The sequence below is a fragment of the Hypomesus transpacificus genome, unplaced genomic scaffold, assembly GCF_021917145.1.
Source record: "Hypomesus transpacificus isolate Combined female unplaced genomic scaffold, fHypTra1 scaffold_296, whole genome shotgun sequence".
In the NCBI taxonomy this organism is placed as follows: domain Eukaryota; kingdom Metazoa; phylum Chordata; class Actinopteri; order Osmeriformes; family Osmeridae; genus Hypomesus; species Hypomesus transpacificus.
Window position 1 is genome coordinate 28,274 of NW_025813823.1, and position 72,089 is coordinate 100,362.

The following is a 72,089-nucleotide window of genomic DNA, read 5'->3' on the forward strand; positions in this document are numbered from 1 at the left end:
GGATGTCTTCGTTTTCTTTCTCTGCTGTTTGAACATCCGTGTTTGTTTCAGCTTGAGGAAGTTTTATTCTGGCAGTTTTGTAGTTTGCTGTAAAAAACAAGACAATTAACATTAAATAGATTTTACAAATCAGTGAATCCTAAAGGTTAATATGTAATGTAGCCTACATATCAGCTGTATATACAATTTGGACACTGAAAGCATCCCACATGTGTCCTGGCTGCTCCTCAAGCCGTATGGCCTTTGCCAATTCATCTGGCTTGTAATGAGATGGCCATTGACAAACTTGGTTTGCAACCCACAGTGCGGGTCCCACCTCTACCTCTTGGGTTTCGAGAAACTCCACGATGTGAAACATGGCTTACAGAAAGAGACTCAATATTACTAGTTTTAAGAGTATAAACACATTCATCTTTACTTGAACAGAAAACTGTTCCACAGAAGAATGTTTTCATGATAGTCGTAAGTGCTTTACAGATTGAATGATTAATGGGAGTGTCATTAGTAGTGTAAATATGGGATACACACCTACAGAGATAAGTGAAGACAGACTGGACACTGTCACCGCTGACTAAACTTGATGCCGATCTGCACGTCAATTAAGGCTAAAAAATCACACACTATAATCAAGATGCCCCCAGGTCCCACAAGGTATGCAGTGTCATGTGTCAAAGACAAAAATCTGATTTAGAACTTTTTTTAAACAACCTATTGAAAATATTATTATACACATAACCAACTTAGAAGGTAGACAAGTGTTGAGGAACAGTTGGAAGGAGATTGACACATGCCATTTCCAAAGGCACACACCCAAACATCACAGGAAAGTATGCAGTCAATTGTGACCCATAATGTCACAATAATTGCTTATTTGAACTTATAAGGAAATACAAACATGTTATTTGGGGAATCATTTTGCCTCTCTATCATCATTAGCCCCATGATGTTACCACTTCTGTTCATCGTAACCAAAAAAGAGAAATTATGCCCATTTAAACTAATAACAAAATGTACATTGTAAGTTAAATGTGGTCTAAGGTACATCAAATCAAGTATATTTGTTGACACAAAGGGTGTATGCTTTTTTGAAGACAACAGGAGGGTTAAGACTGCAGTTTAGGATAGGTTTCCATGAAGAAGTGGAATAACATCAAACCCAACCTCCAAAGGTAACCTGACACACTTGCATAGACATTGGCATCTAACTTGAAGCACATCAGATTGGGTGACACATCTGACACAAAACAGATTCCCAAATCCGTGGATTCAATGGGATAGTCCCAAAACATTGCAATGTGTCTCTATTCTTTGCAGACAATGTATTCTTCACCCTCAAAGACAATTACATTGTCAACCAAGAGTATTTTATTGTTCATCTTGATGCATCTGTCTCTCTCCGATGAATTGATGATAAACTCATCTATTGCCAGTTCTTTAAACTGCGAGACAGTTCCTGTAAAGCCTTGTGGAACAGGTCCATCTGAGTGCAGCCTTTTATGTTTTTTGTGGGTACCCTTGTCTTTTATACTTGTTGAATCAAGTTCGGAAATTCTGCGTATAACTTGCTGCAGTGGTGAGCTAGGTTTTCTAACCATTCTTTTGATTTGTTTTAAGTAGTTTTCAAAAGGAAACCCTGATATTAAATCTAAGTGGCCATGCACCTTCACATCATCACTGAGATGAGTCAAACCATGTATGTTGTAAACTAAAAAACCCTGACCATAGAGTACCCCAAAATGCTTAACAAATGATTTAAGTAGCGTGTTTGCAAAGTCATTTAACAAAAACAAGATGCTGGACTAGCCAAAATGTATATACTTACAGACAACAGCATACGTTTTGATAAACCTCAGTATTCAGCACATCCCTCAAAACTACTGGACCAGTGTAAAGTAAGAACTGCCGAAGTTCTGTTGCCTTCCATCGTAACCTCTCATTTAGGGCCCTAGGCCTTCTAACATATTCTGACGGTATGTAACTTCTGAGAGCAAGCAATTTTCCTGAAATTAAAGATACCTGTCTGGATGAAATGCGGTAAAGCAACTTGCCACTAGTGCCCATCCACAAATCAAGCAGACGACGTACCACACCTAAGCAAAATAAATGCATTTAGTCATGAGGAAATCCACTGACCATTGAAACAGAAGTTTCAGAAAACATGGATTGTCGTATGTGGTGATCTTAATCCTCTGCATTTGAAAAAGATACATCACTCCTTGCTCTAGAATTAGATTCTGGGAATGTCATGCGATTATTCATGTAAGTGCCTGACTGTACACATTTTATCACACCCACTGTAACCATTGTGTGACTTAATGCCCTTAATAAAAGCCCTCGCAGGAGCATCACAGATTACAGAGCACACTGTCAAAAAGAAGGTCTTGCCCTTAACAACAAAGCCACCACCAGTGACGTGCAGTCAAGGTAGGCAAGGTAGGCACTGCCCACCCTGCCAAAATTCAAACGTAAAAATGTTTATTAAAGAATTGTATTTAATAAACTTGTATTTGTATTTTTACTGATTATTCTTGTGATTTATATATGCAATATGTGTGTTATAACAATTGTTTAGACGTTACGATGACAAATGTAGCAGTTATGCATAATCAAATACAACAAAATGGTAGAATAAGCAGTGCTTTTACTGTCCATTCATTGCGGACGACAACGAAAAACTCATGTTGCGCATGCGCACTTCGATCCTGTATTCTTTAACATGTACGTCGAAAAGCACAACTCTGCTTTGCCTTTGCACGTAAATATGTTATGCCAGTAATCATCTACGTTACGTATCAAACATGGACCAATTAAAATCGAGATATTACTGGAAATGTGCGCAGCTAACGTCATTACACTGGCTACGTTGTAAGCCAAGTCAAAATGACAGCAGCGGTGTCTGCCGATATCAGAGTTGAGGAATTTCTCCAAGCTCGATTTTATTCAAAAAAGGAGTTAATAGCAAGAGGGAGGTCTACGCCAGACTTAGATGGACTACTGCAGCAAAAGGGACAACGTGTTTTCGATCTTTTCAAACAGACTGGTATGAAAATATTGGCTATGTGGCTGTGCTAACATTCAGCGGCTGTGAGCTACTGCCTACTGTTTACTGCATTTACTGTTTTGACATATTGTCCTAACAATAAATTAGGTAATCTGGCTTCCATAACTCAGTGCCTACCCTCTTACTGACATCACCGCACGTCACTGACCACCATCCATAGATTTCAACTCACAAACCAGATCATTCAGATATTCTGACAATGACTGAGGCTTTGAGTTCCCACAATAAAGAGCAATCAGCATAGGTTGTCTACTGTACCCTTGGAGCATTCCCAAAATTAGCCAGAACTGTACAGCAGAACTTTTAAAAATTGGAAGACCATCAATGTTTAATTGCAGTTAAAAACAACGATGACTTGGGACAACCGATGCAAGCTTCTGGAATATTTTGCCGAACATGTTCTGTATACCAAAATAATGGAATAATCCGCCAGCCAAGGAATAAACACTATAGGAAGTCTCTGTGTGGAGTAATGTCCTTGCATCTTTTGGCAAAGAGGGGTGAAAGACAGCGCACCTCGTGCAGTTGATCAAGAGAATGGTGAGGAATCTCCCAGAACTACATGGGAGGATCTTTACAGTGATCTCAAGGCAGCTGGTCACCAAGACAACAATTGGTAACACACTACGCCGTGAAGGACTGAAATCCTGCAGGTCCCCCTGCTCAAGAAAGCCCGTCTGAAGTTTGCCAATGAACATCTGAATGATTCAGAAGAGAACTGGGTAAAAGTGTTGGGGTCAGATGAGACCGAAATCAAGCTCTTTAGCATCAACTCAACTCACCATGTTTGGAGGAGGAGGAATGCTGCCTATATGACCCCAAGAACACCATCCCCCCCTGTCACCTGTCGAGGGAGGTCAAGGTGTGAGTTGCCAAACGTCAGCCTCTAAAACCTTAATGACTTGGAGAATATCTGCAAAGGGGAGTGGGACAAAATCCCTCCTGAGATGTGTGCAAACCTGGTGGCCAACTACAAGAAACGTCTGAGCTCTGTGATTGCCAACAAGGGTTTTGCCACCAAGTACTAAGTCATGTTTTGCAGAGGGGTCAAATCATTATTCCACCCATTAAAAGGCAAATAAATTCATAACAATTTTGACATACGTTTTTTTAAATTTGTTTGTTGTTATTCTGTCACTCACTGTTCAAATAAACCTACCATTAAAATGATAGACTGATACTTTCTTTGTCAGCGGGCAAACATACAAAATCAACAGGGTACATTTAGCAGACGCTGTTATCCAGAGCAACTTACAGTAAGTACATTTACATTTAGTCATTTAGCAGACGCTCGCGACTTACAGTAAGTACAGGGACATTCCCCCCGAGGCAAGTAGGGTGAAGTGCCTTGCCCAAGGACACAACGTCATTTTGGATGGGCGGGGAATCGATCCGGCAACCTTCTGATTACTAGCCCGGCTCCCTCACAGCTCAGCCATCTGACTCCCCTCTCTCTAAGTACAGGGACATTCTCCCAGAGGCAAGTAGGGTAAAGTGCCTTGCCCAAGGACACAACATCAATTGGCTGTCCGGGAATCGAACCAACAACTTTCTGATTAATAGCCCGACTCCCTAACCGCTCAGCTATCTGACCCCCGAATACTTTTTTCCCATGTGGCCCACTTTTGGCTAACACCCAGACTAGTCTTCGTCGACTGTGCCACATCTTCACCAAAGGTGGCCAACATTTGATTTGTGATATTTGGGCCACTGCAAAAAATGACTTAAAAAATAAGAAATAAATAACCAATAATGAGCAAAATGTTCTTTTAACAAGCAAAATTATCTGCCAGTGCAGCAAGATGATCACACTTGTTAAGATTTCTTGAAACAAGTACAATATTTATTGAAACAAGAAAAAGAAATCCAGAAAATAAGACGGCTCAAAATCTCAATATGGGCCTGGACTACTTGTTTTGAGCATTCTTGTTAAGATTTTTTGACTCATTGCAAGACATTTATTTTTTCAGTAAATAAAGACTTGGATACAAACCAGGGGTGCGTTTCCCGAAAGCATCATAAGCCTAAGTTGATCGTAGAGTCCATCGTACGATGGATCTTAGTTGTACGGGCCGTTTCCCGAAACCATTGTAGCTAAAGAGGCACTTGAAAATAGTCGTAGATTGAAGAGAGCTCCAGACCAGTCGTAGATCGCTAAGTGCATCGTAGCACAGAGACTCAGTGGAGACACACGTAGGCCGACCATGAAAACTACATTAAACTCATGCTGAAAGTTACTTCCGATGGAAAATAAGATTATTTTTGTCCTCTTTTTACACCAGTTACGCTGGAACTGGGATATTTCTTAGTGAACCATACAAGTTTAACTGCCGAAAAAATATCTGAATCTGGTTTATTCTCAAGTAATTTAGGTTACACAAAATAATTTGATTTAGTGGGTTTGGCGCATGCAATGAAGGTATTTAAAAAATAAATGTAAGTCTTATTCAAAATACTATAACATTGAAATATGGCTGTTGTAATGTGCAATAGTAACTAGAAATGCATTAACGAAACGCTTTTACGAGTACAATAACACAACAACAATTGAACATTGAAGATGTTTATTAGAATTATAGGGCTGGTAGCACGCCAAGCCCGGTGGATGAAGAGGCTGGTGGCAGAGCCGAGCCTGATGTTATGAGATGGTGGCGCCCAGGAAAAAAACTCGTACAAAAATCATAAAAGACATTGAAGATAGCCTAAGTCCTGCACTGCAGACTTGTCCCCTCTGATATGGGGAATTGGATGTGGTCTGGGTTGTGGCAAAGTAATGCAGTTGTGACAGCCTGCACAGATCTTGACACTGAGGCCTTGGCGAGCTCATGTCCATCTCCAATAACCTCCAGAAAACTGCCAATGGCATAGAACCTTAACACTGCCAGTAGTTGGGTTGCAGGGGTCAGTGCAAAGGACCTCCTTGTTAGCCTCTGCAGGTCTGCTTCTATGTGGTTTAGGAGCATCATGATATTATGATGTCATCTGACATATCTTACACTCATAATGAGTATAATTGATCAACCATCAATTAAAGTAGAGTAGATTATTCATGTCAGAAACAATGATTCCATGTTGAAGACATGGGGTATTCATTACTTATGTGTTTGTCATTTGTCACAATGTCATTTGTGGCCAATATGTGAGAATTAGGAGATTGCAAACATGGTCTTGGGAAGCTGTTGGCCTATGCAAGATTGTAGATATAGTCAGCACTAGAAAATAAGACAGTAAATATGTTGGATTGAGATGTTTGTATTTGTACATTGAATTGTTTAGGCTGCTAGCTGGGACATGCCATGTGTGATACCATTCATATGCATGGTTTTTAACCTTGTAGTTCAATCAAGTAGTAAATATAGGACTCATATATATATGCCTATGGAAAGTGGAGTACCAAGAAGAGTTAAAAACCAAGGCACAATTAATGTGTGAAATTGTTGTTTTATGGGTGTTTGTTCTCCCTGCTCCTGCTCCTCACATGGATCTATAAGGTGAAAACACATGTAAGGGTTGGACAGGCAACACTGAATATACGATACAATACACAATTCAGCCTTTACTTAATTTAAATAAACATTGTATGCTTAAGGCTATAAGGTAACCTAAATGTGACACTACCTTGTTGATTGGGCAGAAGAATAGGCACAGAAATGGAGGGCCTTGTGAACTTCATCTCTTCACACAAAAGCTTCCTCATCTCAATTTGGAGACGAGCCCACATAATTTCCAAGACCTCCTATTGGTATTTAGCATCCTGTGTCGCTGATTGCAAGGTCCTAACACCGGTGTAAAACTCAGATGCAGCATAGTTTGCAGGTTCAACTTATTGTCTTTACCTTCATGTAGCATCACATTGAAAAGTACTCAAATAAGTAGCCTATAATAAATGTAAAGTTTTCTGTAGTGACAGAAAATGTTTTTTGTGTGTACCGTAATTCGTCAAATATTTTGGTTAACGTTTAAATTTTAAAGTCTTAAAGTTGCGTCAGAAGAATCACATTTTAGTACAATGGACAGCGTCTTGTTAAGTGCAACTTAAGAGATACGTATGATGGTTCTCCTTACGAGCATGTTCGGGAAACGCACGTAAGAAATAACGATTGATCCTTATTTTCATCGTAGAGAACCCTTGTAACAGCTACGATCCATCGTTATCGGGAAACGCACCCCAGGGGGGTATCCCAGGTAGCGGGTTTAACAAACTCTGAGATTAACCCCTGAACTTTGAGTTGAGTTACTCTAACATGGGATACTCAAACTTGGTTCCAGAAAAGCTGATATGAATTTGTTAACTCAACTCGGAGCATGGCAATTCTGAGTTTAGCGCGTGCATGAATACTAACAAAAGCCAACATCTATGGAGCTCCGATACTAGGATTCACCATGGCAACCGACGACAAAAATTGTTGTCATACTTCACCACACTTTAGATATAAGTTTTATTTTGTGTTCATGGTTAATCTGAGCACATATTCCGGAAAAAAAGCAACACGGCTGGCGTGGGAGGCAATTGCTGCCGAGTTAATACATTTACTATTTGAATGCAATAGCCAGTCCATACATTGAACATTTAACTCCACTGTCCGTTAATATTACAGGAGAAAAAGTGGTGGACTTAATAAAATAGCATGTTCAATGATATATTACATATAAAAACATACTACGAACAGGTAATGCATATTTTGCTTATAGGCTACGCTTGTAATTGTAGCCTCGACGTCACCATCGTTTTAATTATATTCGACATGATACAAAGTTTAAATACCAATTGGTGCCTATTTCAACTTGTAGTAGCAGTTTCCCTCAACATAATTCTTTTTATCAAAGGATTATGATCAGGGTTCTAAATTAACCTTTTTGATCACCAGCCAATTTGGCTGGTAACTTTCTGAAGTTACCAGCCAATCAGAATTTCCACTAGCCAAATTCTTCCCGGTGAAAATAAGAACAATTATGAGTTTCACTGAATGCATTTGATCATTTTATTAACATTGTTGGCATGAAAAACACAGAAAATGAAGTATGATGCAAGGGTATGTGAAATCACCAACACGTGACTAAGTAAGGACACGATTTATTGTAAATGTACGGTGGCCGACATGTGCAAACTCGCTGCAAACTAAGAAAACATGCATATAGACAAAACACAAGCAAATTAAGAAAACATCTTAATTAATTTGACAACACATGCGTAGCATTCAGCAAACGCGCTGCAAATACGCACAACACAACCAAACACATAAACACGCTGCAAATACGCGTTGCAAAAACGAAAGCACGCAAACCAAGAACGCTGCAGTACATAAACGCGTTGCAAAAACGAAAGCACGCAAACCAAAAATGCTGCATCCAGTTTTCACAACGGAAGTTTTCCAGGCCTCTAGGGGGAGATCCAAGTGGAACATCTTGATTTTCGGCCCCATGGAGCGAGAGAGAAAGAGAGAGCATATAAAAAGTTTGGACCAACATCGAAGAAAGTATTTTGAAAAACTGTAAAAGAGGAGGGGCACATGTAAAAATGAATACTAATCTTTTTATGTCGCGTTTTTACTTCGATTTTGGTCCCCTTATTCAAAACAAACTTCAAAAATCATGCTCCTCCACGTAGCGCTCCCACTAGAGGCCTGGAGCAGAAGAATAAAGGCTAATCTCGAAAAAGATTTACTTGAACACCAGTTACGAGAGGATGCATGGTCACAGGTGATGTTAATTGTAGGAACAATAACCTATATGAATATTAATAGTTGCATTTTTTGAATTTCTATTTTGACCAAGAGATGGTGTACTTAGGGCAGAAGAATAAAGGCTGATCTTGTAAGGCTATCAACCTTCCCCCACCTCATATGGTAAAATATGGAGTTACTGGATGGAGTCTCAACTTGATGGCTCTCACATCTCATTGTGTAACTTACTGTAGCATTGCTAGTCATGTTGATAAATAAGGGTCAAGATTCTGGTGTGATTGTAGTTGTTCTTAAGGAATTGTGAAGCATTGTTCTGTGGATTATTGATCAAGACGTTCTCCTCAGCTCTAGCTTGTCCTACTCCTTCTTCCTCACTCTTGCTTTCTATCTCTGGTTTACAATAATCATGGTAGAGTAGGCATAAAAATTAACCTTCATGGATATCATTCATTTGCAATATGATCAAAATTATTCAACCTTAATTTGACCATTCTTGCTCTGATTTAACTCAAAAATCAAAATAGTAAAATAACTGTAATTCCATTGGTATTGGCATTATTTGGTTATTGCTAAATACACTGTTCAGTTTCCCATCTTCCTTCAAACCATAGGGGAATTACTTTCGGTTGTTTGGCCAATATTGACCCCCTACAATGTTGAAATAGATTTGCTGAAACACCAGTTTCAGGATGGACAATACATGGATAGTCCTACATCATGTAAATTGTAGGAATCATATGAATCATGTAAATTGTAGGAACAATAGCCGATAGAAATAGGCTGGGCTACTCATTGTGATTTCTATTTGTAGGCAATGAAGAAGACCAAATACAATTTCAATTATTTGTATTAATTTCAGTGCCCAAAAGCATTTGGTCAATTCTGAGTGCATGTCCACGGCATGTAACACTAGCGACGAAGGCCCAAGAGCTGAGAATGTTGCTAAAATAAATTGTGGATTGTGACGGGAAACAGTAACATTAACTTAGGTAGCTATTCATCAGGGAATTAAATCACATCAAATCGCAATCTTAAAATAATCTCCCATCGTATAACTAAGCAAATTAAATTTTGTTCGAGATCGCTCGGCTGAACGTGGAAATGATGTGCCGTGTCTGCCAAAGCTATCGGGCTCATAAAGTGGGAGCAGGTTAGTTTCACAGAGTAAGTTACCATGGAAACTTACCAAAAGGTTTTGTTACCTCTCTTTCTGGAACGTGGAACTCGGAGTATGCCTCTTTTCAGGGTTAAACAACTCAAAGTTTTCACTAAACCCGCTACCTGGAATGTCCCCCAGGTTAAGGCAAATTTTCTCAAAAGAAGTCGATAGAGTATGAAGTATGACCAGTTTTAGGTACATTGAGAATCTCATAATAAGTAGATAATTCTTATATAAGTACGACTAGTTAAGAGAAATTATCCTGTTCCTAGCAGCCATTAAATGAATCTCTGTAGCTTAATATTACAATTATCTCATCTGTATTAGTACTGAAACAAATACTTATTAGTAATGACAACTCAAAAGTTTGATTTCAACAGGGAAATATTGTTTATTTGCTCAAATCAGAAATTATGGTACACTAAAATAAAAACATTGCAACAAATTTTGCATCTTCAAAAACAAAAAAAGGTCAAAGACCTGAAACATGGTTATCTAGCCAAGGTTATGTTATCTAGCCAATAAAGACATCCTAGTCGGCTTTAGACCATTTAAAGGCTGGAGTTGCATCCTTCTCATGCAGCAAGTCTCCTATGACTTCTGTCTGAAGAATTGACAGGACCGAGGCGATGCATGAGCCATCACGTACAGCATGGCTTCGTTCATTGCTGTGCAATGTATGCTGTTGATAGATACTTTAAGTATCTAGTAAAAAGACAATAGTCACCAAGAAACTTCTTTAATTGCCTGGTATCTAGTAGATTTGGCCATTTGGTAGGAATAATAAGTGTAGCTTTGTGCAATGTAACTAAAGAGGGCTAATAATTATCATACATGAACAGCAACATCAATACATTTTTATATAAAAACCATAATATATTTACCAACAGTTGCCTGCTTCATTTGTCTCTTTTTCCCCCTTATTGGTTTAAGCCCTTGGGGTTTCTTTGGGGTCCTGATGTTCTGCAATCTTTTGTGTAATTGCTGTGTAAAAGAGTTCGAACTAAAAACAGAAATTGGATGGCCATGAGCATAAGAATCAAAGAGGAATTAATAACACAAACCAAAGAGGAAAAACATTTCAGAAGACATGCATACTCACAGCAACATCAACTAAGTCCTAATGTTGCTGTAAAAATGCATACCCATGGACGAGCAATGTCGAGCTTGTCGGCCAACATTGGATAGTACGACACAAGCCAACGCGCCATGGTCTGCAGGTCTTCTTTGGTTGGGTATCTGTTGAAGTCTTCTGAGGCTCTGACTATTGACAGCATGTTTGTGATGGTATTTCTTACAAGTTTACAGGACAGCTCTTTGGAGAGCTTTCACTTTCCTCCTCTCCCAACTTTTTTCAATTCGAAGTAGTGCTTTCTATAATGCTCCAATTTGCTGTCTGTGTAAATTATGTATTGGATGCTTGGTAGTATAAATGTTTTGGCTGGACCGGTTTCCTCTTCCATGAAACTAGATGGGCCAGATGAAGAAGGTGAGACCTGCTCCTGCATCCACGAAAATATAAAAATTACCTTACATAAGAACCCTTATATAAATATATATACACAATATATATATATATATACACACACACAGTAAGAGTTTATCTTACCACAGGGTGGATCACCTCCCGAATAGATTTTCTCCTAAGTAAATCTTTGGGCCCTGGGAAAAGGTCCTGCAGATCTTCTTCTTTTGATAGTGACTTGAGAGCCTGTTCATTTACATTTGCCGCTATGAAAAAAAACAGGAACAAGCAATAACCAATTTGAGCAGAATTGAGATCAAGATATTGTCACTCTTACCTGTTAAAATGCTGACAGCCACATCATCCAGCTTCTCAATGGCATTCATGGTTCTGTTGAATATATTCATATTTGAATACAAATAATTATAATCATAAGTATAATTGCAATCGATAAATCATTCAAAATATTTAAGTAAAGTAGGTCTTGTCTGTATTTCTATGTTTTTTTTACTGTAAAAGTAATGCAACTAGTAGCCAGTAATTTACTGTACATTTACAATTTAAATAACACTGCAAAAAACTGCAAATTTGACTTGTTAACTGTGATTTTACCACACAAACGTGCTTTGGATTTTCTAAATTAAAAGTCAAAGCAAGAACAAAGACAACACTCGTTTTAACTTTTTAATAATGATAAGTATTAAATTCACTATAAAATGTAACAATTTCACTTTCGGACTCCCCATGTAATTTTATATTTTTGTACCATCAAACTTCCATTGTAAGGCAAAGACTTTAAATTACAATTTATAAATACCAGTGTTTATGACTATAAAGTGACTATACTTTAAGGATCACTGCTAAATTGTTGAGGTAAAAATTATATAAACTATAGCAATTTTGTAGTGATTCATGACTATAAACTTAACAATGTGCCATGGGAAGATCAAGATTTTTTTTACAATATAGTACCGTCTATATTGATATAGATATATCTATGTACTGTATATCTGGTGAAGGGGTGTAGCATGGGCCATCATAATTCAGACCATTATGCATCATTAGGTTAATTAACAATCACTGCAAAAGATCTGCAGTTCCTGTGCAGAGACAGGAGAACATAGCAGAACAACCATCTCTCCAGCTCTCCAACGCAGCCATAGCCCACCTGAGAGATCACGACAGTTAGCCAGACTCGTTAGATCAGAGAGGTATATTAACATTGCATCGTTGGAGTATCGTAAGAGTCGAGACTTCAGGAACCTGGGTTCTGGACTGGATAGAGTGCTACAGAGATGGCGTTCTGCTAGGTTCTCCTGTCTACACCGGAACTGCAGCTCTTTTGCAGTGATTGTCTCCCATGTATGCACAGGAACACTGAGTGTCTCTTTTTAGTACAGGTTTACTGTGCAACAGTAGTTAACTCTATTTTTAATCCTTAACTATAAAAATAGTATTTGTGCTGACCCACAGCAGAGTTAGATAATAGTTCATCCTAAATTTGGAGCTGGCAAAAACCTACAAATGTTCATGTATAAGTTGAACAGTTCTTGCTACGAATCTTTAGCTGAGGCAACATACTCTATGTTCCTATTTCACTGATGCCAGCCGCAAATTAGCCACCCTAGCTGAAGCATCGACCATGTGAGGCTTAGCTATCAAACTAGACGAAAATGTTTGCAATCATGACGGATTTACTGGATTTGATTATTCCAATCAGTGAAGTACGGTATTAACTGCTCAGGTAAAACATAAGTACGCACAGAGATTACTAGCAAATAAATTGGATGACTGCAGATAGTTTACGTAACAGAACAAAAGTCACGTTCCTGGCAGGCAGCGCTGAGGTGAAATAGTGCAAAGAGAAACGGTCAGGAAAGCGCGAAATCTGACGTATGCACAGGCTTGCAAGCAGGGCCGTAACTACCATTGAGGACACCGAGGTCGTGTCCTCGGTATTTTTTTTCGTATTTCAGTTTTTTTTTGTGCTTAAATCGTGGTATATAAACTCAAAATAAAGTACACGTGAAACTGACTGCAGGACGATGATCTTGGTCTCCCACAAACCGTAACGTGATTTTATACTTGAAGAGCCGAGTAGCTCAAGAGTTTGGACATACGTGCTGCGCGTCATCAACAAAACGTACTGTCGTTATGGTAACCACCAAACACAAGTCGGACGCTGATGTTACCGCCATAGACCAGAGCCATTGAAAAATAATTTGCAGAATCTTTTTCTATGGCTCTGCCATAGACATACCGCTACTGTTAGTGAATAGCCTATGTTAGTTACAGTCACTGGAAGAGGAGCGCAGCAAACTAAACATGTAGGTTAAGAGAAGTTTAAGTGGCAGATGACTGTGAGAAGAAAGATTCATTTTCATGTGGAAATATTTGTATTGCAGCAACGTACTACTCGGATAAGGAAACATCAAATCAAAGTTTGGTTAACTCCGTCAGTACCGGTTGTCAATCAATTTCCACCGGTTGAATCAACATTCATTTTGCGATTGATATGTCATTGATGTGATTGATTGAAAATTAAATTCAGTGGCAATTGGGAAATATCAAACTGACTCGCTATCGCTCGGTCGATACGTTCCAGCCTCAGTTTGATATTTCCCGGCATGACCGAACGGTCGAGGTTAGTAAGTAGTTTGTTATATGGCAATTTTAGATTCTTTTCATTTTGTAAACGAAAATAAATGGTACCTTTAGGCTAATTGTAGCTAGCTCTCAAGTCTTCTCACGGTGTGTTTCATGTGTTGCCAAGCAACTCATTACTTTTTATAGAAAGCTGACAACATGGTTCTGCTAAAATGGCTTTAATTTCATCACAAAACAACGACACAAGTGATTCAAAGAGTCTGGTCTTCATCCTCACTTTCGATGACAAAGCTTTTCAGCATCATCTGGATAGTAAAACTCAGCAGCTGACTTGTCCATATCGCTCATTTTGAAGCTGACGTCAGAGGGCAATACGGATCCGTATTGACCGGCGAGGAGGGCAATACGCGGCTGGGGTGACTACTCATTATCCAATCAGAACGCTCGTACCGTCGTTGCCATATAATAATAATTTAAAAAAAATTGTGGTAACTTGCCCTTACTTCATGAGTCCCATAAAGGTCCTTCAAAAAGCCTCAGAATGCCCCATGTTTACCTAAAAATTTCAAAAGCTCCACACCGCCCCATATTCAAAAGTCATAATGATGATGTTTTTGCTCCTTAAGACTCAATAAGAGAAAATGGCCATATTTAAATAATGTAATTTAAAAAAATTCCGGGGGAGCATGCCCCCAAACCCGCCTAGAAGTTCTGACTCATGACCTCAGTATTTTTTGGGCCCTGCGTACGGCCCTGCTTGCAAGAGTGTGAAAATATACTTGCATGTCCTTCACCATATACCTATTTTTCTATACAAGTAATCTTCGTAATATATTCCTAAAACGCATTGTACTGTATCTACTTGTATGCTTTCTGGGGGCAAGGGTATTACCAAGAAAATATTGCATGAGCTAGCACTGGTAGCTAGTTAGCATAAACTAACATTGGCTAAGGAAAAACTGAGTAAGCCATGTTCATCTTTAAACATGCTTGGACAAACAAACACGGTGGTTCATTCTAAACCTTTAAGACCATGGAAATAATCGTCTAAACCTTTAAGAAAGGAAATAATGTTTTGTCACATGTTTTGTACCTTACCTGAATACAGTGACGTGCTGTGATGTCAGTAAGAGGGTAGGCACTGAGTTATGAAAGACAGATTACCTAATTTATTGTTTAGGCTAGGCTACGTCAAAACAGTACGCACAAGCGCGGCACACATGCACGGTTGATATCAAGAAATGTCCAATCAGGATGACATATCATACTCTCATGACATCATATCATCATCTTATCATAGTCTCTATCTCGCACACGCACGCACACACACACACCTGAACATATGTATAAAGTGAGGCCCAGGTCAGGGGACCAGAGAAGTGAGACCCATGACTTCTACTACAGCTAGAAACTATGGCGTGAAATTAGTGCCAGGAGAGCGACCTTTGTAAAAACGATTTGTAACTTGCAAAAAAGATTTGTGTCTCTGTAGAAAATGATTTGAGTACTTGCAAAAAAAAGTTTTGTGTCTCCGTAGAAGAAAAAGATTTGTGTACTTGTAAAAAGAAAAAAGTTTTGTGTCTCCGTAGAAGAAAAAGATTTGTGTACTTGTAAAAAAAAAATGTTTGTGTATCCGTAGAAGAAGGCGGGAACACTGCTCCCAAAACCATCTAAGCCATTAAGCCAATCAAATATAGCCATTTCTGTGTCTAGTATCAGTGGACATTTTCGTCTGTCTATCACACATGACCTAGGTCGTATTAAGTTTAATAGGTTTTTAAGGTAAATATGTATACGGATATTTAATTAGACAACCAGTCATTAAACCTACCATTAGTTGGACAATGTGCAGCTAAATGGCAGGAAACTGGCGCGAAGTATAGTGGTTTTCATTCGAAATGTATTATTTACTGCCAGTGTAACGTAGTTAGCCTACCTGGGTTCAGATTAAATTCCACTAAATTGGCAGAACTATGCCACCTGCTGTTCAAATGTGTACCTGCTCAGTAGCTGTAGCGCAGCATTTAATTCCTCATAGCAACGGAGGATTTTCTGAAAGGTAACATGTAGTGAATGCTTGTGGAGGACAATATGATGTAAATAACGTGAAAGGTATTTAAGGTTGACCCAGTTGTTAGGTCAAAAAATTTAAAATTGTTCATTGGACACACAATTCTGCCTGCTGAATTTGTGAATAAAACCTTGTACAATAACAAAACGTTAAATGAAATGGTACATTTGTCTAGACAATATATAATGCAAATTGAACAAGCCTGGTGTATTCCTGGCTTTAGACGAGACCAAAACCTGTGTCACAAGTTGATATGCAGGACTCTAGTGACAAGCTGAACATGGCATAATTGTCATAGTTTCCAGGCATCTTCAGGGACTGACACAACATGGTCTGGTTGTCTAATTAAATATCTGTATACATATTTTCATTAAAAAACTATTCAACTTACTACGACCCTTATCCATTAGTTTATGATATTAAGAGTGTGTTAACTGAATAATCTTTAAATGTTACATTAAAGATACATGCCCATGGATATTTTGAACTACTAAACGTTACCAAATGACTCGCCAATCGAAATCATCAGCATTCTAGATTTGTTCTTATTCGCTGACGTTCTTTGTGTGATAGACAGACGAAAATGTCTAATGATATTAGACATAGAAATTGCTATATTTGATTGGCTTAGATGGTTTTGGCAGCAGTGTTCCCGCCTTCTACAGATACACAAAACTTTTTTTTACAAGTACACAAATCTTTTTCTTCTACGGAGACACAAAACTTTTTTTTGCAAGTACACATCATTTTCTACAGAGACACATCTTTTTTGCAAGTTACAAATGTTTTTTACAGAGCTCGCTCTCCTGGCACTAATTTCACGCCATAAGAAACTAGATCTAACCATCTTCAGCCTCTAGGTGGAGCTCTAATTAGATAAATGACATCAGATTTCTTGTATCACCTTAGGGAACTACTTTCATCGGTTACTAACGTTACATTCACAGTGAGGTCCAAAATGGTTGCTATGGTGTATGACGTCATCAACGTATCATTTTAGGGGGAAGCATGCAGAAGCTAGCATGCTAGGTAGCTCAATAGCTAGCTATGTCAAAGTTCGCCAAGGTAGACAAACTATATGTCAAACGAACGGCAAGACCAGTGGCTTTACGATTTTTTATGTCAAAATGATGTAAAACAAACCTAAGTCCACCAAATACGGACAGAAATAGTAAATCAATTTTTTTTCTGTTTGTCATAGTTTTCAAAAGTGTATCACGTGATGTATCTTTATGTAATCAAATAAGTTAGTGGAAATAAACAGTAGATTCACTTACCCTAAAGTATTAACTGTAAAACAGGACCATAATTATCCACATAAATCCATGTTTTTATTCAAAATTTCCATGATAAATCCACACAATGAAAAAGAGTATGGGTACATTTGAAAATTGAATGGTACGTAATAAATATCATAGGTTGACCGGCTTGTCAGTCTGACACAACAAAGACGTGCGAGCGTGCACCCGACTCTTTCACAGTTGCTATGGTAAAATACGCTAAGTCTGTACGTGGAAAACGCATATTTCAACTTTCTTTGACTGGTCCACATGTGTCAATCACTGACACTCTATTGTCATGCTAACATACAATAACCTTCACCATCATTTAACATGTTCTGAATGTTTTTAAACATTCGCTATTGCACATTGTGGTCATCCTACTGTGATCACAAAATTCAGTTTACCCATCTCTTACTTTAACACTTCAGTGTTTAATAACACTTGCCTACTTGTTAAGCCTTTATGTTCCCACTCAATCTACTTGATTTTGACCCAACATTTTGGTTAGAATTGCCTTGGGTATAGCTTGACTACTACTTTTAATACCAAGCCAGAACAAAGGTATTCATGACGGCCTTCTTAGATAAACAGACATAGACTAAATCTAATTCAAATATGGACATACCAGTCATTGCATGATTCTTGGACAAAAAGTGATACAAATTATTAGAATTTTTTTGTATTAAAGGTTTTACTGACAATAGCCTAAATGCAAGTGGTTATACTGTACAGGTGTTTTTGCAAAGTGAATATCAAGACAGACTGCCTGTTTTTTTTTGGAACAATTTAGTTACAGATGACAATACGTCAACGAAAACATTGATTCAATTATAGCTCAGCATACATCTGTACACAGCACGCAATAAGGCAAATAACTAACAATGAAGCCTATGCAACCGTCTGAAGCACAATTGTTAACCAAAAGAGGAAAAGGAGAAAAGAAAGTTGTACTATATAATGCTCACTCCAATCAAAACAGTATACTTTTCGTTTCCATGTTAACCAAAAGAGGAAAAAGAGAAAAGAAAGTTGTTCTATATAATGCTCACTCCAATAAAAACAGTATACCTTTCGTTTCCATGCCCTCATAAACAATGAGTTCTTACACAGCTCTCTTAAGGCTACAAATGGTGTTGTACACATAGTTTTTTACATCTTTCCATTGGCGTTGGTTTAAGTGAGGCTCTGCCTCTCTACATTTTTCACATTCCCTCTTCCCTGGGACCCTCTGAAGGGCAATGAATTTTGTCAGGTGGCGGTGAACAGCGGCTTGCTCTTCAGTGGTCCATTGCTTTCTCTGAAGTTTCTTTCCTGATGATAAAAGGAGAACATGTTAAGTGAAAGCATGAAGCTAACTGAATTTTCAACTCAGCTGAAGAAACATCATGGTGGAAAAGATCAGTCAATATACATTTGTGTGGTGAGTGGTGCTATTTTAAGGCAAAACCATCTTGTTAACATACTCTTCTTAAGTGGCTTCGCTGCCTCAATTTCAGGATCTTCATCAGAATCTGCAGCGGCCTGCTTCCTGTTGGTCCGGGCTCGTGTGACGGGTTTCTTCCCTGATGATTACAGATATCATGTTAGGGGAAAGCATCAAACTACACCAACACATCTGGAATTTTAAACAAAAACAAAAAAAACTCCCACATACACAAATACACTTGCACAGAAAACTGAACACCAATCAGTCTGAATCTTAGAACTACCTCAACCACTGTGAACCAATACAATGTACCTGTAAAATATCACTTATTGTTATTATTTTACCCAAAAGCTCTCCATTGAAGAAAGTGTTTAGTTAAGGATGAGGAACGATTATGAAACTGTAGGAGTCAAAACCATCTTGTTAACTTACTTTTCTTTGCTGGCTCCACTGCCTCCATTTCAGGATCAAATTCATCTTCATCAAATTCATTGGACTCTGCAGCGGCCTGCTTCCTGTTGGTCCGGTCTCGGGTAGTGGGTTTCTTCCCTGATGATTACAGATAGATAACATGTTAGGGGAAAGCACTAAGCTAAAGGAACGTTATGGTAGGAAGGATCAATCAAAAGCCAGAATAAATTTGTAAGATGGATGGTGTATATTATAATTCACAACCATCTTGTTAACATACCCTTCTTATTCTTTGCCGACTTCACCCTTTTCCCCACTTCCACCATTGGAGGATCTTATAAAATCAGGAACACAAAATAAAGATTAGTGATCAGTTGTTAATCTGCACATACAGTAAGTGAGAATGGATCATCTTTTGCACATGCAACACATGACCTTGACCACGACAAATTTCTGAAAGTTTATCATTTAAGAAAAACAAAAATATTGTGACATATAAGTACTTAGCAAATTCGGTTAAATGGCTTCTGTTTTCAGTGCAACCGATATCTAATAGACAAGCCGAAGCAGGATTTGTCTTGGACATAATGAATGATCTGTTCAGTAACTTTACGTCAACATACTCCTCTTTGCTGGCTCCACTGCCATCAGCTCTCCATTGAAGAAAGTGTTTAGTTAAGGATGAGGAACGTTTATGAAACTGTAGGAGTCAAAACCATCTTGTTAACTTACTTTTCTTTGCTGGCTCCACTGCCTCCATTTCAGAATCAAATTCATCTTCATCAATTTCATTGGACTCTGCAGCGGCCTGCTTCCTGTTGGTCCTCTCTCGGGTAGTGGGTTTCTTCCCTGATGATTACAGATAGATAACATGTTAGGGGAAAGCATCAAACTAACTGAATGGTTGCTAAGCTAAAGGAACGCTATGGTAGAATCAAATCAAAAGCCAATATAAATCTGTGTGGTGGATTGTGTGTCTTACAGTTTTGGTAATAAGTAATGCTTTTCAGTAATCAGTTTTCAATAATGGAATCTCAGAAGTTCATACATAAGTAATGTACATGCTCATCTCAATATACTTTACCTGCTGAGGTAGGTGGTTCAGGTGTGGTGCTGCTGACCTCTTCCCGGCCAGCTGCCAAAAAACAGAATACAAAATGAGTTCAGTGAAGAGTTGACAACATACCAGAATTTGTTTAACATTGTCAAAAAAAAAGAATACATACAGCTGTTGGAAAATTCTAGTTCATCCAGACTTCGGTTCTTGTAATGTTCTGGGCCCTGACCCATCGCAATGAAAAGTTTACTCAGCTTTCCAAGCTGCAATGTGTTCTCTGACAGTCTATAGTATTCACAATGAACACGGATATCATGGCCCATGAATTTGGCCACCTGTTCCAGCTCTTGGGCATTAAGATTCATCAGTTGACACAAAGTGGCCACGTTTTTTCGTAAAGTTGTCGATCTTAGACGTTCAGGGTTTTTTGCTTGGCTCCCAGATGCATACTTTTAAGCAGTCATATCCACGAATGTGACTTAGGGAGGGCTTACATCTTGCAAATACCTAGGGGTTTGCAGAGTCAATTTTGGACATCTGAGCAGCTCAATACTGGCGACAATGTTCTTAGTAAGAAGAATGGGCACTTTTTTCCCCCTTTTCCCTCGAATTTCAATCCTTGTGAGTCTTTTGGTGAGATTTTGTTCCAACTTGGTCAGACTCTTGAGCACATCATCATTCAAAGGGGCTTTGCTCCGTTTGTCAAAGGTTTCGATCAGTAACTTGGACACCTCCCCCTGTCGTCTTCTATTGAAAACAATGATCTGAGCCAGGGTGCATTCCATCAATTTCCTGTAGGTTGCTTGGGAATGACTCACTTCTAGTTGTTCCTTTGTATCTTGCTCTACTTTGCTAAGATGGTTCTGCAGCTTTACCACATCTTCACTAAGGGGAATTGCTTCATCCTTGTTCCACCTCTTCAGCTCAAGGGATGTGCGTGCACGAACTGATATGTATGTTTGCCAGGAGGAATCCATCACTTCTGCAAATTTCTTTGAGTCTTCCTCTGACTCTTTATCTCCCTTCATCAAACTCTGGCCAATTAGCACTTCAGCCGCTCTTTTCAATGAGTATCCTATTTTGAGGGCTGTAGCTGGCTTAGCAAAGTTCTCACTATCTTCACTATACCCAGCAACTTTCTTGGCACCTTCAACAGCCAGTTCAAATTGACCTGGTTTGCACAAGTCTTTCAATGTTTTCACTGTGGGGTCTATCTTCCTTACTTCTAACAACAATCTTCCTAACTCCTTCATCCTTTGGGACATGTAGCCACGCTGGCTCTTTTCATGGCCATGTTTTGCATACAATGAGTCTCCAAATTTGCAGATTAAGTCATCATTTCTAATGCAAAAAGAAACTGCATCTTGTTGCATACTTCATATAATTTTCTGGCAACCGCTTGAGGCTGAATTTAGGATGGGTATTAACTCAGATGCATTTGCCTGCACTCTTTGCCTAGTTTTAGATGTCTGTTTCTTACTCTTGCATTTGGCCTGGTGCTTCCACAGCTCTTTCCTCACAAAGAATGCCAAGCAATACTTACATGGCAAATAGTCAGAAACATCTGCGGCCTCATGTATAAACGTTGCGTACGCTCAAAAAGCTTGCGTACGATGGTTTTCATGCACACTTTGTGATGTATAAAGATTTACTTGACGTGAGAATGTGCGGGCCGTCACGGAAACTTTTGAGCAGACGTGAGAATGTGCGGACCGTCCGCAAAGTCTTGTCTGGCTCTCTAACATGGCGAATTCTAACTGAAAAGTGCCGAAACTCACCAAACATTACAAAATAAGGTTTCCACTACTAGGTTTATGACGTTGACTATTCAAAAAACATAAATATAAAAGTTTGATCATTAATGTGGATGATCACATCAAAATGCCAAAACCCAAAACTGGAAATGCTATATAGCCTTCTGTTTAATCCGCCACCACTTAATAACTTCTGTTAAACTTGAGGCTGTCAAACGAACGACAAAATCACTCAGGAAATGCATGTCACGCTAACGGTAACCCTATAGCTGCCATGCTGTTACGATGCGCCACCACTCGTTTCTTCATTTAAAGTTTTATATCGGACCATTTCTTCTTAATTTCTGCCATGGTTCAGTTCTCTGAACCCACAGCATTGATGGCCCTAATAATAATGATAATTTTATTTGTAATGCACTTTACATTTAGCTAAATCTCAAAGTGCTACAGGTTAAAAACAAGAAAGGGCGCAAACAGTGACATTTTTCCACTCCGCCGACTTTCTTTTGTCGCTAATACCTGATGACAGGCCGCCAAACAGGGCACATTTTCTCGCCTCCACCTCTGTTGTCAGAACCTCGATCTCACAGTCACCAGATTTCTTCAAATAACCGCAGCGGCGTTTAACGTTCACTTTTGGTGCGACGTTTCTTCGAGGGCGCCGTTCATTCGAAGAAATACGGTAATTCAGACAAAGAAATTACCTCAGGAGCGCATTTATAGTCCATCTACATATTCATTTATGGGAGGAGGCAAGGCGGGGTCAGTGGCTCGTTCACGTGCGGTCAATTTCACGTTGATTGTGATTTATAAAGGAAAGGTGCGCAGGACCTGGCGTACGACCGGTTTTATACATGTGAATATTTCTGTGCGTAGGTACTTTTCGAGTTTTTGCCGTACGCCATCTTCTGGTATGAAAGCTGCGCAATCCTTTATACATGAGGCCCCTGATCCGGTTGGGGGTTGCCTCCATGTGACAACTTCTCCCTGGCCACACTTCATTGCTGCAACATTATGTTGGTAGTTACCTTTGTGTCTCAGCTCGTCTTGTTTTTGAGCCTTTGGAATAGCTAAGGGCTTTGGCTACATCTATTTCACCTCCATGTTTCCGTTCTAAATGTCTAGCCATTTTCCCGTTCGGCTTTTCACAATAGACACAATAATGTTTTTTGTCCAAGACTCGCTTTCCTTTTTTAGCATTTGAGCTAGCTTTGACTGTAGAGACTGGGCATCACAGTGTGGATTAGATGAGGGTGATGTTGAAGGTGAGAGCAAACCTTCATCCTTTGAGCCTTCAGAACTTTCCAAGTCCTCTGAGTCTGAGCTCTGTTGCGCCGGTGCAAAATCTGGATCAAGCGTTTTATCTTCCAGGTCATAATCCTCATCAGAAGCCTCATAATTCTGTGAGACAAAAGGTCAACAAGCAAAAGGGAATGTTTCAACAAAGTGCTAAGCAGGGGTGATGAAGATAAATTATCAGACTGATAAAATGAAACAACACTCAGCTCCCATTTCTCTTAAATTGTAGTAAAAATAATATAATTTGTGTAGTGCCTATAGAGAGCTTGTCTCTTTACCATTTTTTTCACAAATTGCTAAAATAATACAGTACTTAACACTTGTGAAATAACAAAAGATGCTAATCAAATATGATGATTACTAGTACAGTGTTTTGAAAGGATCATGATATAATGCTATCTCTTACATGCAAGATAATTTATTATAACACAACACCCCTGATGTTTGCCATTGGCATGCTAACTGCAGAGAGAGCTATGTGTATGAACCGAATATAATAATGAAGTGCTCAATGCACACATTTGACCAGAAGCAAAGCAATGACTAATCATACTAAAATTTGGGTACACTAGTACACTAGCAACCCATGACCATACAAGATAAATAATACAATGAAAAATCTCCCCCCAGGGCTTACCAGTCTTTGATTCCTCTCCACAGGTTTCTTCATAGTCTATGAATAGAGGAAAAGCCAGTCAGACATTTACAGTAAGCTGAATTCTACACTGTAAAATATTTCACTGTAACTTTACAGTAAATTACTGGCTACTAGTTGCATTACTTTCACAGTAATTTTACAGTAATTTATTATAAATATTTCACAGTAATGTATTGCACTTGTTTCACAATAATGAACTGTAAACATTTCACAGTAAAATGCAATGCAACTACAGCGGTATATTGTAACTTCACAGTTGTCATGCCATTGGATTACTGTGATATAGCAGTATGTAGCTGTGGAATTACATTGTCTTGCTGTATATAAATTACAGTGATTGTCTGTATTTCTATGTTTATTACTGTAAAAGTAATGCAACTAGTAGCCAGTAATTTACTATACATTTACAATTTAAATAACACTGCAAAATACTGCAAATTTGACTTGTTAACTGAGATTTTATCACACAAATGTGCTTTGGAGTTGCTAAATTAAAAGTCAAAGCAAGAACAAAGACAACAAAGACAAAACTCATTTAAACCTTTCAATAATGATAACAAGTATTAAATTCACTATTAAATTCAACAATTTAACTTTCGGACTTCCCATGTACTGTTTTATATTGTTTACCATCAACCTGGCATTGGCTTCCATTGTAGGGGGTGTAGCATGGGCCATCATAATTCTGACCATGATTCGTCATTAGGCTCATAAATGATCACTGCAAAAGATCTGCAGTTCCTGTGCAGAGACTGGAGAACCTTGCAGAACAACCATCTCTCCAGCTCTCCATCGCAGCCATAGCCCACATGAGAGGTCACGACAGTTAGCCAGACTCGTTAGATCAGAGAGGTATATTAACATTGCATCGTTTGAGTATCGTAAGAGTCGAGACTTCAGGACCTCGGGTTCTGGACTGGATGGAGTGGTAAAGAGAAGGCGTTCTGCTAGGTTCTCCTGTCTGCACCGGAACTGCAGCTCTTTTGCAGTGATTGTCTCACAGGGACACTGAAGCTGTGTAAAAGTGTCTCTTTTTACAGGTTTACTGTGCAACACTAGCTAGTTCACTCCAATGTTAATACTTAGCTATAAAAATAGCATTCGCGCTGACCCACAGCAGAGTTAGCTAATAGTTCATCCTAAATTTGGAGCTGGCAAAAACCTACACATTTGTATGTATAATTTGAACAGTTCTTGCTACGAATCTTTAGCTGAGGCAACATACTCCGTTCCTATTTCACTGACGCCAGTCACCCTACTGTAGCTGAAGCATCGACCATGTGAGACTTAGCTAGCCATCAAACTAGACGAAAATGTTTGCAATCATGATTTACTGGATTTCATTATTCAAATCAGTGAAGTACGGTATTAACTGCATAAGTAAAATATAAGTATGCACAGAGATTACTAACAACTAAATTGGATGACTGCAAATAGTTTACCGTTACAGAGCAAAAGTCACGATCCTGGCAGGCAGCGCCGAGGTGAAAGGGTGGAAAAGAGAAACGGTTGGGAAAGCGCGAAAACTGACGTGATTTCCACCTCAAAACTAGTTCAAGTTTTACAGTAATGTAGTGGGTTATCTCAAGGATGATTTGAAAATTGTATTTTACTGTGAAATAACCCAACAAAATGCTGTGAAATCCCGGTATCGTTTCATTCACAGTAACGTACTGTGTCTACATTGATTTCACAGTAAATTCTACATTACAACATGATATTGGGATTATTGCAGTTAAAGCCTGTAAAGTTATAATACGATGATTTATTGTGAAATATTGCAGTTAAATACTGTTAAACCCTGGTAACATTTTACAGTGTAGTAATAATAATTATAATTGTCTGTATGGGTATTGTGCAGAGAAAGCTGATGCTAGCGAAAAACTGCAATTGTGCTACTGTAGTTGGCTAAGTAGTTCTACAGTTTAATTTGCAATGACAAGAGACATAGCCAGTTAATATGTTTAACTTACACAGCCAGTTAATATGTTTAACTTACAGCAATAATAAGAAACCGAGGGAGAAATATAAAGACTTAACTTTTATTCTCTCTTCCAATGTGCGTAATATGCAGCTACAGCAGTGTTTTCAATGTGTGTCCTCTCTCTCCACGCTCTCCTATCCAACTCCAACTTTCCCACGAATACAATGTATCTAAAATAAAATAAACGGCTTTGCAAACTGGTCTGTGCATGGCCCAGCGCCTTTTTTTAGAGAAGAGGGTGCATCTTCCAGTATAGTCTAGGCAAAGTAGCGTTTTACGACAGAATAATTGTAAAATATTTTTTTTCAGCATAGATCATTTCTATGAGGTGTCCAGAACAACATACTAAAAGTCCTAAGAAATCCTAGTTGAGGAAATATGTTTAATTCTCATCAATCTGAAATGTGTGCTAATAATGCATGGCAAATATACACCTCAAAAATTAAATTTTTTCCTTTACTCCTATCAAAATGAAACTTTACACAATGAAAGTACCCATGAAAAGTAAAAAAAAAGTTTCTTTTGAAATTCATTTGAATATGCACATAAGCTCCACACTTATTGAATATGTCCTAATTTGCATAGGCAGAAACACCATTCATATGTATGACAAATACATTGGCCCAATCTTCATCAAATCATCCTACTGCCAATGGGAGATAGCAATGCTGCTTTTAGACTGGCCTCTAACCTGAAAACTGCCTGGCTTGGTAGTAGCTGCCAGGGGTATGGTGTTTCTACCTATAGAATTAGGACATATTCAATAAGTGTGACGCTCATGTGCATATTCAAATTCATTTCAAGAAAAACTTGTAATACAAAAAAAGTTACCTTTCATGTATACTGGAGGAAAAAAATAAGCCTATTTGGGTGTATTTTGGGCATATTCGGTTAGTGTATAGCTCATTTGCATAATACAATTCATTTTCAAATAAACTTTTTATGGGTACTTTCATTGTGTAAAGTTTTATTTTGATAGGAGTAAAGAAAAAAAATCATTTTTGAAGTGTATTTTTGCCATGCATTATTAGCACAAAGCTCAGATTGATGAGAATTAAACATATTTCCTCAACTAGAATTTCTTGGGACTTTTAGTATGTTGTTCTGGACGCCTCATAGAAATGATCTATGCTGAAAAAAAATATTTTACAATTAATTCAATTTTTTGCTCCAAAATTGGTTACTTTGCCTGGCCTAGTACATAATGGTATATCAGAGTTTTTTGATATACCTGATGCACTCAGATATTTCCAATGGCAATGTTGTGGCAGTACTAGGCCTATTTTGCACCAAACTAATGTCCAACGTAGTGCAACTGACCAAGTATCTGGAAATATAATTGCAAGGTTTGGGCTATTTAAGTGAGATATTCTTTCTAAATGTCAAATCATGTGTTGTAATACCCAACATACACATCAGTAATCTGTCTACAAGTATGGCGGTGCTCATATCAACTCAACACTTTTAAACTGTGGCTAATTTTAAATGTATGTATTGGACCTACAATTGATCTATCAAATAGCAAATTAAAGTGTGATTTTCTTTATAAAGATTAATCTGACATAGTGGCATGACATAGTGGCATATGGTGTGGCTCTTTTGAGAAGGCTGTTCTCTAAGCTAGAAGCACTGCCTAATGTTCAGGCATCATAAGAAACTTCAACTGTCCCATCCCCCATTCACCCCCTTTTTCCCTCCAATTTGCCAGTGTAGGCTGCTAGTGCACCTAGGATTGCTACAATGTATCAACATTAAATTGGTCCAACCTAACATGACCCAGGTATCAGGCATCACTAATTAAAAGACACTACAATCCCCCTCCCCCCTCCACATTGCCAGAATATGCTGCTTGTGTACATAGGTACATGGCAATTTATCAACATGAAACTTGTCTAACCTAACATGACCCATCTGAACAAACCAAAAGAGCATATGAGTAAATTATCAGTTAAGATGTTGTTCCACTTAGGATTTCTCTTTAATAAGAATATGAAATCTACTAATAAATCAACATATCTATCTATCTTTCTTATATCCTATGACATGTATATTAAAATCGTTGCTTAAAAGCATTATATATTGCTTGTGCTATTTCTCTTTAATTAGGCTATAAAATCTAACAATCAATCAATCTATCTTTCTTTCCATCCTTATTTCTATCTATCTATCTATATATCTATCTTTAATATTCTATGAGACGCATATCAAAATCACTGCATTCAATATTGGTTAGGCTATTCCAATTCTTGTTCAAATTCAAACTCCTCATGCACTCATTCTGACAGCAAGCTGCAAACATCCCACCCCCAACAATTTCCCTCCAAAAAGTTCCCTCCATAATTTATAAAGCCTACCTAGTTACGACTATCCAATAGAAAAAATACACATGAGTCTTTGCAGTACCTGCATAGGGGGAGCTCTAGAGTGAAATGTGTGTGAATGACACACACTTACATTTCTGTGTTTCCATTCACACTGAGATCATTTTCAAAAAGTTGAAAAAAGTTGAGTTTGCTTGTCTTATGTCTTTATGGCTTCTTTGAATGGCTGCAAAGAAGTGTATCGAGTGTACAATTCGTTCTATTATCACATCAAACGCAGGCACGCAACGTACTTGGCTAATGGCCGTCCGCCCAAGGAAAGCATGGCATTTAGGCCAGGCTCTTGTGGAGGTGAGAGGTTTGACATACCGATTTTTTCAAACTGTATGACACCCACCAGACATGACATGAAGGATTCCAGTGAAGCCACCATCATGCAAGATTCAAATTGCTTTGAGCCTGAGGTGACCTTAAAGCAAGATGACCATTACCATAATGAGAATGCAGGAATGTCCAACCAAGACCAAGGCCACATCCATGCTCCATTACTCATCAGAGAAAAGGTAAATACTATTAAACTAAGTATAAAAAAATACCCATCCTATTTACTTGTGATTTTTTAAAATTGTGTGTGTGAGTTGTCCTCCATCTAACAATGGAAAGGGAGACCGTAGCCTAACTGAGATTAATTGAAACTGAATTAACTGAAATGTATATTTATGAACTGCAGTATTTGTATAATGTCTGTTGTTATCAGAAATGTATAACCTATTTTTATATACAACCACAGTTTTTAATCAGCTGAATTTTTTAACTCTAACAGGAATTGTCCAGACGTGCTGCTGCCTTGACAGTGGATGTTCGTGAAACATGTCTTTCTCGGGTAGGTTTATTGCATTTAGCAGACAGTCTTGTCAGAGTAATTCTGAGGAGACTGCAGTTCCCTTGGTTTCTTCATCAAGTTATTTTACAGTTTAGTTGTCTTGAGTGTTTGCTTTAATTTTATGTTTGGCCCTCTCTTTCCTTTACAGAGGAATGTCAAGAACATTGTGGCAGAGGTACAACAGTTTCAACAGACTGTAGTCGAAACACTGAGGGAAAGAGTAAGAGATGTCTTTGACAGGCATGACTCTTCAGGCAACTTTGAGCATCTCCGGAATGAGGCAATGGCATAATTTGACACCTTTCCTGATCCTTTGACCACATCATATATGCAGGACCAAACCATTAATGAACTTTTCAGTCCAGTGGAACCAGAGCAGATTGTCATATCACAAAGACTGTGTAAAGTCAAGAGAGGCTCCTCCATGGTTCTACTACTTTTTCTTTGTTCCCCTCATCAAGAGTCTAGAACAGCTGTTGTCCAACTCGAGAATTCACACTATGGTCAGTACTCCACCTGAGCATTGCAAAGATGGATTTCTCTATGACATTGTGGATGGTAGCCTTTTCAACACCCATCCACTATTTTCAATGAGGCCCTCTGCTTTACAGTTGATCTTATACTCTGATGAAATTGAACTATGTAATCCTCTTGGACCACATATCTCTGGGAACAAGTTACTTATGTTTTATTACACTATAGGTAACATAGACCCCAAGTTCAGGTTAAAGATTGGTTCTATACGTCTCCTTGCAATAGCCAAAGCGAAGGATATTTCTGGGGCTAAGGTTGAGGTAATTTTAAAACGTATTGAAAAAGATTTGAAGCAGCTCTACGAGGGAGTGGAAATTAAAATGGGAAGTGATGTTAGTATGCTGTATGGTGCAGTGATCTCCATATGTGGTAGTGATGTGTCGTTCGTGAACGATTCGTTCATTTTGAACGAATCCTTATAAGGACTCGGGAGTAACGAGTCCTCTCAACGAGTGATTCGTTCATTTCCCGACTCGGTCTTTCTACGAGTCTTTGGATCATTTTTCACGTGACCTGCATAGGCTCTGTAGCTAGAGGAAACGAACGATTCGTTCCTTTCCCGACTCGGTCTTTCTACGAGTCTTTGGATCATTTTTCACGTGACCTGTATAGGCTGTAGCAAGAGGAAACAAACGATTCGTTCCTTTCCCGACTCGGTCTTTCTACGTGTCTTTGGATCATTTTTCACGTGACCTGCATAGGCTCTGTAGCTAGAGGAAACGAATGATTAGTTCCTTCCCCGACTCGGTCTTTCTACGAGTCTTTGGATCCTTTTTTCACGTGACCCGCATTGTATTTTTTAGTAGAGGAAACAGTTTCCTTATTCCCTTTCGCGTGGCCGCTGTTTTAGTAAGACGTGAATGAATGATATTCGCTCAAGTCATCATACTGACTGGTTGTGTTATTTTCACTTTACATTTACACTTACAGTTTAGTGCAGTGTAATTGTTTGACGTGATAATAAATGCTAGTGTGATAATACATGACCAAATCATACAAACTCATGATACATTATTTTAATGCAGGAATTTATTTTTAAATAGTATTTGCTGGTGCACATGTCATGCACTAACCTGCAGTGGACGTATAGGGGCTATACGTCCTTTGCAGTGGACGTATAGCCCCCAACCCCCCCCCCCCCCCCCCCCCCCCCCCCCCCCCCCTGAAATGAACAAATGACTCGAAAAAAGATTCGTTCATTTTACTGAACGAGATTCAAAGAACCGAATCAGTAAAAAGAACCGAACTTCCCATCACTAATATGTGGAGATACACTTGCCCAACATGACCTGGCTGGGTTCAAATCTGGAGTTGGTTTAGCGTTTAGCAAATGTAAACATTGCGAATGTCATTTCGATAGCATGCAAACTAATTTTAATGAGAAACATTTTAACATCAGGTCGTTAAAAAGGCACATTAGACAGTGTAAAGAAATTGAAAGGGCCAGAACAGATTATCTTAAAAATGCCTTTATGACCACTTATGGCATCAACAGGAGAAGTGGACTTATAGATTTTCCAGGATAAGACCTTATTCAACAGACCCCTCAAGACATAATGCATGTCATGCTGGAGGGCGTTGTGCCCCTGGAGATGAAATATGTTTTGAAGCACCTCATTTTGTCAGGAGATATTGGATTGTATAAATTCAGGTATACAAGACAAACCATGCCCAATCAGTGTCAATACATTGGCTTCTAATGACAACAAACTTAGACAGTCTTCTGGACAGATGCTGATACTTATAAAGATATTTCCTTACATTCTTAATGCAATCAAAGACAATGTATATGTGAAGTTCATCAGGGATTTAATTGAGATATCTCATATCCTTTTTGCTCCTATTCTATTTAGGGAAACTTTAAAGAAACTTGAAGAAATGATAGAGAATCACCTTAAACAATTCAGGCAGCTTTTCCCTGACAAAAATGTAACACCAAAGCAACATTATATAGTCCATTTCTCTTCACAAATTGCGGCTCTGGGCCCCCTAACAAAGCACATGTGTATGAGATTCGAGTCTAAACACATTAAAAAAAAAAAATGGGCTTCAAAATTAAACTACAAGAATATTTGTAAATCTCTTGCAGGCCACAGTAAAGTTGTAGAAAGTACTCAAAATGAAACAAATTATATTTTTACTTGTGAGAAAGAATTAGGTTCTCTGTCAGAAGTATCAAATTTGGAATATGTAAGTTCAAAGTTAAGAGATTTCTTAAATATTGACAATTTCAACCATATCATCACTACAAATTGGATTTCACTCTTTGGTAATAAGTAAGAAGACTTTCATAGTCACAAGCTCATATGATGGGCTGCCAGTTTTTGGACTGATAAATACATGTTTTGTTGTTGAGTCATCTCTTTTTTGTTTTGAGTATCAAGCCTATGATACATTGGAGTAAACCCTTTTCTGGGAACCTGTTAAGTGTGCCTAAAAACGCCTAAACAGCATGCCCAAAGTAAATTGAAAGCTGTTCTTGAACCATTTGGAGTACATGCATGTAAATGGTCTCTTTTGAAAGCTGACACTCTGAAGTTATTTCCCCTGTTGTCAGGACCCCTGTCAGTCCTACTGGTGTTCAGTAATAGAAGCTTGAACACAAGTAAAGTGAAAGTTTCTATTTCCGCCAAGATTTTGTTTTGAAAACAGAGGCCTGAAGAGGCCTAGAGATGGAAGGTATTAGCTGGAAGACAGAATTGGACCACAGGTTGAAGCCTTACCTAATTCAAATCAAAAGTCAAGCATAATACCACAATATATTCATATTTGTCACATGTTTTCATAAGAGTACATCCAGGCGTTTTCTAAAAGGGCCTTTTGGAGACTCCAGAAATGACCCTTGTAACCAAGGTCAAATTATTAGGATAAAAATGTATAATTGTTATCTCTAATGAAAGGTGGTACTTAGAACTATCATATATAATAGCTAAATCCCACATTAGTATTACTGAAACACAAAAACTGAAGCATGAACACATTGGAGTGCTTTATCTGATTCCCAGGATTGGCGCACAAAGAACAGTGATTCTGTCAACCATATTGCGCAATCGACTTTTATTTTGAAGGCTCCACCAAAACATAACAAATGGGGTATCGCCATTTACTATGGAAAGCCAAAAGGGTCATATGTACGCGTAATTTTAAAGCGTATTTTTGATTGGACACCCGTTTAGGAAGCGCCTATAGCTGTTTCATAAGCGGCTGCAGCCGTAAATTTGCAGGCGAAAGTTACACATGAATGTACGCGTTAGTTAAGGCTTGCAGGCATTAAATAAACGCCTGTATATTTACACGTGCATTTGGAGGCGTTAAATAAACGTGTGTATATTTACACGTGCAATTGAAGGCGTTAAATAAACACGTATATTTACACGTGAATTTGCAGGCGTTAAATAAACGTGTGTATATTTACACGTGCAATTGCAGGCGTTAAATAAACACGTGCATATTTACACGTGCAATTGCAGGCGTTAAATAAACGCCTGAACGCCACATGCAAATCCCTGCCCACAATTTCCCTAGCTCCTCCTGCAGTTAGCTGGGCTTGTGTGATTGGATTCCTCCCTGTATTTTCAAGTACCATGGATCCTCCCCACTGTAGAAGCGGCCGATTCAAAACAAGTTTAGCCCAGCACAGTCAGAAGTTTAAGATGGCAAGAAGGAACTTCCTACGAAACTGCAAGCAGACCCTAAATGACTGCACTCGGCTTTTGTTATCCGATAACGCTGGACACGACGACCTTCAGTCCACGTTGACAAGGTACAGTTTTTTTCGAAATCATTATTTGTGATGAATCATTATTATCGTTATCTTCACCGGCTAGCTAGGCTAACATGGGGTTTTACTTGCTCACTGGCTTTGCGGATAGCTTTTGTATGTTAGTTTTTAACAAATGGTTGCTACTGTGATATTTCTGCCTTGCTAGCTAGCCAGTAACTGACTAGTCTATACTGTTGGATAAAGACTAGCTATTTGCGTTTCGTTTTTATCCGTGAAAACTGCCATGTTAAGGCTGGACAGTCTATATCCAACTATCTGTCCACTAGTTATGTAGCTAGCAAAACGAGTTAGCCTCCGGTGCTGCAAACTCTTGAGATTCGTCTTTTATTGTTACTTAAAGTCGATTAGTCAATCTAGTTTGTATTTTGAGGCAAACTCGCTGCTGAAGGCAAACAAGCTTAACCTTGTTAAGGCTGGCTGGCGTTAGCTTTTTCTTTTATCTTAAAACGAAACTTATCCTATTTCATTCAAGCCTGTGTTGTTACCGGACACCCACAGGGTGCAATGCTACCACAACTTTTAGCTTCTAATATTACTGGTATTTCTCCCTTTAGGCTATTGGTATTTCTCCCTTTAGGTTATTTTCAGTTGTTAGACGATTTATTATGGAGATTATTTGTTCACGTTCTTATTCCAGATACACATGGTCGATAAATTATTACTGGTTTGGATACAACAACAACAAATCTAGCCTTGTCTACTTTAACACCAGTCTTCTTTCAGGATGGAAACAATGCAGCGAAGCCTAGAGTGGGCAAGGGGTACGCTCTTGAACGTTGCTTCAGCAGACGGCCTGATAGCTTAAGTGTCCGAGTTCATCGAGGAGATTCGCACCTATGGTCGGCATGCACAACAAGGTGAGAGCCTTTTCAGTGGGGTTGGGTGCTTACAGCTCAGCTAGTCCTTTGAGCTGTTTCACACATCGTTCTCTTGCAGTTGCCATTGTTCAGTATTTTTTGTGTCCATTGGTGTTAAATTCCAGTGTTGTTTAACAGTGCATGCCTGGAGCGTGTGCAAGTTACAGTCTCTTAAATGTTCTAAGCACATCATTGTATTATTGTTGTAGCCAGTTCCGGTTACCAGGCTCCATTGACTTGGACTGGAGCAATGGGGGCTCCTCATTATCACATCACCGGTGAGCAGCTGAGGGGTCTGATGATGGATGGAAGATATTCTCCATGTGTTCCACTACACTCAAAACCACATCTGAGGTCAGTTGTGCTTGGGGTTGAATGCTATGAAATGCAAAGCTTTTAAATGCATGGTTTCCACAATTTTGGCATGAATGGATTGTCAATAATCAATTACTCTAGTGATGCATTGTCACTCTGTGTCTTGTCAGATACTTTGCATTAACCTGAGGGCAGCTGCGTCCCATCAATGTTGCAGAGGCTGCACAGAAGGTACAGTGTTGCTGCTCTGAATTCTTGATGACACATCGATGGAAACTACAGACTGAAAGTAGATGCTCACTCACTCATTTTCTTAGTATGTCTTGGTTATTTAAACTATAGGTTGTAACATCTCAAACACTATCAGGTAGCTCACTTGTTCATCAACTAGAGCAAGAACTGACATGGATAAGAATAGTTTCATGATGTTGCTGCTACTTCGGTTATTGATACAGTAGTAGCACCTTGAAATGAAGAGTTTGGTTCCAAAACGCGATTAACGCCATTTTTGAAAAAATTGAGTTCCTGCCTAAATCGATATTGTATTTTGTCGGTATTGAAAAGTCCATATTCGATTTTACGCAAAACAAGATATCCGCCGTGTTATTCTACCCAGTTTTTCTCCCTTTCTTTCCAAACCGCGACAACCGCCAGTCTCCCTTCTCTGCAGAAAGCGATACATCCGCTCAACCAATCACAGCGCACCATTACACGCGCACCATTCCATGTAAACAGTATTGGCGGCACCTGAATGAAGCCGGCATCCCGCTGGTCATCTTGTTGATAAAGACAATAACTATAAAAAAAACAACATGAATCAATTTGACGGTATGGATGAACCTGTGATTGTTTCTGTGGTGGGGAAAAAAAGGAAGCCATCGAAATCTAATCACGAACGTGAAAAAAATAAGAAAATGAGGCACTCGGGTGGAGGAAAAATGCCGGCCGTTAAGTGTTCTCACAAGAAGGCCACTAACTTCTGTCACGCAGACACATTGACCCCAGGGGACCTAATGAAAAACTTTCAGTCTTTTTACTCTGCATCTACAAAAGTCGAGAAGGATCAAATCATTTTACAGCTGATCACTGTCAAAAGAGTTCAGAGGCGACGTCAAAAGGTTGACACCATCGATTCGCAGAAGGATAGGGAGGTCACTAACGAATATCATTTGCTGACCGAAGATCATCCTACAAAGATTCCTGTCTGCAAGGCCACCTTTTGCAGTGTATTGGGTGAGTTTAATTTTGATTTACGTATTATAATGTAGCGACCTGTATTGTGTTAATGTGTCCATGTTGATGTTCATGGGGTAGCCTATAGGCCTAGATGTCGAACGTCACTCACCTCATTATTCTGAGCATTTTGGGCGTTTAAAATTATTTAACTGTGAAGACCATGTAGCCTATTAATCCAAACCGGTTAAGTAGGCTACCAGATGCGGGAAAATCCAAACTGTGATTTTTACTGTGTACTTCCCCAGTGTGAAATGTCAGAAGACCCATGCAAAATCACTCAAAACACTGGTTCGATTCCAGACTCTGGCTAGAGTACTTAGCTCTAAACTGGTCAAATACACATTTGGCCAAGGACCACCGCAACCTTTGCCTGTAAACAGTGATTCTGAGAGACCTTTATATAGCCTGAAACGGGCAAAACTAGCCTGGCTAACGGAGGCTGTTTTCTCAGCCAGGCAAATGACGAATGAAGAAGGCTCGCTTTGAGAAATTAAAGACCCTGGCTATCTTCAGCAAGCTCGTATCTACAATAAGCAGTTTTGGACGTTTTGGTGTAGTATGGAGTGAATACAACATTGTGAACACAATGAGCGACCCAATTGCTGACTCGCTAACGTCAGATCAATGTAGCCTAGTACGGGGGGACGCAGTCTCACTCACAGAGCTGCCAACTCTCACGGTTTCGCCGTGACACACATTTCAACAATTTCTCACGCTCTCACGCCACACCTTGTACATCTCGCGCTGAACAGGCAACGCCAAACAAGTAGCCAAGCAAACAGTAACGGACGACACGCAGGTTAACCGAGTGAAGCAACATCGACGCGCAAACAGCCGTGTAAACTCGCCTTTGGGGGGAGTGAAGCCCCGGGGGGGGGGGCTTCACTCGGTTGACCTGCACGTCATCCGTTACTGTTTGCTTGGCTACTTGTTTGGCGTTGCCTTTTCAGCGTGAGATATAGCTACAAGGTGTGGCGTTTTTTACTCCAAAAACCCAGCCCTCCTCCCCTGTGTCCTTGCTCTCTGTTCTCTGCAAATTGTGTGTTTGGGCCTCTGCTGGCAAACATACAAACAAATAAATGTCATTTTTATGTCATTGCAGGTATCGGCAAGGATCGTGTGTCTCGAGTGGCAAAGTATTATGCACTCAATGCTACAGCCAGACCAGAACTCAGGGGTGGTGCTCGTAAGGTGGCAGAAAGTGATGCCAAGAAGCAGCTTGTGATGGATCACATCAAAACCTTTACATGTAGGGCCAGCCATTATGGAAGAAGGGGAGCACCTGGCCGAAAATACATTCCCAGTGACCTCAGCGTAAAAAGAATGCACAAGCTATTCGAACAACAAGATCACGATGCAATCAGCTACTCCCTGTATTACACTGTTTTTCGACAGCACTTCAACCTTGGTTTTGGGCATCCTGCAACAGATGCCTGTTCTTCATGTGCCAGGTTTCAACTAAGAGTTAAGGACCCCAGCTTACATTTACATTTATTCATTTAGCAGACGCTTTTATCCAAAGCGACTTCCAAAAGAGAGCTTCACAAAGTGCATAGGTCACTGATAATAACAACAAGATAGCCCCACAGCATTGCGGGTAGTCAAAAACAAGAAGTACATATTGTGAACAACCAAAAAATAGTGCTAAAGGGAAGAAACCATAAGAGCATGTAGTTAAACAAGTTAAAATTACACAACATTAATCTCTAAGTGCAGGTGTACCTGTAGGAAAGCAATAAAAATAGGATTAACTAAAAAAAAGAATACAACAGTTTAAATCAGCTACCACTAACCAACAAGAGCAACAGTCTAAGCAAGAGTCATTGTGAACCTTGAGGAAACTAGCGTTGGGTTCAGCAAACCATTCCTAAGTACCATTGTACTCCCGGAACAAGTGCGTCTTGAGCCTTCTCTTGAAGGTGGAGAGACAGTCCGTGTCTCTGATGGAGGTGGGGAGTTGATTCCACCACTGGGGTGCCAGGCAGGAGAAGAGCTTGTGCTGGGACCGGGCGGTCTTGAGAGGTGGGACCACCAGGCGGTTGTCTGAAGAAGACCGTAGGTGGCGGGTGGGGGTGTAAGGCTGCAAGAGAGACTTGATTTAGTCGGGCGCAGTCCCGTTCACTGCTCGGAAGGTCAGTACCAGGGTCTTGAATCTGATGCGGGCCGTTATGGGTAGCCAGTGGAGGGAGATGAGGAGCGGGGTAACGTGGGAGCGTCTGGGTAGATTGTAGACCAGACGGGCCGCTGCGTTCTGAAGCTTGACTGAAGAAGAGAAACGCAGTGAGTCTGCATCCTACATCCTACACAGAAGAAGAGCACGGGTGTTCTATGATCTACTGGGGAAGGTAGATCATGATGCAGTGACTATTTGCTTCGACATGATGCAGAATTTACTACTCCCTAGAACCCCCATAGGTCAGGCATACTATTCCAGACAGCTCCACATGTATGTCTTTGGTGTCGTTATTCACCATGGGAAGGGAAGTAAGCAGGCAGTGGAGGATGTTAATCTGTACACATGGATGGAGCATGAAAACAGAAAAGGTAGCAATATGACGGCTTCAGCTCTGGACCACTGTTTACATCAACAGTTGAGTGGTGCTCTTGACCGCGCTCAGAGGCTGCGCTTGTTCAGTGATTCTTGTTTTGGTCAGAACAAAAATATCAACCTGCTGTCCATGCTGTTTTCCTTTTTGAAGGCCTTTCCAAGAATCAGTGCCGAGTATGTGTTTCCTATAAGGGGGCACAGTTTTCTCCCCGTGGATCTTGTGTTTGGGAGGATTGAGCAACAGATCCGAAAGAAGGATACCATTCTTCTGCCAGAGGAATACTACCAGATTTTGCGCAGTCATGGAAATGTACACATCTATGGGCAACACTGGAAGGCTTATGATTTCAAGACAGAAACACAGGCTTTTGTCAAGTCACAGAAATCATTTAAGCTAAGTGAAGCGAGAGTGCTGGAATTGAGAAACGACAAAGTGGGATTCAAGGCTGTGTACAATGGTGAATACTGCTACCACTCAGTGCTGAAGAGAGGAAAGAAGTGGGCAAACTTCAAGCCAAGTCTGCTTCCCAATGAAAGCACAGTGAAGAAAAAAAGGATGTCCTAAACTTGCTCTCCGAAATTGGTGTGAGTGACAATGTGCGTGCCTTCTATGATGATGCACTCTCTCAATCACAGATGAATGTCGACTGTGAAAGTCATGAAGAGTAGCTGAGAGAGGAAGCGTCCAGTGACCCAGCGAATGAAGAGCAGCAGAAAACTGAACTTCCCCTAATTTAATCAGAATTCAGAGGGATTCAGAGCTCCAGATCCTTCATCCAAAGTCTTGCATAGATCTCTTTTTTTACCTCTTACATGTAGCTCAGCCTTTTGAGTGTGACGGTTCATTTGATTAATTTATTAATTAAATTAAATATTGTTTACAACACTGTTTAATACTATATTCATAGTTTAATAATATTGTTTATAATATATAATTGTTGTATATATAATTGTTGTATTATTTAAAATGTATTTGAAAATTGTTGAATGTTTTAACACAGAAATATTGTATTGAAAATATTTGGAGAAAAAAAACGTGTCATGGATTTATTGCATTTTGGGGAAAAATTAATCATTTTTCAAAATAAATCTTTGAAAATCAAAATCTGGATTTCAATTTTTTATGTTAATAAAACCTCAAGATGCTATGTGAATGTTTGAAACAGAAAATAGTGGTTTTCATCTTTGCACTTTCTTGGTAAAGAAAACACATTTTAACTCAAATTGATCAAAATGGATTTATAGCGTTTTGGAACCAAACTCTTCAAATATAGATGCTTATATTGTCAAAGTCTAATGTTATGTTTGTTGTGATTTCAGATGGAGTATAGTCATCCATGGTGGCATTGATGGTCACAGCTGCCATGTGTTTCTCCACGCTTCCAGCAACAAGTGCAGCATTACTAAATGCTGGGGCCAGACAGTCCGTCCAGGCTTAGAACAGGATCTGGTAGAAGCTAGATTTCTGTGATTGCCACCTTTTGAATTGGATAACCATGGACCAGAACAAGATAATCAATATTTTCCTGCAGTAGTGAATGTATGTTACTGCTCGACATTAAATTATAAAACGAGAAGAAGTGAATGTAGCTTGTTTCATAACAAGATGGGTTGATGGAGTGATATGGAGGGGTGATTGTCATTGTTTGTTTACTAATTCTTAAACATAAACAATGTATATCTTGAATCTGCCCTGAGAGCTGTCCTTGTGTCTTGCCTCTTTGACATTACACATTTGTGGTTGAGGTTGAGTGACTGCAAAAGCCGTAGCAAATAGAATAGAATATAACTTCACTTTTCCAGAACTTTACGGTGTCAGACACATACAAAATGTAGTATGCACACAGGCATGTGCAGGTATTACAGGTATGAAAGATGATCTGATCCACTGACATGCGGTCAATGTTGAGTCATGTCCAATACAACAGTTCGTCCTAGCATGCCCATCCACACCAAAGGAAGCATCCTCATGCAGCCTATCCATCCACCATAGAGGTTCACCACCAGCAACAGAAGAGAAGGAAGTGGTGGATCCTCCAAAGCCCCATCCATCACACAAATGAAGTATAACAGATTAGAGTTTAACTTGTATTTCCTCAGATAACTTTGACATGTATGTATAATAGAGCATAGGATAAAATAATGAAATTAATCAGAATACGTCCATTGCATAAGTATTTGGACCGGGGAGAAGACAGAACCCTGTGTATGTTAGGAATTTAATTATCTGCAGTATGAATCAAGGAGTAACTCATGTTTAGTAGTAGTATTCACAACATACGTGTTTACATTCTGTTAAAGGCACTATAGATATTCCACAAACACGAGCCTTTTAGTTTTTCCAGATGGGAATGTACATGATGCAGCAATGTAAGGGGCAGCATCATCTATACTTCTACTCTTCATGTAGGCAAACTGGAGTTGATCTGCCAGGTTCTGGACTGTCTCTTGTAGTTACAAAAGTATCAGACATTCAAAGCTCTTCATCACCATTGATGTAAGAGCTACAGGTCAAACATCATTACATATGCTGACACAGCCTCATCAAGTGTGTTGGCAAAAAACACTGACCAGTCTGTGTTATCAAAGCAGTCCCTGAGATATATGATTGTCTTTACCTAACAATGAGCTAATTACACTTTGCTAAACATACAACTGTTAACAACCAAGTTGAAGATAGAAAGTACTATTTGTGGGGAATACTGCTTTGGTCGCACTCTTTTTGGTCTTTTGGCGAAAATCTAGAAATCCTAGAACTGCGGTGCTGAAACTTCAGCTTCAAAATGTTGCTCTCAAGAGTGGTTGATGGGGTGGAGGGAATAATGAAGAGTTGGATGGATGTGATACTGCAATTATTATTGTTTATTAGGGGCTTATTTCCCCGATAATGACCGGCGTTCTATACATTATCCCTTACATACATATTATTAGTCAAAAGTTTGGACACATTTTCCCACTGTATATACACGTGCACACTTGTAATGTAATACTTGTAACACGTGTAATAGAAATTCAGGGCCTGCAACACAAATTGCAACATGTGTTGTTCTATTTGTCCACTAGATGTCAGTCTAAGCCTATATACCATGTAATACGTTTCTGTGGTTATCAAGTATGATGGGAGTGGCCTGCAGTGTTAAGAATTTTATTTTGTGCACAACTAGCACCACTGGTCAACAACTTGGCACCAGTTGATGAAACATCAAAAAGGTCAATAAAAGACAAAAAGCAAAAAAAAAACGTTTACAGAGTAAAGTAAGTAGCAGTGCAACTGGCAGTGCAAATATAATTCTCATTTCGTATTCCATGTCTGAAAGTCCAAAATCTTATTGGTCATTTGAGGACTCCAGGAAAGAAATGACCTCTTGCAGGATGTCCATTCCAAGGGCTGTTCTGAGGCCTCCGAGGGGATTGATTTGTGCGGCAAGTACTTGCATGAGAGCATTTCCCAAAGTAAACTGGTTTGGAGGTATGGTCACTCTCTCTGGCCAGTGAACAACAGGTGTCCCTGCCGCCCCGCCCTGAGCCGCCCCGCCCTGAGCCGCCCCGCCCTGAGCCGCCCCGCCCATACCTCTGGGTACAGTGCTGTCTGCCCTTTCACCTCCTGTGGGTGTGGCAGCAAAGAGGTCTTGCATTGCAGTAGTAGGTAGCCTCTGTTGTGCAAGGCAGGTTCTAACGAAGATCTGCAGAGGGGACTGGTGCCTCTCAGTCCTCAAACCATGGTGGTTCCACTGCTGGCAAAAGTCTGCCATGTCTCTATTTATTCTAGGGAGATACACATAATGCAGAGCCCAGACATGCATTTCATTGTCAATGTCCACAATCCCCTCACTCTCAAGGAAATTGAACAGATGGTAGTAGACATTGGTCAGGCCACGCCACAGTTTCTCAATCCTCTGATTGTGTGTGCTCCTTCCCCTCAAAGCACTGCCTCTACCAGACCCTCGGAAAATGTTCATGAATAAACAGACAGCGTTGTTTTCTCCTCCGTGGTCTGTTCTGACCCTGGACGGAACACCATATCTGGTCACTGCTTTCATGAAGCAGTCCATTACAGTACTGCTGCGATTGTTGCTGGAAGCACGGAGAAACACAACAAGGCGACTGTAGCCATCAATGCCACCGTGGATGACTATCCTCCACCTGGAAGCAGAGAAGACATAACGTAGGACTTAAAAGCTGTCAATAAAAGCTGTGCTTGACAAAGTGCAGATGCACTACCAATAACAGCAGAAACATCCTAAAACAATTATTATTATCCACATGTCCATGTACGTTTTTGCTTTGGTTGATAAACAAGTGAGCTGCCTGATGGTGTTTGAGATGTTACAACCAATAGTTTAAATAACAAATACAGTCGGTGAGTAACCTTACCTTATCAGTTTGTGGTTTCCATCCAGGTGCCATAAAGAATTTGGACCAGTGACACAGTAGGACCTTCTGTGCAGCCTCTGCGACATGGCTCTGAGGGCAACCGCCCTCGGGTTAACGCGAACCATACTGTCCCTCACTCTGCGTCTCTGCATCCGGATTCCCTCTGCCCTCAGTTGTGCTCGGACGGACTCCGGTCCAACTCTGTCATTCCCAGCCACAAGGTCCTTAACCTTATCGTCCAGAGCAGGGTCTGACAAGTCTGAAAAACGCCCTGCCTGTGAAAGATTCAAGCGTCTGACGAGACAGAAACAGTAACAATGCCCAGATGAGACTATGCATCACTATAGTACTTGATTTCTTGATTGTTGACAATCAACTCATGTCTTCAAACTGTGGAAAGCATGCATTTAAAAGATTTGCTTTTCATAGCATTTTACCCCAAGCACAACTGACCGTAGGCGCCGTTTGACTGTGGAACGGGACACATGGAAAATCTCAGCCATCTGAGAGAGGCTGAAAGCACAGGACATGAGAAACCTCAGCTGCTCTCCGGTGATGTGATAATGAGGAGCCCCCATTGCTCCAGTCCAAGTCAATGGAGCCTGGTAACCGGAACTGGCTACAACAATAATACAATGATGTGCTTAGAACATTTAAGAGACTGTAACTTGCACACGCTCCAGGCATGCACTGTTAAACACCACTGGAATTTAACACCAATGGACACAAAAAATACTGAACAATGGCAACTGCAAGAGAACGATGTGTGAAACAGCTCTAAGGACTAGCTGAGCTGTAAGCACCCAACCCCACTGAAAAGGCTCTCACCTTGTTGTGCATGCCGACCATAGGTGCGAATCTCCTCGATGAACTCGGACACTTAAGCTATCAGGCCGTCTGCTGAAGCAACGTTCAAGAGCGTACCCCTTGCCCACTCTAGGATTCGCTGCATTGTTTCCATCCTGAAAGAAGACTGGTGTTAAAGTAGACAAGGCTAGATTTGTTGTTGTTGTATCCAAACCAGTAATAATTTATCGACCATGTGTATCTGGAATAAGAACGTGAACAAATAGTCTCCATAATAAATCGTCTAACAACTGAAAATAACCTAAAGGGAGAAATACCAATAGCCTAAAGGGAGAAATACCAGTAATATTAGAAGCTAAAAGTTGTGGTAGCATTGCACCCTGTGGGTAGGGAGGACAAACCCGTTTGAGCGTTTTTCCTGAAATACGTTTTTATTAGTTATTCCTGGTGAAATTATGGAATTAAATGACATATTTACGATATTAAAATACGTGTGCACAATAATATCAACAATATTTGCTAAATGTAGACGTTTTTAAAGGTTTTGAATTTTACCTCGAAGCTACTTCCGTTAATCAGCAGTTTGTGAAAAAGAGGCTAGTTTTACAACAGCGACTTTGGATGTAAACTACTTTAACATGTTAGCTGATTAGCCAATATGAGTGAGATATGTATACAGTTACATTAACAAACCTCTTGCTTGTGAAGTATTTAGTCTTAAATACGAAGGGAACACATCACATTAACAATTCTAAAATGCTTGACACGCCAAATGTTGTCTTTTTTTGACAAGCGTCCCTGAAGCTCAGATTCCGAGTCGAGTTCCATGAAGCGTTGCAGTGAATGGTTGCAGGCACTCATCGGACTTAAACTCAAATAACTCAAATGTCCCAACTGGAAAAATGTTGCGGTTTCACAGTCCTGTAGAGGACATTTTTCTGAACAGATTGACATCAAGTTAAGGTTGTGGCATTAAAGTTCAGGTTAGTAGCCAAGGGTGTAAAGACCACTCGGCTGATTACAGACGTCTTAAACTGTTAAAACGCCAGTGCCACATTCGGGACGGTATTCACACAGGCATTGGATCAATCCTAGTTTTCGGGCCTACTAGCTCGAATGTTTTTAGATGTTTATCTGCTACAAATGAATGAGTTGTCTAAAAAATGAGTTGGAACAAAATACCACTATTAAGTGTGCCCTTTGCGCCCCTCCCCCCACCTGTCTGGGCCAGGCTGCTGCTGTAAGTTGCTAGCCAACCTTTACTGAGGGGACTGTTTGAACGCGCTGGAATAAAAAAATGTTCATCTTTATGTATATTTGAGACCACAGATTCGTAGATGTACGTTTCCACTATATGTTAACCGATTTTAAGGGCGATCGGATTAAATGAGCGAAAACAAGGCACATCTGTCCATATTTTGTTAGTGAAGCGGGGAGAGGAATGCTCGTGGCAAGCTAACTGGCTGGGTAGAGCGATAGGGAGTTTGTTAGCACTCAAAATGTAGCTCTTAAACAGGGGCACTCCTAGGACATAAGCTCGATTATAAAAAATCCCCCAGCTGGGAAATGTTCGCGGTTTTCACAGTCCTGTAGAGGAGACCTTCATGAACACAATGACATCAAATTGAGGCTGTGGCATTGAAGTTCAGGTTAGTAGGCAATGGCTCAAAGTGCTCTCAGCCATTTACAGACCTCTTAAAATGGGAAAACCTCTGTGCCACATACGGGATGGTATTCACACAGGGATTGGCTCTAATTTGAGTGACAGGTTGATTCACCAATTGAAAAACTCATCTGGAAATTTTGATTTTTGTAAGGGGAGTGCCGAGATTTTACTGTCGCCGTTTGGCTTCCTAAACAGCAGTAGAATTACAAGTTTTTCTAAACCGCGTCGCGTACAGCATTACAGTGAGCTACACTGGTTTAAAACTACAGGTATATAAGGACAATTGTACCCATGAATTGTTTACTAGTAATATAATGTCATAATAAATCATAAAAGGTTCATCGATATGTGAGGCATGTTTATTATTTTAACGATCGAAAACGGATGTATCACAGACCGCTATCGTATATGTCGTTAAACAGAGGCTAATTACGCTAACGACTCAGTCATCAAACGAAAATTGACTACTGTTTTCGAAAGTAAATGTACTGATAATATCAGCGTACATCGTACTGTACATTAAATATCACAATTGTGTTTTTTATCACAATGTTAAATGAGGAGTAAGTTCAGTTTGGCATTTGTTGACGCTTGGAACTCTCCGTTGTGATTACATTGAGAGCAGAACGTTTGTCCTCCCTACTGTGGGTGTTCGGTAACAACACAGGCTTGAATGAAATAGGATAAGTTTCGTTTTAAGATAAAAGAAAAAGCTAACGCCAGCCAGCCTTAACAAGGTTAAGCTTGTTTGCCTTCAGCAGCGAGTTTGCCTCAAAATACAAACTAGATTGACTAATCGACTTTAAGTAACAATAAAAGACGAATCTCAAGAGTTTGCAGCACCGGAGGCTAACTCGTTTTGCTAGCTACATAACTAGTGGACAGATAGTTGGATATAGACTGTCCAGCCTTAACATGGCAGTTTTCACGGATAAAAACGAAACGCAAATAGCTAGTCTTTATCCAACAGTATAGACTAGTCAGTTACTGGCTAGCTAGCAAGGCAGAAATATCACAGTAGCAACCATTTGTTAAAAACTAACATACAAAAGCTATCCGCAAAGCCAGTGAGCAAGTAAAACCCCATGTTAGCATAGCTAGCCGGTGAAGATTACGATAATAATGATTCATCACAAATAATGATTTCGAAAAAAACTGTACCTTGTCAACGTGGACTGAAGGTCGTCGTGTCCAGCGTTATCGGATAACAAAAGCCGAGTGCAGTCATTTAGGGTCTGCTTGCAGTTTCGTAGGAAGTTCCTTCTTGCCATCTTAAACTTCTGAGTGTGCTGGGCTAAACTTGTTTTGAATCGGCCGCTTCTACAGTGGGGAGGATCCATGGTACTTGAAAATACAGGGAGCAATCCAATCACACAAGCCCAGCTAACTGCAGGAGGAGCTAGGGAAATTGTGGGCAGGGATTTGCATGTGGCGTTCAGGCGTTTATTTAACGCCTGCAATTGCACGTGTAAATATGCACGCGTTTATTTAAGGCCTGCAAATGCACGTGTAAATATACACGTGTTTATTTAACGCCTTCAATTGCACGTGTAAATATACACACGTTTATTTAACGCCTCCAAATGCATGTGTAAATATACAGGCGTTTATTTAACGACTGCAAGCCTTAACGGCTGCAGCCGCTTATGAAACAGCTACAGGCGCTTCCTAAACGGGTGTCCAATCAAAAATACGCGTTGAAAGTACGCTTACATATGACCCTTTTGGCTTTCCATAATTTACAGCTAGCGCTAAGCTACAAGGCTAACAAGCTTATATCAGAGCCAGTCGAAGGTAGTTTGAGATATTGGTTTAGAACGAGTGTGTGTGTGGGGGGGGGGGGGGCAGGACGCACAGACCTAGTTGGCTTTAGAAGGCTGTCAACGGGGCATGGAAGCTCCTATTGGGGAGAGTGTAGTGGCCATTTTAAGACTATCCCCGCATTTGTACTCGACCCACATCTCCTCCTATGAGCGATAGTGCGTGAGAGACTGAAATAAAAATAATTGGCGAAGGAAGAATGAAGCAACAAGATCATGGCTATGTGTGGATATAATTCATTGTTTGGACAACTTCTCGACATGGTTAGACACTTTGGACCTCTGGGAATACGCAGATGAGGTTTTGATGGGTTGTGTGCATACCTGGAACATTCCGAAGTAATCGTAGGTAAGTAGTAACTTTTTTCTCTGACTTTGCTGAAGGAATGGTCACCGGACAAAGACGTTGACGGTACTTGCTGTTGCGAGTTGATCTTGAATTATTTCAATGGAAGCACAAGAATCGTAGCTTTCCAATGATATATAACATGTGTAGCAGTCTAAAAAATATATTTGTTGATACTTAGTGCGTAGTAGGCTAACTGGGGGAGGAGGGGGCAGTGTTTCGGGCCCGGAGGGAAAAGAGTTTGAGATTTACTGTCATATGAAATTGCTGTGCCAAATGCTGCACTGGCAACCGAGTTAATCCACCCCTCCACCAAATACACCTGCATCGTTCCATCCAACTCTTCATTATTCCCTCCACCCCATCAACCACTCTTGAGAGCAACATTTTGAAGCTGAAGTTTCAGCACCGCAGTTCTAGGATTTCTAGATTTTCGCCAAAAGACCAAAAAGAGTGCGACCAAAGCAGTATTCCCCACAAATAGTACGTTCTATCTTCAACTTGGTTGTTAACAGTTGTATGTTTAGCAAAGTGTAATTAGCTCATTGTTAGGTAAAGACAATCATATATCTCAGGGACTGCTTTGATAACACAGACTGGTCAGTGTTTTTTGCCAACACACTTGATGAGGCTGTGTCAGCATATGTAATGATGTTTGACCTGTAGCTCTTACATCAATGGTGATGAAGAGCTTTGAATGTCTGATACTTTTGTAACTACAAGAGACAGTCCAGAACCTGGCAGATCAACTCTGATTTTCATTTTTTGCAGTTCATGGTCAGATTTATGTAAGGACAGAGATGCCAACGTGACACAGCTTCTGTAATCAGAAACCCTAGTATAGGGGCCAATTGGGTGACAAAGCGTAGAAATGGTCATCAACAGAAAGGTACCAATAATATGAGGATCATAATGTATCTGTGACCAACAGTATTTTACCAATAGCAAAAATGACATAAATAATAGGCAGAAAATACAGTATATAAGTGGATGTTTGGAGAGAACTGACCAGTCTGCTCTTGGGAGCTTACTCACTTGGATACCTCACTTACTCACTTACTCACTTGGATATTTTTACCCTGTTTTGGAATAAAACTTTTGCATCAATACTCTGAGTTTCAGTGCATCTGTTTGGACTTCAAATAATTTACAACGTTGGGACTTAGCCTGATTTTTGACAGTAAAATGATTTAAAACACTCTCTCTCTCTGTAAAATGAAAACCGCTTCCAGCCCCTTTCATGAAGAACTACTTGTGCATATTGCAAGATTTCTGTTTCTAAGTGAGTGAGCAAAAGAGCATACAGCACCTGGTATTCCCAGGCGGTCTCCCAGCCAAGTACCAACCAGGCCCAACCCTACTTAGCTTCCGAGATCGGGCAAGATCGGGCGTTGCCATGCTGATTTGGCCGTAGGAAATACGTTGACAACCATAGGCTACTTATTCATATGCAGATTTGGTATTTGACAATCCAAGGTGGTCTCTCTCTCGGCAAAATGTAACAGCTTCCAGCCCCTTTCATGAAGGACTACTTGTGCATATTGCAAGATTTCTGTTTCTAAGTGAGTGAGCAAAAGAGCATACAATACCTGTATTCCCAGGCGGTCTCCCATCCAAGTACTAACCAAGCCCGACCTTAATTAGCTTCCGAGATCGGACGAGATCGGGCATTGCTATGCTGGTTTGGCTGTAGGAAATAGGTTGACAACCATAGGCTACTTATTCATATCCAGATTTGGTATTTGTTTTTGGCTTCAGTGAAGAGGTGGGATATTATAAAATAATTTGTGGACATTACACTGAAGCCTCTGAGTGATACCAGGTGGGAGGCAAAACTAGACTGTCAAAGCTGTACGTTTCCAGTAAGGGGGAATTCTTGATGCTTTGGAAAAGCTTGAGGAAGTGGAAAAAGATGGCTAAACTGTCTCAGAGGCAAAGTCGCTGTCTGGCGAGATTGTCAGCATGGAGTTCCTCATGTGCCTCTTGGTTTGGTATGATCTATTGTCAGAGATCACCTATGTCAGCAAGGCAATGCAAGCAGTGAACAATCTCAATGGACACTGCCATTAGAATGATAAAAAAAAAGAATCTTCTTGAAGAATTCTTGTTAAGTATAGAGTGGAGGGCTTTCAAAAATCCCTTGACATTGCACGCCAAACAGCCATTGAGATGGATGCTTTCCCTGAGTTTAGAGAGACATTTCAAAAAGCAAAAGAGATTTCATGGCGATGATTCCAGCACTGGCCATTAGGAACAGGAACCCAAAACCCATTTTAGGTGCATGGTTTTCAATGTAATTGTTGACCCAGTAATTCAAGAGTTGTCTGACAGATTTTGCAATCTTCAGCTAATGTTCAAAAATGTTTAAGTTCATCTTTAAAATGGAACACATGACAAAAGCTGAGTTGGAGGAATCAGTGACAAGATATGCCCTGGCTACCAATGATGTTTCAAGGGATGTCATTCAGGAAATTTTACCCAGCGAGCTGTCTACTTGGGGGTCATGAAAAGGCTCTGGATAAATAAAATGTCCTCCTAAGGGAGAACCTTGATTTGGTTTTTCCAAATCAAATGGTAGCCCTGAGAGTTTTCCTGACAAAGCCTATGACAGTTGCCTCTGTGGAGAGATCGTTCAGCAAGCTAAAGCTGATAAAGACATACCTTCGTTCCAACATGAGTAATGATCGCTTAACCCAATTAGCAGTCATTTCAATTGAAAACAGTGTGGAAGGAAGTATTTCATTTGATGCAATACTAGATAAATGGGCAAGTGCAAAGTCACGCCATTACAATTTAGTAGGAACTAATGAGCGCTCTAGAATATTTGGTAGCAACATTGTTACATAAGATACATTTTAGGAGCGTAGACATATATACATGACGCCCCATTGTCTGCTTCAGAACATTGATGTGAAGTGCCAACTCGCCGCCATCTTGGGGAGGTAATGACTCGCCTGTAAACAAACGCAAGTGAACGGTGGAGCAGCGGCTTTTTCCGGTTAAAAAGCACTGTAGCGTTTACATTTCTCAACCGATTCTCAGTCATTTATATATTCAAGCGTTTATGATCTACGTGGAGTACCAAAAAAAGGTATTGTCTCCATGTTACTTAGAATTTCGATAGTTTGGTTATTATCTCCATAGACATACAGACATACATGTATAAATTGAGCGTCTAGCAGCTGCCAGGCGCTCACTTTTCTTGTTCTCATTCACTTTGAAATACTGAAAATAAATCTAAACTATCGAAATAGTGCTTCTTTAACAACTAATAATTGACCATTATAATTTTCTATATTTTGTTTCAAATATGTTTATTGAGAAACATATCCTAGCAGTGACATTGAATTGTTTCCTTTTCAAAAAACAGTAATTTCATCAACAAAAACTACATGTATCAAATCAAATCAAATTTATTTGTATAGCCCTTTTTACACGCAAGCATGTCACAGAGGGCTTCACATGCGCCCATGGAACTGCCCCTCAACCAACCTAAACCCTCAAGGAAGACAAGGAAAAACTCCCAGAAAAACTCCCAATGGGAGAAAAAATGGAAGAAACCTTGGGAGGAGCAATTCAGAGAGGGATCCCCTCCTCCAGAGACGGTTGGTAGGAGAGAGGAGCAGAACACAAGCTAAACATAGTCATACAGTGTCAATGGGTTTTGAAACACCAAAACCCATTGTTCGCCTTTATAGACGTTGGACGGGACCGGGAAACTCGCTGTTGGCCGTCATGGAGACTGGATTCCGGGTGACGACCTGGTCCAACGTTGGCAGCCCGACGACCAAGCAGGTCCTGACAGCTCCAACCCCCCACACCACAGGGAATGTGTGGGGGGGGGACAGAGAGAGGAGAGCAGGGATTAGAGAATGCCAGGAGCAGCTAACAGTTACAGTCATGATAGAATGAGATCCCCACCGGTCAAGTGTGGACTAGTGCAGCAATTTAACAGAGCTAAAAAGGGTATTTGATGCAGCCCCACACACCAAAACAGCGACAGCCCCCCTCGGTTGGAACATGAAATCTGTTCCAGGGGAATGAAATCTGTTCCAGGGGAACATGTAGAGAAGACAAATGTAAACAAACATCAAACACTTGCTTTGTATAATTAATAGCGAAAAAAGGTGTTTGTCTATCCCAAACTGTGTTTCCTCAATGTACTCTTTGAGAAGAAACACATAATTTGAGCCAATTTCTGCTCGGACAAACTGCTTTATTACGGAAACACTGACAGCTTGCACCGATGATGACTGTCGAAAATACAGCTCTGCTGACCTGACCACCTTCACTGTTTCTTCTGAAGGAATCATCAGCCCTCCTCTGTTTTTTAGGGTGAGCAAATGGTAGCTCTGATCGAATGATGCGCGTGCAGCATCTGTCACCAGGCTAGCACGGCATACACCACATGACAGCTTCCTCAGTATCTGACGAACCACAAACCCCGATATGTATACTAAAGCATTTTCCACAAGGCCACCAAAGCGGGTTGGTAGGTAGCTGTGGTCAGAGAGAATTGCAGAGATGTTCAAGAAGGGCGTTGGAAGCTCTTCAGTTTCAGAGGCAGAGGACATCTCAACAGCCGATAGGGACACGGTGTCATCCTGTGCTGCCACGTTGCCCGTAGTGCTCGGAAAGACACCGCATCGGACTATGAGACTGCGGAAAATGCCCTGGAACTGGCCTGCCGAGGGATTGTTATTCCAGCCCCCTAAAAAACACACACACAGACCCACACAACTCGTAATACAGATTACTAGAATACTTTTTTGGAAAGAACATTTATAAACTTCTGAAATCCTTACCTGATGCTCTGATTGAGTTGAAGAGGAGTTCCAAGTGATCCTGGTTGAACCGATATGTGCAGATGTATCGCTGACATTGTAGCAGGGTGTCAATCAATATTGACACCCTGATGTTGATGTGTCCTGACACATCAACATCAGGGTGTCAATATTGATAACAAACCCCATGTCAGACAGGTCCCTTTAAAAGAAACAATATGATTGTCAATATGATCCTGGCTAACCAAAATACCTCCAAAGAGCTCATTGAAAGTTGTAAATGGACGTTTTCCTTTTCCATTTTCCACTTTTAGTTTGAAACATGTATGAACTGAAAGACACTGAGCATGAAGGAATTTCAACAGAAACAAAGTAGCAGACAGCAAAAGATCAGAACAAGAGAACAGAGCATCATATGAACGGAAATGTCACAATTTAAAAGACCTCTTTGATCGATGAAGGTGTTCCATCCATCAGCAACAAACTGAGCAAGTATTCCCTGCCTCTCGACAAGAGTTCTTTACTCTTTGTCCGGTTCAAAGAACTCAAGCGAGCTTTAAATCCTTTGGCACAGGGATTGCGGCTGTTCATATCATCTAAGAGGCTGTCAATCATCTAAAAGAAAATGTTTTGAAAATAAAAATAATTCATGATTTGCAGCATGGCCAGTACACTTTGATAAGAAACTATTTTTTGATGTAGTCTTAACTCAATGAATTCAGCCGTTGCCTGACAGAGTGTGAAGCGTGGATAGCCAAGGTCCCTCAGTGTTCGCAGACCCTACTGTCACAGAGCGACTCAGTGTCTGTGCAGCCAGGGACACCTTCATTCTCTGTGAGTCAAAATGCACATGCTTGTCGGTGACCCTGTTGGCAGCATGCAGTCCGTTTTTGGTTTGCACATCATTCAAATCAACAATGTGTCAGGGCCGGACCTCAACTTGGATCTGGAACCACGAGTGGCGGGTGAACCCAAGAGTGAGACGCACTTAGAACTGGAGAGGCTGAAGGTCTTTTAATCGGCTCGGCAAAGATCAGATTAACAAAAGTAGCAAAACTTAGAACGGCATAGGTAACCGGCACCAGCAAAACTTAAACAACAAGCAAAGTGGGTCCCCTAAATACCCCTAACAGAACGAGGCCCAGGCGAACCTATTAACAAATCAGAACTGAGCAAGCCGGGCATGAGGACCTCTAGTGGCCAAAACACAAAAAAACAAGCAAGACACTGACAAAATGTAGCTGCAGTTTGAGGCCAGTGGTGCTTCCTATTGGACTGTACCACTGTAACATGTTTCGTGCCAGCTTTAAGATATGGCAAGCGTCCATCATTACAAACACCTTCTCACCAGTCACTGGATGTGGGATTTTTTTTTGTAAAGGCTAACAAGGGTTTGCCTTTAAGTTCAAGTCTTTTATTGTCAGGTACACAGAACAACACAAGGTTAGACTGGGCACTGAAATTCTTAAGACAAGACAACGCAAGCACCTGGTATAACATAACATATAAGTACACGGAACACAATTTACATCAATGCTGAGCTTAAATAAGTGAAACTTCCTACATATACAGATAGCAATAAATATCGACTATACTAACCCTAATACTAAAACTTCCTAAATTACAGATAACAATAGATAGTACACTATACTAACCCTAAAAGCACAAGAAACCTGTTCCAACCCTATAACCTATTCTAACCTAAGTGGAGTACAGTACAATAGAGTCAATGACCATACAGGAGCCTGTTGGCGAGGTACAGTGAGGTACAGTAGTGCAAGTTACTGATAGAGCAACCAGTAGCTGAAAGTGACAGTGTATAAGTGACTAGTGTGCAGAAAAACAATGTCCATATCAGTGTCCATTCAGAAGCCTGATGGCCCTTGGGTATAAACTGTTGTCCAGTCTGCTTGTGCGCGACCGGATGCTGCGGTAACGCCTGCCAGAAGGCAACGGGGTAAAGAGACTGAAGGATGGGTGGGAACAGTCTCTTAGAATCCTGCCGGCATTCCTTAGGCAACGTGTGTGGTAGGTATCCTGTAGGGCTGGGAGCTTCCTGCCTATGATGAACTCAGCAGAACGGACCACACTTCGTAGGGCCTTGCGGTCCCGGTCTGTGCAGCTCCCATACCACACTGTAATACAACCAGTCAGAATGCTCTCTATAGTGCATCTGTAAAGGTTAGTGAGGATGACTGAGTCCATACCAAACTTCTTCAGTCTCCTCAGGAAGAAGAGGCGCTTACGGGCCGCTTTGACCACCTTGACCGTGTGAACAGACCAGGTGAGGTCATTGCTGATGTTCACCCCGAGGAACTTGAAGCAGCTGACCTTCTCCACTTCCCAGGGTTCGTACGGTCATGGAAAACCTGGAAAAGTCATGGAATTTTAAAATGGTTATTTCCAGGCCTGGAAAAGTGCTTGAAAAAAAAGTAATCCCAAAGGTTTTGGAAAAGTAATGGAAAGTTGTTATAATCATATTTTCATGTTGTTCATTTACGCTGAGTTTTAAATAATTCACCTGCGTTTAAAAGATATACGTTCAAAATATAAGCAGGCAACGCTCTAATACTAACTGAAAAGTTAGATGGCCATAGCAACAGTAACTCAGAGAAGCGCGAGGGATAATTCAAAATGCCAGGAAAGTGTAGCTTTAACGATGCTTGGCTACAAATGGAAAGATACATTAAACAGACAAAGACCCGGGACGAGCAAAATGTCGGTTGTGTGGTGGAAAATCATTCGGCATCTACAGTAGCAAACATCAGAGCGCTGCTGCTAGCAAAGCTACAGTAGCCCGGTGATGGGTGCTGCTAGCAAAGCTACAGCAGCACCCATCACCGGCTTTATCACCATAGCGAGGTCCACTGGCTGCTACGCCTAGCAGCAGGGGTCGATAACCGATGCTGTGACAAAAAATGAAGTCCTAACTGCGGAGGTAATGTGGGCTGAAGGGGCTTATTTTCCCGACTATGACCGGTGTTCTATACATTATGCCGCTTATTACACGGCTACTTGCCAAAAGAATTACTTAACACAGTGTGTCTTTTTACAATTTATTTTTTACCGTTCGTAGTGTTGATCAGCAGAAAAATAGTTTGACTTTGAACTTCATAGACGTTGAACCTCACGTTGGACGTTGGATCTCATTCTATTATGACTGTAACTGTTACCTGCTCCTGGCATTCTCTAATCCCTGCTCTCCTCTCTGTCCCCCCCCCCACACATTCCCTGTGGTGTGGGGGGTTTGAGCTGTCAGGACCTGCTTGGTCGTCGGTCTGCCTACGCTGAACCAGGTCGTCACCCGGAATCCAGTCTCCATGACGGCCAACAGCGAGTTTCCCGGTCCCATCCAACGTCTATAAAGCCGAACAATGGATTTTGGTGTTTCAAAACCCATTGACACTGTATGACTATGTTTAGCTTGTGTTCTGCTCCTCTCTCTTACCAACCGTCTCTGGAGGAGGGGATCCCTCTCTGAATTGCTCCTCCCAAGGTTTCTTCCATTTTTTCTCCCGGTGGGAGTTTTTCTGGGAGTTTTTCCTTGTCTTCCTTGAGGGTTTAGGTTGGTTGAGGGGCAGTTCTATGGGCGCATGTGAAGCCCTCTGTGACATGCTTGCGTGTAAAAAGGGCTATACAAATAAATTTGATTTGATTTGATTTGAACATTCTTTAGGCTTCAAATCAGCTGACATCGCTAAGCAACCGAGTACGCTGGGGTTGAAAAGTTACCGGACTGCTTGCGGAGTGCTACAAAAGATGTGAATCCGAGGCAAAAAGGCCACTTCCCTTGGTCAAATATGCATAGCAAAGTTCAAATGTAAAAAAATTGTTCACCGCAGAACGTTGGGAAGCCCCATTTAAGTGAATGGAGCATTCTACAGTATTACGAACAGCCGTGTAATACAACTTTTTAACGTATACAAGAAAGATTTCACAAAAAGTTTGGTCATGGAAATTTGATTTAAAGTCATTGAAAAGGCATGGAAAAGTCATGGAAATCCATTGGTCAAAACGTGTATGAACCCTGAGTTCCGATCCATTGATGAGTAGGGGTGCATGCTCCTCCTCCTGCCGCCTCCTATAGTCCACAATCATCTCCTTGGTCTTGCTGATGTTAAGAGAGAGGTGTTTGTCCTGACACCATGATGTCAGGGTGTCAACCTCCTCTCTGTAGGCTGACTCGTCACTGTCAGAGATGAGGCCCACGATGGTTGTGTCGTCAGCAAACTTGACAAGGAGGTTGGAGCTGCGCGTTGCCGCACAGTCGTGGGTGAACAAGGAGAACAGGAGAGGGCTGAGCACACAGCCCTGGGGGGTGCCTGTGTTGGTGATCAGAACGGATGAGGTGCGGTCACCAATTCTCACCACCTGTGGCCTCCCCGTCAGGAAGTGGAAGATCCACTTGCAGAGGGAGGTGCTCAGTCCCAGGTCCACAGGCTTGGAGACCAGTCTGGAGGGGATGATGGTGTTGAATGCAAAGCTGTAGTCAATGAACAGCATCCTCACATGTATTCCCCTTGTCCAGGTGGGAGAGAGCGGTGTGCATAGTTAGAGCGATGGCATCGTCTGTAGACCTGTTGAACCGGTATGCAAACTGCATAGGGTCCAGTGTGGGGGGCAGCGAGGAGCAGATGAATGATTTGACTAGCCGCTCAAAGCACTTCCTGATGACAGAGGTCAGTGCTATTGGGCGATAGTCGTTCAGACATGTGACCTTGGTGTTCTTGGGCACAGGGATAATGGTGGTCCTCTTGAAGCAGGTGGGGAGTACAGACAGGTTAAGGGAGAGGTTGAAGATGTCACTGAAGACCCCTGCCAGCTGGTCAGCGCAGCCCCTGAGGGCCCTACCTGATATGCCGTCTGGGCCAGGTGCCTTGTGAGGGTTGATCTTCTTAAAGCACAGCCTCACCTCAGCTACAGTTAGTGTAGGCACACCGCTGGCTTGGCCTTCAGGTAGCTCCACTGCAGGGGGTCACTGTCTCTCTCAAAGCGAGCGTAGAAGGAGTTCAGCTCGTCTGGCAGTAGTACAGAGGACTGGGTCTCATTGTAGCCTCTCCCTTTGTAGTCTGTAATGGCTTTAAGTCCACTCCACATGCGCCTGGGGTCAGAGCCATGGTAGCTGGACTCCACCTTGGTCCTGTAAGCCCTTTTCGCTGCTTTGATGGCCTTCAGAAGGTCGTATCTGGCCTTCCTGTACTCATCAGGGTCCCCAGAGTTAAAGGCGACAGTGCGGGCTCTCAGCTTGGCCCGGACCGCGGCATCAACCCAGGGCTTCTGATTTGGGAAAGACCGGACAACCTTCTTGGGGACAACGTCATCAATGCAGTGCTGGATGTAGCTGGAGACAGTGTCTGAGTATTCATTAATGTCCCCATCAGCTGCCTCCCTTAACATTAGCCAGTCAGTGGTGTCAAAGCAGTCCTGGAGGGTCGTCACACACTCGTCACTCCATAGGTGAACTGACCTCTCAACCGGTCTGACCTGTTTAAGCTTCAGTTCATATGCGGGGAGGAGAAGAATGGAGGTGTGATCAGCCTTCCCAAAGGCAGGGCGGGGGAGGGGTTTGTAACTGCCCTTGAATGTTGTGTAACAATGGTCAAAGATCTGGTCTCCACGTGTGAAGAAGTCAATGTGCTGATAGTACAAGGGCAGGACTTTCTTCATGTTAGCTCTGTTGAAATCACCAACAACAATGAAGGCTACCTCTGGGTGCACATTTTCCAGAACATTGATAATCCCATACAGTTCATCCAAAGCAGCGGCCTTGTCTACCTGGGGGGGGATGTAGACTGCACTCATGACGACCGCAGTGAATTCCCGAGGTAGATAGAAGGGTCTGATTTTTACAGTTAGCAGCTCAAGGATCGGAGAGCAGTGAGATGCTAATACCGCTACATCCGTAGCCCAGAGAGAGTTAACCATAACACAGACCCCTCCGCCCCTGCACTTCCCTGAGTCAGCTGTTCTGTCCTGGCAATATATGGTGAATCCCAACGGTGTAACCGCTACGTCGGGGAGATATCCGGAGACAGCCAGGTCTCGACGAACGCCAGTACACAGCAGTTTCTGATGTCCCGTTGGAATTTGACACGAGCGTTAAGTTCATCCATTTTGTTGTCGATGGACTGAACGTTAGCTAGTAAGATGGTTGGTAAAGCAGGTTTGAAGCACCGTTTCCGAGTCCGAACGAGGACTCCAGCACGCCGGCCACGTTTCTTCTTCCTCCGTCTGAGCGGCGGAACAACAAGGTCCCAGCTGCAGTCCGAGCTCGCACTCCGAAAAGTGGAATAAAAGTTCTTAAAATAATCCTTGCCAAGTGACAATTTAATGTCCAGAAGTGTCTGCCGGTCGTACTGAATAAACGACAATATAACATTGACAAAACAAGTAACGAACACTAAAATGACGAACAAAAAGCTAGGTTTTTGCGGAGCTCTCGTCAGTGCGGCCATCTCTTAGGCGCACCGGATGTCTTTACTGGCACCCAAGCTGATTAAACATGCTGAAATTTGAGGCATGCCCATCCATTGACACTTGAACCTTATTTCACGCTCATGCAGTGCCTCCAACACATGAACCAGCAGGGCCTTCTGTGTGTCAGGGGACACAGACTTGGTGAGGTAATTGGAGCCTTCCAACGGCCTTGTAGGTCAACCACCACGAGGACCTCAGTCCCTTACGGAAGGAAAATATATTTACCAATATACGATTTGAAATACATTTTAATATGTTGTAATCTATTATTTTCCATTACATTGACCAATATATTATTTATGGAAATACATGGGATAATATATTGATGATAAATATATTACTAATATATTATAAACTATAATATATATTCATGTAATATATTGCAATAGATTGCAGAATACAACATGAATATATAATATGTGGTTATATATCCCAAAATATATATAATTATGTATTCATAAATAACCACCATAATGTATGCCGCTTTATATGGGAAAATCAATGGGTAATATATGTAGAGATATAGTGTCACATGTATGCTTCATATATGGTAGAATATATTTTAAATATATGTAAGTGTATATGGAAAGATATACATGAAATATATGTACACGTATATTGTACAATGCATGTGTACATATATGAGAACATGCCCATACAATGTACAGAAATATATGGTGAGATTTACATTTAGTCATTTAGCAGACGGTAAGTAGGGTGAATTGCCTTGCCCAAGGACATAGCTTCATTTTCGCGCTGCCGGGAATTGAACTGGCAACCTTCTGATTAATAGCCTGATTACCTAACCTCTCAGCCATCTAAAAGGTATTCTAATGGACCGTTTCATCAATAAAATAAGCACATTTTCAGCAACTACACTGCCCATTTCTGGTTACATTTTAATTCAGATGCTGATTTACATGTACTGTTTAGCTGAAATATGAATTGTAAAAACTCCTGTCTGACGACCTACCGCGCTGCACCTGAGCTGCTCCAAACTTTTCCCAAACTTTTTTGTCTTGTTTATTGCTATATTTTATATGTTACTTCATTTATTCATTTATTGTGTCGTTACCGATGTAATCTATACATCTACTGTCTCAATTATAGGTTTACTCGGCACGGCTTTTTTCCTTGGAGCTCGACGCTACTGTTCCTGTTGAACTAGCCGCAACATCACAGACAGGGAGTCCTAGCGTGAGTGAGGACTCAAGTTTAGCCCCACCGGTTTCACCTTTGCAGCATGGTGGGAGTGGGACTCCGCAGACGTTAGTGATCGGTGACTCCATCACTCGTAACATTAGATTGGAGGGACCAGCGACAGTTTACTGTGTACCTGGGGCCAGAGCTACCGACATAGAAGCTAATCTTAGGGTGCTGGCTAGCACTAGGGCTAAGGCAAATGCCCAAGCTAAGGCACATGGCGCACGCACTGATGATAGGTATGAGAATATTGTCATTCATGTCGGCACCAATGATGTTAGGCTGAGGCAGTCAGAGGTCACGAAGGTTAATATTGCTCGGGCATGTGACCTTGCTCAAAAGATGAGTCGGCATCGAGTAATAGTCTCTGGCCCACTACCTGCTAGGGGGACTGACGAGATCTACAGCAGGCTTGTCTCTCTCAACCGCTGGTTGGCTCGCTTTTGCTCAGAACAGGGTTTAGGATTTGTAGATAATTGGTCTCGTTTCTGGGCCAAACCTGGCTTGTTGAAAAGTGACGGGCTCCATCCTAGCTGGAGAGGTGCTTTTCTTTTGTCTAGGAATATTGAAGCTATTCTAAAGCAGACCTGACACTCACTAGAACAAGCCGGGCTACAGTCTCTTAGAGAGTCTGATAGGTATGTTGATAGGCATGCTGTGAGCTGTTGGGGCCCCGATAGCTCAGCTTGTAGTGTAGCCAGGGTGGTTGCTGATGTTGTTTTTCCCATTGAGACGGTGTCGGCCCCCCGCCCTTTTTCCAAATTCCGGCCCTCAATTATTAGGAATTATACCAATTTAATATATATTCAGCCTTGCTCACCCGTTGCTCTTCCAACTCAGTTTCCTGATAACAGTGCCACCTTTTCAGAAGTATTATCTACGTCTAAAGCTGCCAAAAACCCATACTGGAATGTTGGGCTCCTAAACATCAGATCTCTATCCACAAAGGCCGTTTTGATTAATGATCTGATGTCTGACTGCAGCCTGGACCTGATTGGTTTCACCGAAACCTGGCTAAAACCTGATGAATATTTCCCCCTGAATGAAGCTTCGCCTCCTGATTTTGCGTATTCACACATCCCTCGTGTTTCAAAGAAAGGTGGTGGTGTTGCTATGTTATATAAAGCTAGCTTCAACCTCAGCCTAAAATCTGTCAATACCTTTAAATCATTTGAGATAATTTGTATGAAACCACCAACTACTTTAAAAAGGACTAATTCTACTACTGTTGCCCCCCCTCCTTCGTTTTGTATAGTTACTCTATACCGGCCCCCTGGCCCATACTCCCTCTTCCTTGAGGAATTTGCTGATTTTAGTGCTGATCTTGTGACATACACTGACAATATCTTAATTATGGGTGATTTTAACATTCATGTCGATGACCCAAAAGATCCTCTAAGTAAGGCCTTTACTGCTCTTATGGATTCCACAGGTCTCACTCAGGTGGTTTCTAAACCTACCCATCTTCACTCGCATACATTGGATTTAGTTCTCACGCGGGGAATCAAGATTAGTGATGTCATTGTTCATACCCACAATCCTATATTATCAGACCACTGCCTGGTAACCTTTAAAATGGATCTCTGCCAGAGCCTTGGAGGCACCCAGAATATTTCTATTAGCCGCTGCTTAACCCCAAATACAGCTCTGGAACTGGCTAGTATTCTACCCGCTGCACTAGAAGCACTTGATGTCCCGAATAAATCATTAAATGCTAAAACAAGGGATCTGAATTTGGTTCTTCAGCAATCCCTAGATTCTGTTGCTCCACTCAAACCAAGGAAAAGAATAGACAAGAAACTGGCTCCATGGTATTCAGAGGAAACCCGCACTCTCAAGAGGTCCACTAGAAAATTAGAGCGTAAGTGGCGTACCACTAAATTGGAGGTTTTCCGCCTGGCCTGGAAGGACAGCCAAATAGAGTACAAGCAAGTCCTCATCAGGTCCAGATCAGAATATTTCTCTAAGTTGATTAGTAAGAACAAACACAACACTAAGTTCCTATTTGATACTGTTGCAAAACTCACTAAGAAAAGTACACTCTGTGTTAGTTCAGATCTCTCTCCCAATGATTTCTTAGATTTCTTTGACCAAAAAATCTATGCAATAAGGGACAAACTACAGACTAGTCCTGGAGGAGTGGCCATCAACACTGATTTTCCCTCTGTACCCAGCATTCTGCATGTTGAGACTCTCACTCACTTTAACCCTATTTCTATGGAAGCATTCATCAAGCTGATAGATTCCTCGAAACCCACTAGCTGCCTTCTCGATCCCCTCCCTGCCAAACTTTGTAGGGAACTTCTCCATATTATTGGACCGCCCATGCTTAGTATTATTAATGAATCTCTTGTAACTGGACAAGTCCCTGACGATTTCAAACAAGCTATTATCAAGCCCCTTCTTAAAAAACCAAACCTGGATCCAGGTTGTCTTAGCAATTACAGGCCCATTTCAAATTTGCCATCTCTCTCCAAAATTTTGGAAAAAGCTGTGGCAAAACAGCTCACTGAGCACCTCTCCTCAAATCAGCTCTATGAACCTCTCCAGTCTGGATTTCGTCTTCACCACAGCACTGAAACTGCATTAGCCAAGGTAGTCAATGATCTATTATTAGCCTCTGACGCGGGCTTTAGCTCTGTCCTTGTTCTTCTAGACCTAAGTGCAGCTTTTGACACTGTAGATCATGAGATTCTCCTGGAACGTATGGAGAACTATGTTGGGATTTCTGGTACTTCACTTCAGTGGTTCAGATCGTATCTATCTGATAGATCACAATATGTCCACTATGATGGTTGCTCATCCAGGAGCTCCATTGTAAAATACGGAGTACCACAGGGTTCAGTTTTAGGCCCTCTGTTATTTTCACTCTATATGTTGCCTTTAGGAAACATAATTAGAAGTTTTGGGGTAGATTTTCACTGCTATGCAGATGATACTCAGCTATACATGTCTATAAAGCCGGGAGAATTTCCACATGCTATGGAAACCTGTGTTTCCGGGTTGAAAACTTGGATGACTGCAAATTTCCTTCTTCTTAATTCGGATAAAACCGAGGTTCAAATTTTTGGTCCGAAAAAACACCGAAATAATTTATCCCATCTAACCTTAGACTTAGACGGCGTCAAAGTATCTCAAAGCCAGCTGGTAAAAAATCTGGGAGTCACAATGGACCCAGACCTTTCATTTGAGTACCATATTAAGCAAATCACCAGAACAGCATTTTTCCATCTACGTAATATTGCCAAAATACGAAAATTCCTCTCAAAGGATGATGCTGAAAAACTAATACATGCTTTTGTTACGTCCCGATTGGACTACTGCAATGTGTTGTTCTCTGGCCTCCCAATTACCTACCTAAAAAACTTACAGCGGGTGCAAAATGCTGCTGCTAGAATATTGACTAAAACTAGAAAGTTTGATCATATAACATCGACTCTTATCTCTTTACACTGGCTCCCTATCCAAGCCAGAGCTGATTTCAAAGTTCTACTACTAACTTACAAATCTCTGCATGGATTGGCACCACTGTACCTCTCCGGTCTCCTTGCACCCTATTGCCCCGCAAGGTCTCTAAGATCTCAAAATGCCGGCTATCTGGTAATACCCAAAGTTAAGAAAAAAACTGCTGGAGGTAGGGCGTTCTCATATAGAGCACCTCTTCTTTGGAACAAATTACCCATCTCAATTAAGGAAGCTGATACTGTCTCGACATTTAAAACTAGATTAAAAACGTTCTTGTTTAGTCAATTCTATGATTGTTAAAGGGAAGTATGTGTGTACTTTCTATGTAAACCTGGGATGTGTGCTTGCCTATGTGTGTATCACATGTAACTTTTAAATTTTAATTATAGCTTATGTTCACATTGCCCAGCTAGATGTTACAAATAAAGTAAACCTGTTACTGTATATTGTTAGTATTATTATTATTATAGTTCCGTTGCTGTATATTGTTACTGTTATAGTTTTTATTACTAGTTGGAGACAACGGGGGACTGGCTGTTTTCATCCTTATTCGTATAAGTATAACCTACTTTAGAGTTCTTTCCCCTGGAACAGATTTCATGTTCCAACTGAGGGGGGCTGTCGTTGTTTTGGTGTGTGGGGCTGCATCAAATACCCTTTTTGCTCTGTTAAATTGCTGCACTAGTCCACACTTGACCGGTGGGGATCTCATTCTATTTTGACTGTAACTGTTAGCTGCTCCTGGCATTCTCTAATCCCTGCTCTCCTCTCTGTCCCCCCCCCACACATTCCCTGTGGTGTGGGGGGTTTGAGCTGTCAGGACCTGCTTGGTCGTCGGTCTGCCAACGCTGAACCAGGTCGTCACCCGGAATCCAGTCTCCATGACGGCCAACAGCGAGTTTCCCGGTCCCATCCAACGTCTATAAAGCCGAACAATGGATTTTGGTGTTTCAAAACCCATTGACACTGTATGACTATGTTTAGCTTGTGTTCTGCTCCTCTCTCTTACCAACCGTCTCTGGAGGAGGGGATCCCTCTCTGAATTGCTCCTCCCAAGGTTTCTTCAATTTTTTCTCCCGGTGGGAGTTTTTCTGGGAGTTTTTCCTTGTCTTCCTTGAGGGTTTAGGTTGGTTGAGGGGCAGTTCTATGGGCGCATGTGAAGCCCTCTGTGACATGCTTGCGTGTAAAAAGGGCTATACAAATAAATTTGATTTGATTTGATTTGATTTGAAAACGTACAACAATGGCGGTCAAAGGATTCTGTTCTCTTGTTGGTCACGGCAACCCCGCCCCCACCCCTGACGCAAGCGGTTCTTAATACGGACCAATCACAGCCAAGGGGTATCCGTAAAATGACTAACGGACAGATGGATAGTCAGGAAAATTAGGAGGTGCACGCAGAGCACTGCGAGGGGCTCGGAGAGGACATGCAGAGGGCGTTTCTTGATGGAGAGGGCGTTCCCCGTGTGCGTAAATACGCAGAAGTATAAATCGGCCTTTAGTCAAGGTTCGGATACAAAGGCTCGTTTATTGGGACTGGAATTACATGCACGAGACAATCTCAGCCGAGTGTTGTCCGTTTTGACCATGGTTCCAACAGATATTTATACAGAGTATAACACGTCATACAGATAATTTTAGACAGCCTGCTGACAATCAGTCTTGGGTAATGATAAACAGATGGGAGGAATGTTTGGTTGTTTGGCTCGTTGCTGGGTCCCAAAGGTCAGTTCTTCCGGGCGGACAGTTTCTATGTCAGCGTGACCTTGCGTCCGTTATTGTACACAACTCCGAGATCCCTTGTTGGGACAGAACATTTCATTAAAGATAACATCACTTGAGACACAAAAGGGGGCCCACAGAAGGAAGTGTTTTGCATAGGACAATGGTTCAGCCAGTTCCTCGTGCAAGTGGCCAAATGGCACAGCCTATTTGTCATAACAGGGGCTGCTTACAGAGACTCGTGTCCTAATTTGGCCTCCGCATGAGCTGAGCGACTCCCTGCTTTCTGGCAAAACGAAAGGCGGTGGTATTTGTTATTTTATTAACAGTGGCTGGTGTGAAGATGTGACAGTGATTCTGCAGCATTGTTCTCCTGATCTGGATTTATTTTTTAATTAACTGTAAAGCTATGTACTCGCCACGTGAGTTTGCTTCATTCATACTGGTCGGCGTCTACATGCCCCCTCATGCTAGCACCAACGAGGCTCAACGTGTGCTCGCCAACCAGATATTGAGTGTGGAGCATGAAAATCCAGATTCCTTGGTTATTGTGCTAGGCGACTTTAACAAAGGCAATCTCACTCAAGACCTCCCCAAATACAGACAATTCATCAAATGCCCTACCAGAGAAGAGAACACTTTGGATCACCGCTACTCTACTATCAGTAAAGCCAGTGAGGCTATGGAGGAACTGCGGGCGTGCTTGCACTGTACTGGCTGGGACATGTTCATGACTGCTACCAATAGTCTGGATGAGCTCATGGAGGCTGTGACATCATACATCAGCTTCTGTGAGGACTGCTGTATACCAACATGCACCAGGGTGAGCTACAACAACGACAAACCCTGGTTTACAGCTAAACTCAGAAGGCTGAAGCTGGACAAAGAGCCCGCGTTTAGGAGTGGGGACAGGGACAGATTCAAGGAGTCAAAGAACAGGTTTAGCAAAGCGGTGAGAGAGGCTAAACGACTGTACTCGCAGAGACTAGAACATAAATTCTCTGCTAACGACTCTGCTTCTGTCTGGAGAGGCCTCAGGCAGATCACCAACTTCAAGCCCAGACCCCCCCACTCCACTAACGACTCCCGCCTGGCCAACGACCTGAATGAGTTCTACTGTAGATTTGAAGACAATTGGACAGTCCTGAACAACCCCTTTCCACCCGTGAGGCCTCCCCCCTCCCTCCGTCTACAGTGACGACCCTCTCCATTCAGGAGAGAGAAGTGAACAAACTGTTCAGGAGACAGAACCCCCGCAAAGCAGCTGGGCCGGACTCTGTCTCTCCAGCCACCCTCAAAAACTGCGCTGACCAGCTGTCTCCGGTGTTTACCTACATCTTTAACACCTCCCTGGAGACATGCCATGTGCCAGCCTGTCTCAAGTCCTCCAGCATCATCCCTGTGCCCAAAAAGCTCAGGCCAACTGGACATAATGACTACAGGCCCGTCGCCCTGACCTCTGTGGTAATGAAGTATTTTGAGCGCCTGGTGCTGGCACACCTTAAATCCATCACAGACCCTCTACTGGACCCCCTGCAGTTTGCCTACAGAGCCAACAGGTCTGTGGACGATGCAGTTCCTGCCCTGCGGAGAAGGTGATTGGCTGCAATCTGCCTTCCCTCGAGGACCTGCACACCTCGAGGACCCTGAGACGAGCGAAGAAGATTGTGGCGGACTCCTCCCACCTTGGACACTCCCTGTTTCAGTCACTCCCCTCCGGCAGAAGGCTGCGGTCCATCAGGACCAAAACCTCACGCCACACAAACAGTTTCTTTCCTTCCGCTGTTGGCCTCCTCAACAATGCCAAGAGCTCACACTGAAATTAATGATTTAATGTCTCAAAACTATTTACATTTTGCACTACATTCAATTCCTGTAATATTTGTATTTTATATTGTATTTTATTTTGTAAATTGACAACTTATATTTAATTTTATGCCCACTTATATTTTATTTTATTGTATTCCACTTAGTATTGCTAGTTTATGTATCCTTAGTATAGTTAGACCACATATTTAAATTTAAGATTCCTATATGTTAATTGTATGCACGTTCCTGCCAAAGCAAATTCCTTGTCTGTGCAAACTTTCATGGCAAATAAATCCCTTTCTGATTCTGATTCTGTGTCCTGAGCTAACCCAAGCATAGTGTGTATGTCGGAAATACAGGTTTTCCAAAACCACAAACAGCACTTATTTTGGTTGTTCACAATATGTGCTTCATGTTTTTGGCTACTTGCAATGTTTTGGGGCTATCTTGTTGTTATTATCAGTGACCTATGCACTTTGTAAAGCTCTCTCTTGGAAGTTGCTTTGGATAAAAGCGTCTGCTAAATGAATTTAAATGTATTGCTTTAAAGTGCTTTTCAGCTTCTGAATAGCATTTTCAATGCATTTGCATGGTTTTGTATAAATCATCCGGGTGAATGCCTAACAGGCCAAACTGACTGAAAGCTACTGTATTTCATCCTATCCACATATAAATGAAGAGATTTTGGCTTCAGAATCCGTTTTGGAGACTTTGAGTTTGGTATTGCTTTAAAGTGCTTTTCAGCTCATGAATAGCGTTTTTTCAATGCATTTGCATGGTTTTGTATAAAACTTCCGGGTGTATGCCTAAAACAGGCCAAACTGACTGAATGCAACTGTATTTCATCCTATCCACTGTGGAAGAAATTCCGATTTCCTGTGTGCTTACATTATTCACTAATCAATAGAACTAGTCATTGGATACTAATTAGTATGTTCTCATGTAAGCTTGCTATTAATAAGAATAGCTTGTGTCTGTTGTGGAAGAAATTGCGATTTCCTGTGTGCTTACATTATTCACTAATCAATAGAACTAGTAATTACATACTAGTTTGTATGTTCTCATGTAAGCTTGCTATTAATAATAGTAGATTGTGTCTATGTGTCAGGATTAATAGACGTTCGGGATCAGGAGAAAGTACTGCTGAACTCTAGTCTGAGAGTTGTCATGTGTTGGGAGCAGTGAATCTCTTTCTCTGAGACTGTTGTAACGTCATTACTGCCTGACTGTCACTATCTATGTTTACATTCTTGTGCCCTATAAAAGATGGTCCTCCGGCCTGCAGAGCTGAGAGAGACATCATTGAGACCTAAGCCTGGTGTTGTGGTGTCATTTATTGTCAGAGGTCTGGTTTTCTCTCCCAATCTGCAGATTGATAAATACTTATTAAAATCCAGAACTCAACTGAATTTAGTCACTCCGTTTATGAAGAGACGGACAAAACACTTTCTTCATCAATTGGCGTTGTCGAGCAGCAGGATTACAGAACCAGATCCAGGAGAGACCCACGGCGGCACCAGTATAAAGCAGAACCCGTGGTGCACAAAACAAAATGGAAAGCGGATCCTTTTCCAAAACCCCATTCATGGACTGCTTTATGCTTGGTGCGCCTGCTGTCCCTCTGCGATGCTGGTAACGTAAACAATTTAAGAACCTTTATTGTAACGTTCAATTGGGAGCCTGGTCTTAGCAGACCAGAGTCTGCTAGGCCTCAACAGGAGGAAGATAATATTAGGTTTAGTTTAGGTATAGTTTTGGTTTAGTAAATTTGGGTAATTAATTGACTTGCTATTTTTACTTTGTCTTGGTCAGAGTTGGCAAACTCTGATCGCGTACAAGAACCCTGGTTGCGTGAAGTATTGAAAAAGTATGTACTATAATCTGTATTCTTGATCTGAGGTAAAGGATCTTTTAACAGAGAATACGGCGTATTCTTGATCTAAGGTAAAGGATCTGTTAACAGAGAATACGGTCCATACTCTTGATCTGAGGTAAAGGATCTGTTAACAGAGAATACGGTCCATACTCTTGATCTGAGGTAAAGGATCTGTTAACAGAGAGTATGGTTTTACAGATACAGACCAGGGGTGAACCAAACAAGGAAAGGTATTTGTAATTTTTTTTAAATGCATGTTTACAGCTGAACTTTAGTTGAACAGAGATCTTATGTTGGTTTGAATTGTATTAAGTTTAACTGAATTGTATTACGTTTTGTGTTGGGCTTTTCTCTTTTGAACAGAGATGTTATTGGGACTTTTATTTTTGTTTAAATTGTAACTGTATTAAGTTTTGGGCTTTTCTTAAGACCAAGCACAGTAGGTGGGCGGTCATAATGTATTAGGGTCAAAGGCTTAATGCGAGAGACCAACTTTTAAGGGTAAAGTGATTTTATACAAGTTAGGGATACTTTGACAATGTAAAGGGACAGTTAGGCTTTTAACTGACAAGCTTGGCATTTAATGATCAGTGAGGGACACAATCAAATACTAAGGGAAAGATAGACTGGCAGTTTATGAATTAACTTGTCTCTGTTAAGCACGAATTGTGGTTTTTGTTACTTATGAGGTAACGGAGTTGTGGAAATTATTGTATGCGCGTTCCCAAAGAGTTGGGTCTTTGTAAGCGCGTCCCATGATGGAGGGCGAGGATAGTTTGGCTTGAAAAAGGCAATATTTGTAGTTCACTACCACATGATATTGTAGTTCTTTTATTCTTCAATATTGTGACCGTTTGACAGTACTACGAGATTGTGCGACTGTTCTACAGTGCTATGTGATTTTGTGACGATATTCTAAAGTGCGTGTGATTCTTGCTGCAGTAAATCATAAGAGTTGGCTACATAGCCTACAGTTATGAGATTTGTTACAGATACTTTGTATTCAGATACATTGTAATTCAGTATGGGTAATCTAGCTTCCAGTACGGGAGCGATAGAGACGTTGTTAGTCCAGCCCGATATATGTTTGATTTACATGGAATTCAAGCAGTCTCAAGTATTGAGAGACGGAATGCTTGGATTAATCATGACCCGAGACATTGTTTTCCGCTGGAGGGAACGTTTGATGTAAAAATATTCCAATATATTGGAGTTTAAAAGGCCATTTTGAAAGACAAGGAAACAAGTCGGACGTGTAAACAATATGACAGCTGGCAAATGTTGATATGGTTAACTGAATCTAAGAGACAATGTGGCATTTTTTCTTGAGAAATTACGGTCAGATCAAGCTAAAACTGATTCTGATAGAATGCTAGTCTTGAGAAACAGAGACGATATGAACAGAAAAGTCTTTGTTAAAAGGTGATCAGACTGAACAAAGTCATAGAGTGAGGGAACTCAAGACATTGCTTGAACATGTTATCATGAAGTTGCGAGTTGAGAAGTCAGTAGTTGTGAAACAGGCTGAAGGTAGCGTTAATTCTCAAGGGAAACAAGAGAGTCTAACTAAGATTTGTAGCCTATTTACCGACAATGAAGATGATGTTGTTGCTATAACTGTGGCTATACAGAGGAGAGCCAGAGACAGGGAAAATGTTTTATTAGGGGAAGCAGCGGGTCAGGTGCAGCCAGAACAGTACTTACAAGAGAAGGTCGAGGTTCATATAACAGCAAATATGATTGGTGAGTTAATCAGGAAGGCCTGTAACTATCAGTTGAACCCCCAGTATAAATGAACCCTGTGTGTGCATATCCAGGCCCTGATATATGACAGCCTCTGTATCTTTATCGCCCATGGTCAGTGACTGAGCTGAGGGAGCTAGGAAAGGGATTTCCTGACATGAGAGGACTCAGCAACATTTTCTAAGAGATTTGCAAATAGCTATCAATGCTAACATACCTACTTTTATTGATTTGAATCAATCAGAATCAGAATGGGATTTATTCGCCATGAAAGTTTGCACAGACACGGAATTTGCTTTGGCAGGAAGGTGCATACAGTAAACATATAGGAATCTTAAATTTAAATATGTGGTCTAACTATACTAAGGACACATAAACTAGCAATACTAAGTGGAATACAATTAAAATAAAATATACAATAAGTAAAATATAAGTTGCCAATTTACAATATAAAATACAATATAAAATACAAATATTACAGGAATGAGTGTAGTGCAAAATGTAAAAAGTTTTAAAGACATTCAGTCAGTGTGAGCTCTTGGCCTTGTTGAGGAGGCCAACAGCGGAAGGGAAGAAACTGTTTGTATGGCGTGAGGTTTTGGTCCTGATGGACCGCAGCCTTCTGCCAGAGGGGAGTGACTGAAACAGGGAATGTCCAGGGTGGGAGGAGTCAGCCACAATCTTCTTCGCCCGTCTCAGGGTCCTCGAGGTGTGCAGGTCCTCGAGGGAAGGCAGATTGCAGCCAATCACCTTCTCTGCAGTGCGGATGATACGCTGCAGCCTGCTCTTGTCCTTGGCAGTGGCAGCAGCGTACCAGGTGGTGATGGAGGAGGTGAGGATGGACTCAATGATGGCTGTGTAGAAGTGCACCATCATTGTCTTTGGCAGGTTGAATTTCTTCAGCTGCCGCAGGAAGTACATCCTCTGTTGTGCTTTCTTGGTGAGGGAGCTAATGTTCAGTTCCCACTTGAGGTCCTGGGAGAGGATAGTGCCCAGGAAGCGGAAGGACTCCACAGTGTTGACTGGGGAGTCACACAGGGTGATGGGGGTGAGTGGGGCTGTGTTCTTCCTGAAGTCCACAACCATCTCCACTGTCTTGAGAGCATTGAGCTCTAGGTTGTTCTGGCTGCACCAGGTCACCAGGTTGTCTGCTTCCCACCTATAATCAGACTCGTCACCACCAGAGATGAGCCCAATCAGGGTGGTGTCGTCTGCAAACTTCAGGAGTTTCACGGACGGATGACTGGAGGTGCAGCTGTTGGTGTACAGGGAGAATAGTAGAGGAGAAAGGACGCAACCCTGGGGAGATCCAGTGCTGATGGACCGGGAATCAGAGACTTGTGTTCCCAGCTTAACGCACTGCTTCCTGTCAGACAGGAAGTCTGTGATCCACCTGCAGGTGGAATCAGGCACGTTCAGCTGGGAGAGCTTGTCCTGAAGCAGAGCGGGGATGATGGTATTGAAGGCAGAGCTGAAGTCCACAAACAGGATCCTGGCGTAGGATGCTGGGGAGTCCAGGTGCTGTAGGGTGAAGTGGAGGGCCATATTAACTGCATCGTCCACAGACCTGTTGGCTCTGTAGGCAAACTGCAGGGGGTCC

General features: G+C 41.2%; 1 protein-coding gene, 2 long non-coding RNA genes and 2 pseudogenes across 4 annotated transcripts; 1 reads left to right on the forward strand and 4 right to left on the reverse strand.

Annotated features, from left to right (window-relative positions):
* The first annotated feature begins 33,196 nt into the window (after positions 1-33,196).
* On the forward strand, positions 33,197-40,063 carry LOC124463535. 2 transcript variants are annotated; one of them, XR_006955577.1, is made up of 5 exons: positions 33,197-33,420; positions 34,165-34,298; positions 34,508-34,652; positions 34,784-34,844; positions 39,718-40,061. It is a non-coding gene; the product is annotated as an uncharacterized LOC124463535 (long non-coding RNA). The 2 variants fall into 2 exon arrangements; XR_006955578.1 differs by lacking the exon at positions 33,197-33,420 and having other exon boundaries at positions 34,062-34,298; positions 39,718-40,063.
* A 1,502-nt stretch (positions 40,064-41,565) lies between these two features.
* On the reverse strand, positions 41,566-42,916 carry LOC124463537. The gene is made up of 2 exons (XM_047015282.1): positions 42,772-42,916; positions 41,566-42,540 (listed from the first exon to the last, which is right to left on the reverse strand). Exons 1-2 carry the CDS (start codon positions 42,894-42,896, stop codon positions 41,724-41,726), a joined length of 942 nt encoding a protein of 313 aa, XP_046871238.1. The 5' UTR covers positions 42,897-42,916; the 3' UTR covers positions 41,566-41,723.
* Positions 42,917-43,047: 131 nt separating this feature from the next.
* On the reverse strand, positions 43,048-46,521 carry LOC124463536. The gene is made up of 3 exons (XR_006955579.1): positions 46,406-46,521; positions 43,600-43,733; positions 43,048-43,390 (listed from the first exon to the last, which is right to left on the reverse strand). It is a non-coding gene; the product is annotated as an uncharacterized LOC124463536 (long non-coding RNA).
* Positions 46,522-48,707: 2,186 nt separating this feature from the next.
* LOC124463539 lies at positions 48,708-48,826 on the reverse strand (annotated as a pseudogene).
* Positions 48,827-48,987: 161 nt separating this feature from the next.
* LOC124463540 lies at positions 48,988-49,105 on the reverse strand (annotated as a pseudogene).
* Between the last annotated feature and the right edge of the window lie 22,984 nt (positions 49,106-72,089).

Bases quoted from the DNA above. Each gene is read 5' to 3' on its own strand.
- LOC124463537 (XM_047015282.1), bottom strand. From the start codon at position 42,896: ATGGTTCGCGTTAACCCGAGGGCGGTTGCCCTCAGAGCCATGTCGCAG. The intron at 42,541-42,771 runs GTAAGGTTACTC...CTCTGCTTCCAG, and splicing joins GGAAACCACAAACTGATAAG to GTGGAGGATAGTCATCCACG.